Here is a 72,089-nt window from a genome sequence, read left to right as displayed (position 1 = left end):
TCTATATGCCTTACTTCTAGATGACTAACCAGGAAATATTCCTTCATCACTTCTAGGATCAAATTTTCCAATATACTCATCTCTTCTAATGTAACATTTGCTTCCAAATATTCTGAAGTACTTAAGAGTAGGAATATGACCAAACCATAGTTCATAAGGGGTCTTACCGGTTTCACTTTTGATGTGAACTCTGTTGAAAGTATAAATCATTGTATTCACTGATTCTCTCTAGTAAAAATGAGGTAGATTTTCTTCCATTAACATTGTTCTTGCTGCATCTAGAATAGTTCTATTCTTCCTTTCCACAACTCCATTCTACTCGGGTGTTCGGGGTGCTGATAGTTGTCTTTTGATTCCATTCACTTTAGAGAATGCATTAAACTCTCTAGATGTAAATTCTCCTCCTTGATCTGATATTAAACATTTGATTTTCTTTTCGGTTTTATTCTCTACCATTGCCTTGTATATCTTGAATCTTCCAAAAGCTTCTGATTTCTCCCTGAGAAAAGTAACCCAACACATTCTAGAATAATCATCAATTATTAGCATAAAGTATCTATCACCTTGTAGACTTATTGTTCTTGCTGGACCACACAAATTAGTATGAATTAAATCAAGAATATTATTGGATTTCTCAGTAATGCTCTTAAATGTTGTTCTAACTTGCTTTCCCATTTGACATTCCTTACATACCGGATTATGAGGTTTCGCAATCTTAGGAAAATCCCTTACTGCCTTAATTGAACTGATCTTTACAATGCAATCAAAATTCACATGACAGAGTCTTTTATGCCACAACCAACTTTCATCAATGTGTGTAATTAAACATCTCTTATCACTAGTATTCAAGTGAAATATATTACCTTTAGTCTGATTACCGGTTGCATTCTCCAATCTAGTTCTGTTTATGATTTTGCATTTTCCATTCTTGAATTGTAACTGAAATCCTTTTTCCACTAACTAACCAACACTCAAAATATTATCCTTTAAACCTTCTACATAATAAACATTGTCAGTATTGTGCTTACCATCCAAGGATATAGTTCCTTTTCCTTTGATTAAACAAGCTTTATCATCTCCAAACCTTACTAGACCTCCATGAATTTCCTAAAAAGATAAGAATTTGCTTTTATCACCAGCCATATGATGCAAGCATCCACTATCTATAATCCATTCACCCCTTTCTTCAATTTTTGCTACCAGTGCCTATTGTACCGGTTTGACAATGGGTGCAAGTGGATATTCTTTTATTGCAACAAAAGTCCATCCGCTATCTATTGAATCTTCATATGAATCATCTATAACACCTTCATCTGCATAGTAGCATGACTTATCTCTGTTTTTTCTTGAATCTATATCTCTGATATTCATGGTTAGGGTTATATGATCTTTTTTTTCCTCCCTTAGTCTTGCATGTCTATCAAGACATCTAGATGCTATATGACCAACTTTATTATAGTTAAAACATTTGAAAGGTGCTTTACCTTCATACTTACTGCCTGCTAGACCTTTAGGCATTTTCCTTGCAAATAGTGCTTCAAGTTCTTCAAGTTCTTCATTTTCTCTTCTCATATCTTCAAGTTATATTGCATAAAGTGCTTTCCAATCAATTTTGTCAGATGATGATGATGCTGTTGATGCTGCTGATGCTTTGAAAGCTAAATCAATCTTTACAGTAGCAACAAGACCAAATTCCTCAAGCTCAAATGCTAAAAGTTTTCCAACCAAAGTATCTCTAGAAACTGAAGTATTAGGCATTGTTCTCATTTCATTAATAGCAGTCACTTTCATTTTGTAAGTTGATGGCAATGCTCTTAAAACTTTAGACACAATTTCATCTTCACTTAAGGATCCCCCACAACATTGTATTCCTAAAACAATTTCATTCTCTTTCCATAAATGCAGAAATTCTTTCATCTTCTTCCATTTTTAAATTTTCATACCTATGCGGTAACATTCCAGTTTTGCAATTTTGATAGTGGTATCTCCTTCATTTAGTGTTTCCAGTTTATCCCAAATAGATTTAGCAGTAGATCTGTCTGACAATCCTATGATTTTTTGATTTGATAATGCGCTCAGAAGTGATTCTCTTGCTTTGTAATCATTGTCCATGTCCTTGGCCAATGTTGGTGGATGAGGTTGATTTGGAATAGGAGAAACATAGCCATTCTTTCTAGCATCCCACATATCTCTTCCAATGTTGGTCATATGTGTTTCCATTCAGATCTTCCATATGCTATAGTTGGTTCCATCAAGCTTCAGGCTGTCCTTCCTGAAAATATTTGTTGCCATAGGATCTCCTCAAGCTGTTAGGCTTCTGCAAAAATAGGACTTGGCTCTAATACCAATTTTTAGGTCCTAGTAAGGACAATTGAGAGGGGGGGTGAATCAGTTGTTAACCAGTTTTCAATAAATTATAAACCAAATGCAAATTATTCCAACTTAAACTTAATGCTGGTAAACCAAACTTAAGTGCCAGTAAAATAGATTAATAGATATAGTAGTACTGGTATAACTTAATGCATGAAACAAAAAGAGAAACAACATCCACAACACATGGCACAGAGATTTTGATGTGGAAACCTGGTAAGAGAAAAACCACGGTGGGAAACCTTACCCACAATCAGATGATACTACTGCAGATAGTATGGGTATACAAATGGGGTCTGCACATGCAGAAAGGCCAACTGCCTAGAGCTCACTGCTCAATCACAAAGAGGAGTCACACTGACTACATAATTGGATGGTTAAATCCAATGATAATTTACCACTCAAAATAGCATCTCCAATGCTAGATTCGGTACCGGTTAAGCTCTGAACATGAGGGTCAAAAACACCTTCATGACCTTCCTTCAACCTTCAAATAATGTCCACGTGATTTGCACAAGGATCTGCTTATTTTTGCTCTTCAATATCCATGCTCACTCATGATTACTATCTTCAATAAGATCTTACAATCATATATACAAAACCTAAGACCAAATGTATAGGGCGGCTCACTAAAGATATTACAATTAAATCAATTACAAATAAGTCTTGATGCGATTCAATATGTCAGCTCAATACATTTACCACTTTAATCAATCAATAAAATAATCTCCATAACATGCTGTGCTGATCTGGAGTATCGGTCCATAACCTAGACCTATCTTCCGGTAAAGGCAAATCTGTCAACTCGATTAAACCAATAAGAAAAACACCAAAACCAAACTTCCAATCGATGTCTTCGATATAACCAAATCATCTCCAAGTGATAACAAGTCATCATTGCTACCGGTGAACCATAAACTTGCTGGTGAACATATACCGGTGATTGTACATAAGTCACTAACCATACCGGTGAACCATATTGCCGGTATAACAGTAAACCAATATAACCATAGTGCCAAAACAACAATGTAGACCTCCAAGAATATAAGTGTTGACATTAATGACAAAACCAATGCAATACATGACAAAGCCATCCATATTACCAACACTAAGGCAGTTAGAGATATACCTAAGATTGTAAAGCCTTATAATCCGGTATGTAAGGAATGTCAAATGGGAAAGCAAGTCAAAATTTATTTTAAGACTATACAAGACAAATCTAATGATATTCTTGATCTTATTCATATTGATTTGTGTGGTCCTGCTATAATCAAAAGCTTTCAGGGTGATAGATATTTCATACTAATCATTGATGATTATTGTAGAATGATGTGGGTTACTTTTCTAAGGGATAAGTCTAAAGCATTTATAGAGTTTAAAATCTTTAAAGATAAAGTTGAGATAGAGACATGATTGAAGATTAAATATTTAAGGTTAGATCAAGGTGGAGAATTCACATCCGGTGCATTTAACAACTATTGTGAGAATAATGGGATAAGGAGATAGTTGTCTCCACCTCGGACACCTCAATAGAATGGAGTTGTGGAAAGGAAGAATATAACTATCTTGGATGCAACTAGAGCTATGATGATGGAAGCTAATCTAGCTCAAATCTACTGTAGAGAAGCTATAAGTGATGGGCTAAGATATTAGCTCTTTTATTCCTACAACTCATAAGTTTTTGCCATGTTTTAATTCGTATAATGGGATAGTATTTAAGTCATATAATGTATTAAAGTTTGACTATATGCATTCTAGATGTTAACTAAACCCTTTAAATCCTATTTCATTTTGACCTATTATTCTTGTTGCCATGCAAATTATCATAGGTAAAATTATGTGTGAAATGTATAAGTGTTATGATTAATTAAAATAGATATATGTGTGCTTGTATGTTCTATATTTTCAATTGCAGGAATAAGTAAGATGTTGTAGAGGCGGTTATTGTGTCACGTCATAAAGGTAGTTAGAGATATTCAAGGGGCAGTTAAATATTCAAAACAACAATGAGAATAATGGGCATGAGAAGTGAATAAGGAATAGAAGGGTGCACAAGACTCATTTATGTTTGTCTTCAACAAACATCAATCTTGTAATACCGCCATGCTATATTCTTGGCTACAGTTTAGTAGAGATCCATGTTTTCAGTGGATTAACTTCATCTATTTTCTATCATAAATGTTTTCCGCCTCATTTCATTGGCATGAACTAGATTATAGGAAGTTGTTATAGTTTTATTTTAAATAAGATCCTGCGCCTATTCTCAGAGGTTAGAGATAGGAGATTTAAAAATAGAGTTGCAGAGTATTTTTAGAATTAAAAAGCATTTTCTTTCCTTCTGTGTGTTGTATCGACCTTTAAAAACAAAGAATAAAATGATGCTATTCTAAGTATAAAGAGTTATCTTTGAAGTTTGGATACATTCATCCAAGGGGACCCACTTGGTGAGTATTCATGTGCATTTGTTAGATTCAATTTCCCTTTTTTCTATAGTAGACGTTCTAGCAATTGACTGTTCCTGCAGCCACTTGAAGCAGATCCTGTGACTATTCCTACAGTAAAAGAAATTAGAGTAATTCTTGTTTGTCATCTTTGGACTTAGTTAAACAGTTCTTTAAGTAAATTTTTTTGTTAATGCTGAGTTTTCCTATAGCCATTTAGTTGTTATAATTCTTACTTGCTTATTACAAATAGGTTTAGTTGTTGTAGTAATGCAGAATAGCTATTGTAGGAACTTAGTGAATATATAGTGCAGACCCATTTCAAGTACTACGTCCCTGAGTTGACAAATAAATGAACTTCAGTTATGGAGCTAATAACTTCATGGAGTGAATGTCCAAACTTTGGGTTGAGACTTTAGCTATAGTTATCGTTCCTATTGGTGAGGCAAACATTTTTGGCGCCGTTGTCGGGGATGGTGTCAAACTAGGAACCTGTTATGGTTATTAATTTTCAAGCTTTCAGTATAGTTGTTTTTGATAACTCAGTCTGTTTAAATTAATTCTCATGAATCTGCATGCATGGACGAAGAAGAGATCCTCAAGGTAGATTCCTTCCTAACCGTCCTAATTATCCAAGACTCAATCCATATGAACCCCTAGATGTAAATCCTTTTGCTGCACTGTACCAAGCCCCAGATAATTTGAATCCTCTTGAATTTGAAATTTCTGAGAACAACCTTCATTTCCTCTTTGGACCTCCTGAAGAGGAACTTCATTTAGTAAGTCCTCTTCAAAGCCGAATGCATGGAAATCCACCCCGTTGTGGGAATAACCCACGCCCAACTGTAACTCCAACATTTGAGTTCCCTATTTATGATCAACATGATAATACTAATCTCAAGAACATCCCAACTTCTTTCCTTCCTAAATTCTATGGATTAGTAATAGAAGATCCCAACACTTTCTTGTTTGAATTTGATGTCCTCTGTAGGAGTTTTCATTATACTACAGATGCCCATAGACTCAAAATATTCCCTGCCACTTAAAAAGAGTCACCTTTGAGATGGTTTATAAGTCTAGGGAGTAGCACAATCACTACATGGGATGAGATGAAATGCTTTTTTCTTGTGAAATACAAGGATTATTATAGAGGGACTGACCGTCACGGGGATGATATTTTTAGATTGACATAGAAAGAAGATGAGAGTCTAGAAGATTATTTGGAGAGATTTCTATTCAATGTCAAGAAGTTCAAGTAGAGTACTCTAAATGAAGATTCTTGTAAGTTAATATTTTTAAGAGGAATCAATGATGAATGCACAGATGATTTGGATCTTATAGGAGGAGGTGATATAACACAATCAACATGGAATGACATTGGAAAAATTTGTCAGAAGTATTCTAGATCTTCTTCTAAGAAGAGTAGGCATTTCAAGCCAAGAATTTCTTCATCAACATCCAGTAATGGAGTTTCTAGAATAGAGCTTAGCCATTTGTTGAAGGATTTTAAGGAGGATATCATAAACAATATGGATACTCAATTAGACACACTTTCAACTAAGAAGAAATATAAGGAAGCTGATGCAATTATTGCAGAATTTTGCCCACATCGTAGACAAAAGAAAAGAGACTGCAGATGCAAGATGGTTGCAAATCTCGAAGTTACTGATTTCAAGACAATACAAGGAGATGATGAACAAGTTTTCTATGTTGCTCAAAGGAGGCCAAATTTTCCAAGACAAGGTATGTCTCCCAATCCACTTTCTTTTTCTGGTTATAGTTGAAATTCCTACATAGAAAATAATCAATGATAATCTCCATATGCTCAAAATTTTGGAAATTATCAAAATTGGTATAATCCTCAAGGTCAAGGCAGAATTTTTCCAATCAAACTCCATAGTGGTAGCAACCACAAGGAAATTGGTCTCAACCTTAGGGACCATGGAAACAATTCCAAGGGAATTGGCAACTTGCCCCTCAATGGAGAGGAGGTCAACCATGGATAAATCAATCATATGGTTATCAACAACCTATGCAGCTACACAAAGAGCTCCTAAGTGCATCCATTTGGGTAAGGCGAATTGAAATAACTGGCTACCCTTGATATTTTAGCCACCTATCCTTATGTGGCCATTAATGTGATGCAAGGTTACAGATAAACCATATGAGGAGGCCACAGAAGAAGCCAGATTGGTTAGATTGGAAAAGATGAAGGGGTTTTATTGGAATTTGGCTACAGGAGGAACAAGACAGGGAACTATTGGTGACTTACGAGTCAGTGCCTGGATCAGAAATTTTCCTCTTGCTGGAGGATCAACAAGACACTAAGTTGGGGGGCATGATGGGCTAAGTTATTGGCTCTTTTATTACTAAAACTCATAAATTTTTGCCATGTTTTAATTCGTATAATGGGATAGTATTTAATTCATATGATGTATTAGAGTTTGACTATATGCATTCTATATGTTAACTAAACCCATTAAATCTTGTTTTTTTTACCTATTATTCCTGTCGGCATGCGGATTATCATAGGTAATATCATGTGTGAAATGTATAAGTGTTATGATTAATTAAAATAGATATATGTGTGCTTGTATGTTTTATCTTTTTAATTGCAGGAAAAAGTAGGATGTTGTAGAGGTGGTTATTGTGTCACGTCATAAAGGCAAGTAGAGATATTCAGGGGGCGGTTAAATATTCAAAACAACAAAGAGAATAATGAGCGTGAGGAGTGACAAAGGCATAGAAGGGCGCGTAAGACTCATTTATGTTTGTCTTCAACAAACATCAATCTTGTAATACCGCCATGCTATATTCTTGGCTACAGTTTAGTAGAGATCCACATTTTAAGTGAATTAACCCCATCTGTTTTCTGTCATAAATGTTTTCTGCCTCGTTTCATCGGCGTGACCTAGATTGTAGGAAGTTGTTATATTTTTCTTTTAAATAAGAGCATGCACCTCCTCTGAGAGGTTAGAGACAAAATATATAGAAATAGAGTTGCAGAGTATTTTTAGAATTAAAAAAGCATTTTCTTTCATTGTGTGTTGTATTGACCTTTGAAAAACAATGAATACAATGATGCTATTCTGAGTATACAAAGTTATCTTTGAATTCTGGATAAACTCATCCAAGGGGGCCCACTTGGTGAGTATTCCTATGCATTTGTTAGGTTCAGTTTCCCTTTTTTCTGCAGTAGACGCTCTAGTAATTGACTATTCTTGCAACCACTGGAAGCAGATCCTGTGACTATTCCCGCAGCCAAAGAAAATAGAGTAATTACTGTTTGTCAGCTTTAGACTTAGTTAAATAGTTCTTTAATTATAAATTTTTTGTTAATGATGATTTTTCCTATATCAATTCAGTTGTTATAATTCTTACTTGCTTATTTCAAATAGGTTTAGTTGCTGCAGTAATGCAGAATAGCTATCACAGGAACTTAGTGCATATATAGTGCAGACCCATTTCAAGTAATAGTCCTTGGGTTGATAAATAAATGAACTTCAGTTATGGAGATAATAAATTCATGTAGTGAATGTCCAAACTTTGGGTTGAGACTTTAGCTATAGTTATTGTTCCTATTGGTGAGGCAAACATTTTTGGCGTCGTTGTCAGGGATGGTGTCAAACTAGGAACCTGTTATGGTTATTAATTTTCAAGCTTTTAGTATAGTTGTTTTTGATAACTCAGTCCATTTAAAGTAATTCTCATGAATCTGCATGCATAGATTAAGAAGAGATGCTCAAGGTATATTCCTTCCTAACCATCCTAATTATACAAGGCTCAATCCATATGAACCTCCAGATGTAAATCCTTTTGCTGCATTTTACCAAGGCCTAGATAATTTGAATCCTCCTGAATTTGAACTTTCTGAGAACAACCTTCATTTCCTCTTTGGATCTCCTAAAGAGGAACTTCATTTAGTATCTCCTCCTCAAAGCCCAATGCAAGGAAATCCACCCCCTGGTGGGAATAACCCACCCCCAACTGTAACTCCAACGTTTGAGTTCCCTATTTCTGATCAACATGATAATTCTAATCTCAAGAACATCCCAGCTTCTTCCCTTCCTAAATTCTATGGATTAGTGATAGAAGATCTTGACACTTTTTTGTTTGAAGTTGATGTCCTCTATAGGAGTTTTGATTATATTACAGATGCCCATAGACTCAAAATATTCCCTACACTTTAAAAGAGTCACCTTTGAGATGGTTTATAAGTCTAGGGAGTAGCACAATCACTACATGGGATGAGATGAAACGATTGTTTCTTGTGAAATACAAGGATTATTGTAGAGGGACTAGCCATCATGGGGATGATATTTTTAGATTGACACAGAAAGAAGATGAGAGTCTAGAAGATTATCTGGAGAGATTTTTGTTCAGTGTCAAGAAGTCCAAGCATAGTACTCTAAATGAAGATTCTCATAAGTAAATATTTAAGAGGAATCAGTGATGAATGCACAGATGCTTTGGATCTTATGGGAGAAGGTGACATAACACAATCAACATGGAATGACATTGGACAAACTTGTTAGAAGTATTCCCGATCTTCTTCTAAGAAGAGTAAGTGTTTCAAGCCAAGAATTTCTTCATCAACATCCATTAATGGAGTTTCTAGAATAGTGCTTAGCCATCTGTTGAAGGATTTTAAGGAGGATATCATAAACAATATGGCTACTCAATTAGACACACTTTCAGCTAAGAAGAAACATGAGGAAGTTGATGCAATTCTTGCAGAATTTTGCCCACATCGTAGACAGAAGAAAAGAGACTGGAGATGCAAGATGGTTGCAAATCTTGAAGTTCCTGATTTCAAGACAATACAAGGAGATGATGAACAAGTTTTCTATGTTGCTCAAAGGAGGCCAAATTTCCCAAGACAAGGTATGCCTCCCAATCCACTTTCTTTTTCTAGTTATAATGGAAATTTCTACGCACAAAATAATCAATGGCAATCTCCATATGCTCAAAATTTGGAAATGGTCAAAATTGGTATAATCCTCAAGGTTAAGGCAAATTTTTGACAATCAAACTCCACAATGGTAGCAACCACAAGGAAATTGGTCTTAACCTCAAAGACCATGGCAAACATTCCAAGGGAATTGGCAACCTGCCCCTCAATGGAGAGGAGGTCAACCATGGACAATTCAATCATCTGGTTATCAACAACCTATGCAGCTACACAAAGAGCTCCTAAGTACATCCATTTGGGTAAGGCAAAGAGAAATAACTGGCTACCCTTGATATTTCAGCCACCTATCCTTATGTGGCCATTAATGGGATGCAAGGTTACAGATAAACCATATGAGGAGGCCATAGAAGAAGCCAAATGGGCTAGACTGGAAAAGATGAAGGGGTTTTATTAGAACTTCGCTACAGGAGGAACAAGACAGGGAACTATTAGTGACTTATGAGTTAGTGCCCGGATAAAAAATGTTCCTCTTGTTGGAGGATCAACAAGATACTAAGTTGGGGGGCATGATGAGTTGAGATATTGGTTCTTTTATTCCTACAACTCATAAGTTTTTTCCATGTTTTAATTCGTATAATGGGATAGTATTTAAGTCATATGATGTATTAGAGTTTGACTATATGCATTCTAGATGTTAACTAAACCCATTAAATCTTGTTTTGTTTTGACCTATTATTCTTATTGGCATGCAGATTATCATAGGTAATATCATGTGTGAAATGTATAAGTTTCATGATTAATTAATATATATATATATGTGTGCTTGTATGTTCTATATTTTTAATTGCAAGAATAAGTAAGATGTTGCAGAGGCGGTTATTGCGTCATGTGATAAAGGCAGTTAGAGATATTCAAGGGGCGGTTAAATATTCAAAACAACAAAGAGAATAATGGGCGTGAGGAGTGGCAAAGGAATAGAAGGGCACACAAGACTCATTTATGTTTGTCTTCAGAAAACATCAATCTTGTAATACCGCCATGCTATATCCTTGGCTGCAGTTTAGTAGAGATCCACGTTTTCAGTGGATTAACTCCGTCTCTTTTTTTTCATAAATGTTTTCCACCTCATTTCATCGGCATGACCTAGATTGTAGGAAGTTGTTATAGTTTTCTTTTAAATTAGAGCCTACGCCTCTTCTCAAAGGTTAGAGATAGGAGATTTAGAAATAGAGTTGTGGAGTATTTTTAGAATTAAAAAAGCATTTTCTTTCATTCTATGTGTTGTATCGACCTTTGAAAAACAATGAATAAAATGATGCTATTCTGAGTATACAGAGTTATCTTTGAAGTTTGGATACACTCATCCAAGGGGGCCCACTTGGTGAGTATTCTTGTGTATTTGTTAGATTCAGTTTGCCTTTTTGCTACAGTAAACATTCTAGCAATTGACTGTTCCTGCAACCACTAGAAGCAGATCCTGTGACTGTTCCTGCAGCCAAAGAAAACAGAGTAATTCCTATTTTTCAGCTTTGGACTTAGTTAAACAGTTCTTTAATTAGAATTTTCTATTAATGCTGAGTTTTCCTATAGCCATTCAGTTGTTATAATTCTTTCTTGCTTATTTCAAATAGGTTTAGTTATTGCAGTAATGCATAATAGCCATCACAGGAACTTAGTGAATATATAGTGCAGACCCATTTCAAGTAATACATCCCTGGGTTGACAAATAAATGAACTTCAATTATGGAGATAATAACTTCATAGAGTGAATGTCCAAACTTCGGGTTGAGACTTTAGCTATAGTTATTGTTCCTATTGGTGAGGCAAATAGTAAGCAAAACGATTCAATAGAGTTCATATCAAAGGAGATACCGATAATACACCTTATGAGTTATAGCTTGGTTATACATCGTCAGTTAAGTTTTTCAGAATCTTTGGTAGTAAATGCTCTATCAGAAGAGATGATTCCATTGAAAATTTTGATCCTAGATGTGATGAAGGAATATTTATTGGTTATTATAATGAAAGAAAAGCATATAGATGTTATAGCACAAGATTGCAGAGAATTGTGTTGAGCACAAATGTCAAAGTGGACAAGCAAAACAAACGTCAAATCAGAACCTATGAGAAAGAACCGGTAGTAGAAATGATCATAATTGAACTGGTAGCACCTACATCAGAACAAATTATTGAACCAGTTACTCGGATAGTATCAAAAAATTCAACAGTGACTGAAGATCAGGATAGAGGAACAAAAAATCAAAAGACTCCTAGGTATGTAAGGTTGAATCATTCTAAAGATGAGGTCATTGGAGACAAAAGCAAAGGAGTGACGACAAGAAGAAGGTTGGAAGTTGATGAGGTATGTTTTATTTCTCAAGTTGGACGAGCATAAATAATTGAAGCTTGTAAAGATAAAGATTGGATGAAAGCTATGGAAGAAGAATTAGATCAGATAGAAAAGAATAACACATGGACTTTAGTTCCCTGACCTAAAAATAAGATTGTTATTGGAACTAAATGGGGTTTTAGGAATAAATTGAATGAGGATGGACAAGTTATGATGAATAAAGCTAGATTGGTTTGTAAAGGATATTCTCAGAAGGAAGGAATTGATTATGGTGAAACATTTGCACCGGTAGCTAGGATTGAAGCTATGAGATTATTTCTTGCTTATGTTGCTCATAAGAATTACAAGTTTTATTAGATGGATGTTAAGTGTGCATTTCCAAATGGAGATCTTGAATAGGAAGTTCATATTGAGAAACCTGATGGATTTTTACTTTCAGATGACAAAAACATGGTTTGGAGGTTAAAGAAAGCTTTATAAGGATTGAAACAAGCCCTTAGAGCTGGGTATGCAAGACTGGATAAATATCTTTTGAAGCTTGATTTCACTAAAGGTAATACTGACAACAATTTATATTATAAGTTCATTGATGATGACATATTAATTATTGAGGTCTTTGTTGATGATATCATTTTTGGAGGTGAAAATAAGTTGTGTATGGAATTATCTAACAATATGAAGAATGAGTTTGAGATGTCTATGATTGGGGAGATGAGGTTTTTCTTAGATTTGCAGATTACTCAAACTGATAAAGGTATTTTCATCTGTCAAACTAAGTATGCTAGAGAGCAGTTGAAGAAATTTGGTATGGAAAATTGTAAACCAATTAGTACTCTGATGGTTAAAAGTGATAAATTGACAAAAAAAGATGCATCTACACTAGTAAATCCTACTAGGTACAAGTCTATGATTGGTGGTTTGTTATATCTGACTCAGACTAGACCAAATATAATGAACATGGTTTGTATTGTATCAAGATATTAGAGTGATCCTTGAGAAAATCATGAGAGTGCGGTGAAAAGGATTTTCAGGTATTTGCAGGGAACAAATGAGTATGGTTTGTGGTATCCTAAAAATGATGACTTTACATTATGTGCATATACAGATGCAAATTGGGCTAGAGATGTTGATGACCAAAAGAGCACATCCGATGGAGCTTTCTTTCTTGAAATAAACTTGTTTCATGGATCAGTAAGAAGAAGTCATGCACTTATTTATTTATTGTTGAAGATGAGTATGTTGCTGCTACTACTAACTATACACAAGCTCTATGGATGAAGCAAATGTTAAAGGATATAAAGTGGATTGTAATGAACTAGTAGTTATTCATTGTGATAACTCTACTGCTATTGATATATCAAAGAATCCAAAATTTCATTCTAAGACAAAGCACATATCTATCAAGTATAACTTTTTAAAGGAGAAAGTGGAAGCAAATGAAGTCAGACTGATTTATGTGAACACTAAAGAGTAGATTGCAAATATTTTCACTAAACCTTTGCCTAAAGAATAATTTGAGTACTTTAGAGACAGATTGGGGGTTTTTGCCCCTCTAGTAGAGACCTGAGTGATGTTGATTGGCATCAGTCTAGTATGCATTATTAGAGCAATTATACTCATTCTGGATTGATGTGGTGGTGCTACTACTCAGAGGGAGTAGTCAGTTGTAAGAATAAGAGGATTTATGACTTTTATTTGATGTTTATGTCAGATTGGTTGTTTTGGTTGTTTACTAATTTATGTCAGATTGGTTGTTTTGGTTATTTTGGATGTTTATGACTTTTCTTTGTTGTTTTGGTTATTTATCGGTTTCTGGTTGGTTCTGTTGGAGTGGTTGGTTTATGATATTGATTCGGTATGATCCAATATGCTTCGGTACGATCAGTGGTTTTGGGATTTGATGACTCAGGAGCTATCATTTGTTCTAGTAATCCTTTTGGTCACCGATAAGCGTTTTACTGGCAGAGCTTTGTTGAAGATCTTTTGATGCACGTGATAAGTGGTGTTGGCGCAACTTCTAGATGGGTTTCAGGATGCTATTGGTTATCTTGTTCATGTTCTAGTTCATCGATGGTGTTGGATTTGGTTTATGATGACCTATTTTTGGTCTAGTGTTATCTAGGTTATGGACTGGTTTCTATAACATGTTGGAGGATGTTCCTAATGAGTTATCGACGAGATATAAGGATTGGTCTACATTGTTTTTAAACTAAGCCGACTTGGTTGATCATTGAATTTTGGGTTTATGTTTTTAACTTATTGTATTATATTTTTGGTGGCCGACCTAATTGTTTAGGTCCCGGGTTGGTATAAATATGATGTAAGATCTCTTTGTAGATATAGGAAAAGGTTATGGGATGATCTATATGCAAATAATGTTGTAATCATATGCAAAAGGTTTGATCAATTGTAGGTGATCGAATTGGGTTTGTAAGAGAGGTTTAAGGCCTCCTATATTGAGCCTAACTAGAACTATACTTAGGCATAGGAGATGCTATACTTGCAGTTCACTCTTCTTTCCGGATTATAGTCAATGTTTTTGTAGTCAGTGAGGCTCCTTTTTGTGATGAGTTGTGTGATCTAGGTTGTTGGCCTTCTTGCATGTGTAGGCCCCTCATATTATAATCACATACTTACTGTAAAAGTATTATTTGACCGTGGGTAGGCTTCCCACCATGGTTTTTCCCTTTACCGGGTTTTCCACATACAAATCTTGGTGTCATGTGTTATGGATGAATGGTAACTGTTCCGTGATTTATGATTATGTTTAATTGCTATATCTGTTATTCCGATATTTGGTTTATGCATTTTGATATTAAGTTTATGTGTTCTGGTAATAAGGTTTTGAATTCTTAAAGTTCTGTAATCCAGTGACAATTGATTCACCCCCCCTCTTAGTTATCCTTTGGTTATTTGAGTTGTCTAACATGTAGAAGACCTAAAACAACACTTCATGACAATCCAGTTTGAGAAGATTCCACACACAAACAATAGGGTTGCGGATGCAATGGCTACTATTAGTTCTCTCCTTCAGATGCTGACACATAGTCAGAAATGGGAGTTTTTGGTCTAGCAAATCTTCATACCGACATATGATCTACTCGAGTCTTAAATGGTGTGTGTAATCATTGGTCCTGAATCCCCTTGGTATCAAGAGACCTTGACATACCTAAGAGACAACATTATCTCTCCCCACCTCACCAAAACCCAACAACAAACCTTAATCTGTTGCTACACCCATTAAAACATCCTTAGAGACACCCTATTTAGAATATATTTAGATGGTTCCCTCCTAAGGTGTCTAGACATACAAGAAGCTGAATGGGCACTATGCAAAGTGCACAAGAATATCCGTGGGGCACACTCAAGTGATCTCAACTTGGCTAAAAATCTCTTGCGAACAGGATACTACTATTGGCATTATGGATGAATTGATTATGTGTTGCATTGATGTTTTGTCATTGATGTCAACACTAGTTGATATGATTGGTTACCGGTAGAAGATCCAGTGTTACAAGCAAAAGAGTCTATTTGTTGGACACTTTCGACATGTTTGGATTAGTGAAGTATGTTTGATTTCATGTGTTATATGCTGCATGAGCATGTTTTGGTCAGTTGGTATTGACTTGGTAATCAGATGCTATCATACATTTTGGTAAACCCTTACCGGCACTAGTTTAAGGCTTTATCGACAAAACTTTCACTGAGGAATCTTGAAATGATGCATAATTGGTGTTGGTGCAACTTCTTCATGGATTTCAGGATGCTGAAGATGGTCTTTGATCATGCTTCTACTTCCTGAAGACATCACTTTGGCCTGGTGGACCCAGAATAGGTCCAGTGCCTATCTAGGTTATGGACAGGTATCATGTTAACGTGTATTCTACATGTTAAAGGGATGTTTCAGGATGATTTATGGATTTGTTATTGTTGTTTTGGTCTTAAGTTGACATGGCATATCATTGTAATATGGGTTTATGTAATGATCTTATTGTAATATCTTTTAGGTGGCCGACCTAATTGGTTTAGGTCTTAGGGTTTGTATAAAATGATGTAAGATCTCATTTGTAGATCGTGGTATGGGGATAATGTGTCGTGGTCTTGGAATACAATATCATATGCAAAGGAGATTTGGTCGATCATGGGTGATCGAATTGGGATTAAGGAAGAGGTCAAAGGCCTTCAGTATTGAGCTTAACCGGGACTGTAATTAGGCATGATAAATGTTATTTATGGAAGTTCACTCTATTGGATTGTTGTCCATTTATCTTGAGATGGTTGTAGCCTCTCTATAGTCAGTGAGATTCTTTTGTAATGAGCAGTATGCTCTAGGCAATGTGCCTTCTTGCAAGTGCAAGCCCCTCATTGTAACACATACTTTCTGCAAAAGTATCATCTGACTGTGGGTAGGCTTTCCACCGTGGTTTTTCCCTTTCTAGGTTTTCCACATACAAATCATGGTGTTATGTGGTATGGTTGCTTTGCATTGATTATCTATTTAATTGTTAAGTTGCATTGTTTACCGGTATCTATTCCTATCGACATCTGTATTTGCTTTACCGGTACTTGATCTATTTAAAGATTATTAAGTGGATTAAAAGTTATAATCTGTTAACAACTGATTCACCCCCCCTCTTAGTTGTTCACTAGTTATCCTAACAATTTCTATCAGAGATTTGAATCTCTTTTGTAGAAGCTTAACCGCTTGAGGTAGATCCTATGACAGGTAACACTTCTAATCCACCAACAACTATTTTCATAAGAGAAATCCCTAAGCTTGATGGAAAAAATTATGGGATATGGAAAATTTGAATGGAGACTCATCTTAGATGTCTTGGCAAGGATATTTTGGAGATCACTGAGAAAGGATACACACCTTATGATCTAGCCTTTGGCAATCCTGCTCCTTCAGACTTGGATAAAAACACTGAGAATGATTGCAGAGCTAGAGAAGCCCTCTTGTGTGCACTTACTGATCAACAGATCACGAGATTAACTGATAAATCATCAGCTAAGGTTAAGTGGGAAAAATTGCAAACTCTGAATGAAGGTGATCCTACTATCAAAATTGCTAAACTTGATGGTTACCGGGTAAGATATAAAAACTTGAAGATGGAAGATACTGAAAGAATTGTTGTGTTTATGGAAAGAGTAAATGAGATTGTTATGGGAATTGAATGTTGTGGAGGATTTATGAGTGAAGATGAAATAGTTTCCAAAGTCTTGAGAGCCCTTCCACTGGCTTACTAGATGAAGGCAACTGCAATTAATGAGTTGAGAACAATGGCAAACTCTTCAGTTAACAGAGACATTATGATTGGAAAATTATCAAGAAAAGTAAACAATGCTACATAGTAGATGAGGAAGGAGTAACTGATGACTCTAGGGATGAACTGATAGAAGACTCTACGAGTGGATCCGTCAATGGAAAGGAATGGGTGTTCTATGCTTTAAAGGAAGATGAACCAGAACTGGTTGTCAAAAATGAAGAAAAGGCCCTAGCAGCAAAAGTTAAAGATAAGGATGAATGGGTAATTGATAGTGGATGCTCACATCATATGACTAGAGATAAAAGGAAATTTCTATCCCTGCAAGAATACAATGGTGGTCAAGTCAGATTTGGAGATGAAAAAGCATGTATGCTCAGAGGTAGAGGTATTATTTCTCTGGATGGTAAGCATAATACTGATAATGTCTATCATGTAGAAGGTTTAAAGCATAATCTTTTGAGTGTTGATCAATTGGCGGACAAGGGTTTCCAACTTCAGTTTAAAAATAGAAAATGCAAAATCATTAACAAGACTGGTTTGGAGATTGCAACCCATATTCAGACTGGAGGTAATATCTTTCACTTGAAAGCTGGTAATAAGACATGTTTGATTGGTCATATTGATGAGAGTTGGTTATGGCATAAGAGGTTGTGTTATGTTAATTTTGATTGTATTATTAAGATCAGTTCAACTAAGGCAGTTAGAGATATACCTAAGATTATGAAGCCTCATAATCCGTTATGCAAGGAATGTCAATTGGGAAAGCAAGTTAGAAGTTCTTTTAAGAGCATACATGATAAATCTAATGATGTACTTGATTTGATTCACAATGACTTATGTGGTCCAACAAGGACTAGAAGCTTTCAAGGTGATAGGTATTTCATGTTGATTATTGATGACTATTCTAGGATGATATGGGTGGCTTTTCTTAAGGAGAAGTCTGAAGCTTTTGAGAAATTCAAGATCTTTAGAGCAAAAGTTGAAATAGAAACTGGATTAAAAATCAAATGTCTAAGATCAACTCATGGCGGTGAGTTCACTTCTCATGAATTTAACAGTTATTGTGAGACAAATGGAATCAAGAGACAATTATTTGCACCTAAAACTCCTCAACAAAATGGAGTAGTGGAAATAAATAATAGAACCATTTTGGATGCAACACGATCTATGATGATGGAAGCCAAATCTCCTCATATCTACTAGAGATAAGCAGTGAGTACAACAATCTACACATTCAATAAAGTTCACATCAAAGGTGAAACCGGTAAGACCCCTTATGAACTATGGTTTGGACATACACCTACTGTTAAGTATTTCAGAATTTTTGGAAGTAAATGCTATATCAAAAGAGATGATTCAATTGGAAAATTTGATCCTAGATGTGATGAAGGGATATTTCTTGGTTACTAAATTCAGAGCAAAGAATATACATGTTATAACAAAAGTTTGCAGAAAATTGTGGAAAGTGCTAATGTGAAAGTGGATGAGTAGTACATAAATCATTTTATATCATATGACAGGGAACCAAAAGTGGAAATGATCATAACTAAACTAGCAATGCCTCAACCGATACATGAAACTAATACAGTTACACCAACACAATCAAAAAATTCAACTGTGACTAATGATCAGAGCAGTGAACTCGAAGTTCAGAAGACACCAAGGTATGTAAGATTAAATCATTCTGAAGATCAAATTATTGGAGATAGGAACAAGGGAGTTATGACAAGAAGAAAACTGGCAAATGAAGAGGTATGTCTTATTTCTCAAGTTGAACCATCAACTATTATTGAAGCTTGTAAGGATAAACATTGGCTAAAGGCTATGGAAGATGAGTTAGATCAGATAGAGAAGAATGAAACTTGGTCTTTAGTTCCCCAACCTAAACATAAGAATGTTATTGGAACTAAATGGGTTTTTAGGAATAAACTAAATGAGGATGGTCAAGTTGTAAGAAACAAGGCTAGATTGGTTTGTAAAGGATATTCTCAAATGGAAGGAATCGATTATGGTGAGACATTTTCACCTGTAGCTAGAAGTGAAGTTGTTAGACTATTTCTTGTTTATGCAGCTTATAAGAACTATAAGGTTTATCAAATGGATGTTAAATGTGCATTTTTGAATGGTGAACTTGAAGAAAAAGTATGCATTGAGCAACCCGATGGATTTTCACTGACAGATGATAAAGATATGGTTTGTAGATTGAAGAAAGCTTTATATGGATTGAAAAAGGCTCGTAGAGCCTGACATGCAAGATTGGATACATATCTTTTGAAGCTTGGTTTTACTAAAGGCAGTGCTGATAGTAATTTATATTATAAGATCACTGATAATGATATTCTGATTATTAAAGTATTTGTTGATGATATCATTTTTGGAGGAGAAGCTAAATTGTGCATGGAATTTGCTAACAATATGAAGAATGAATTTGAAATGTCCATGATTGGCGAAATGAGATTTTTCTTAGGTTTGTAGATTACTCAAATTGACAAAGGCATTTTTATCTGTCAAGCTAAGCATCTGAGGGAATTGTTGAAGAAGTTTGGTATGGATAATGCCAAACTGGTAAGTACTCCTATGGTGACAAGTGAGAAATTATCTATCAAGGATACTTCTACACTAGTAAATCAGACAAGGTATACGTCTATGGTTGGCGGTCTGTTATATCTAACTCAGACTAGACCAAATATTATGAATGCAATAAGTATTGTTCCAAGATATCAAAGTAATCCTAAAGAAAATCATGAATGTGCAGTAAAGAGGATATTTCAGTATTTGCAAGGAACAACAAAATATGGCTTATGATATTCTAAAAGTGATGTTTTCACTTTATGTGCATATACTGACTCAGATTGGGCTGGAGATACTGATGATAGGAAGAGAACTTCTGGTGGAGCTTTCTTTCTTGGAAAGAAACTAGTTTCATGGATCAACAAAAAATAGTCATGCATTTCTTTATCTAATGTAGAAGCAGCAACTAATTGCACTCAAGTCTTGTGGATGATGCAAATGTTGAAGGATATTAGGGTAAATTGTAGTGAACCGGTAGTTATCTACTATGACAACTCTGTAGCTATTGACATGTCTAGGAATTCGGTATTTCACTCTAAAACTAAGCATATATCAATAAAGCATAACTTTCTGAAGGACAAGTTAGAAGCAAAGGAAATCAAATTGGTTTATGTGAACACTAAAGAAAAGATTGAAGATATATTCACTAAAACACTGTCTAAGCAATCATTTGAGTATTTGAGAGATAGGTTAGGGGTTTCTACCCCTCCAGAAGAGACTTGATTGATGCAGTTTGTCATCAATCCCGCTGATGAGTGTTTTGACACACTCACCAATAGTCAGGTAGTTTATGCAAACACTCACCACCTCTCCTGAAAAGTAACGAGTCTGGAAGAACTCACTACTCCAAGGTCTCGATGGTGATGGGCAACCCAATGGTTGATGTGGTTATCCCTGTAAAGGGGCCTGTTGGTTGAAACTAAATCTCGCTAGTAATGGATAATTGCACTTCCTCTTTTTTGTATTTTTATGGTTTAAGATTCTCTAGGAAATAAAATGCGAAGCGTAAAGGGAAACAAGAAAATAACAATAACAATCAATATAATGACAACTTAATGAACTACTCAATTAGTTCTCTGCAATCCAAGCAATTATTAAATATTTTCTAAGTTAGCATTCAACAACGGACCTCCAGAAAACCTGCAAAATCATCAATTTCACAAATCTATGAAAATAAAATCATCAACAATATGGCCTATCCCAATAATTCATACACCACTAACGTATGCTATATGATTTATAAAGTGATAGACAAAAAGACTAAACCACACTGCTAACTCAAAATAATAGACGTTACCGGATTACATAGAACAATTTGATAGAATATAAACGTAGATCAGACAATCTACAAGCTGCTTTTCATATTAATCTTCATGAATATATAACAAAAATAACTCAAACTTCTTAACAATCTACAAAATACTCTAAAATCTCTAAGTAGGCCACAAATCATCAATTTGGGACCCTTATAAATGAAGTCAACTTCTCAATTTATAGAAGTTCTTCATCCTACTATCTAGGAAATAACTTTATTCTAAATTAAGAACTGATCCTAGGAGTCGCAGTTAACTTGCAAGTTTCTGCCTTGACACTCCACTTAACAACTACAAAATAGGGACTGCATGAGCACTACGAAGACCTTGTTGAGTGAGCCACGTTTTCATAATCATGCAGAATTTCTCTCAAAATTGGAACTCGAGTAGGAGCAACAATTTTTAAAATACAAAAAAAAGCTTTGCTATCTTTAGCAATTGTGTGGTTATCTTTTATTTCTTGGTAAAAGCTTTATGATTTTCAATTATACATGCAACTTCTTGGACTAGAGGATTAGCTACATGCTTAATTCTAAATTTATATTTCTTTAAAACCTCATCTGCATGTGCTCCTTTTTCCTCTAACTCCTTCACCGTATCCACCACCTCTTGACACTAAGTAATCAACTATGTGTATCTATCCATAAGGGTGACATCAAACTGGGCAGCAGGTCCTAGGTGCTGTGACTCATATGCATCCCACTAATTCAAAACTTGTTGCTGGTCCATTATTCCCGTATCAGCTATTCTGAGGCCAAAAGGTCCCAGTATATTCGTCACAAAATTCTCATATGACAAAATTTCCCTGAGGAGAGGGTCTTGAATGTCAGTCATATCCTTGATATACTGCTGATACATCTCTATCTTCAGCTCCAAAATGTATACATAGGACTGTAAGTTTTTATAGCTATCTCCTCCTAAGAGGTCCTCTTTTACTATCACCTCTTCCCCTAACCATAGTATCCTTTTCAAAATTCAGACTCAAGGAGACTAAATGGGGAAATAGATATGCTAGGCATAACAAATGGCGACTATCTGGGAAAAATGACTATAGGCAATTTAGAACTTCGGAATCTCTGGCTAACCTGACACTTAAGGCTATTATCATTCAAAAGGATGTATAAGAGTAAAAGATGAGCGAAGTGATGAAAAAACAACCAAGATGAGAAATAGACATGATTAACTCTTAAGTGTGTGCGTATGATTTGTTACTCCATCATTTCAATAATGTAAATAATCAGAGGCAACTAGGCGCAAGCTACATAGATGAAGTCGTTAACTATGTTTTGTGCAAGGTTATCTTGGGCATAGCTCTGCTGCTAGTCAGACATCTATAGCGCCAACATAGATACCTCTGGTTCCTGTCAAATAGTGCTCCACTGCTAGCCAGACGCCCATAGCCCCGGTGGAGATTATTTGAAACACCCATTTGAGTTGCTTAAAAGGATCATTTCTTCTTCTTCTTCTTCTTTTCTTTTTTTTTTGAAAACATTATAGGATATAGAGAATGACTTATTTCTTCAATAACCTTTTAAGCAACTTTCAAACATTGAAGTTTGATAACTAGGTTGGGAGCCACGATGGATAACATGAAACACCTTGAATTCAGATTTTTCACTTGACAACCAGTTTATCTACTATCTCACAAAAATTTTCTGATGTATCTTAATGCGACGTTAGTGCTAAGTTTATCAGGCTAGCCTTTTCGAAATTGAAAGTCAAGACTCACATCATATTTAAATGATTATAAACCACTTTGAACGAGTATAGACAAAGGTTTCAAAATTAACCAAATGACAATGAAATCATAAATAGCAGAGAGTCGAAGTCTCTCAGAATTTTGGCAAGATGTTATACAAAGGATACCTACTTCCTTTTAGAATCTTTGAGAAAAAAACATGTATACCCCGACTGAACAAACAAAAGAACAAACAAACAAAGAAAACATAAATAAAAAGGAAAACATACAACAAGGCCCAAAAACACGAAGCACAACCGAAAAAAAGAAAATAACTAACTACTATATACAAAAGGTCAAGCTTTATTGAAGATTAAATAAAAGTAGTGCTTGAGGAACTGACCATTGATGGGCAATGGTACTTGTTCTCCAGTCAATGAGCTCAACCTAAAAGTCTTTTCGCCTAGAATTTCAGCTATTTGGTAAGGACCTAACCACAATCTTTCAAACTTGTGATGATCACCTTTCTTTTCCTTGGCCTTGTCCCATAATAGGATTAGGTCAGAAATCTAAGAAGCTTTCACCTTGGCCCTTTTATCAAACTATCACTTAACAACGTGACTTGGTGCTTGGCAAAGTGTTGTAGCATATTAATCTTTTTTTCATCAAGTCTTATTAAATTTAAAAGGAAGACCTCTACCAGATCCTCAATGTCAAGTTCTTTCATTAATTGGAGAACCAGTATTTGCAAGTTGATTGGGAAAACAGGGGTCTGGCCATAGAAAAGGTAATATGGAGAAGTTCCCAAGGCAAATTTTACTCGGGTTCAATCAGCCCATAAGGCGTATCTCAATTGATTATGCCAATCCCTGGGGTTTTTCTCAAGTAACTTCTTGATGACATCTAGGATGTTCTTGTTCATGGATTCAACTACCCCATTACCTTGCGGGTAATAGTTGGATGAGAATTTTAATATCACTTTATATTGGTATGAACATTGCATCAACTGTGTAGAAGTAAAAGCAGGACCATTATCACATACCAGAGCGAATGACATACCAAACCTGGTGACGATATGCTCTTCAATAAATTTCAGGACAACCTCAACAATAGCATTTCAGCATGCAATGGCTTTTGTCCACCGGGTACAATAATTTGTTGCCGTAAGAATAAACTTATGCCCTGCAGATGATTTAGGGTTAATAACACCTATGAAATCCAGTGCCCATTGCGCAAAAGGTCTTACCTCGAACACTGGTTGGAGAGGCATAGCTGGATTTCTTTCTCTGGAGGCTGCAGTTTGGCACGTATGGCAATGTCGAACATGCTCATGAGTATCCTTAAATATTCTAGGCCAATAATATCCAGCCTTCAAGATTTGATGTGTAGTGGCATTTGCTGATCCATGACCTGTCCCATATTTCCTGTAAAATTCATCAATCACATTATGGGCTTCTTGATGATCAAGGCACCGAAGGTAGATACCCTCATAAGTTTTTCTATAGAGTGTCGAATCCTTGATCATGTAATTGGTACTTTTGAGCCTTAATGCTCGTCTTTGCATGGTTGTCAATCCCTCAGGGCACCTATTATTCAATAATACAAATACCAAATCCATGTACCAAGGGTCCTGAGTGAATGACTTCAATGTATACTATTGGTACTGGATTTGAGGGATGTCGGTCGCCATGACCTGAGACAATCCTTGGCCTCAGACTAACTTCATTGGATGCATCTCTAAGTCAAATTCTTGCAATATTGCCATCCATTTCCCTCGTCATTCTCCTAGTTCAAACTGCATGAGTAGTGACTTCATTGCTTGGTCAGGAACAATTGCATAAATTTTACTCCTCATGATGTAATGTCTAAACTTCTTGACTACTCTCACTAATGCAAAGGCCTATTTTTCAAGAGCAAAATATCTAACCTCATTAATTTTGAAAGGAGAGCTCATAAATGCAATAGGCTTCTCGTCTCCTACTTACCTCTGCATCAAAACAACTACTCCTAAGTGTAGTGAAGCAAAATAATATATGTAAAACGACAGTGTGTAATTAGGGCTAAATAGTACAGGAGCTTCGGCAATGGATTTATTGATCTGGGCGAAAGCCTCTTTTGCTTCGGTTGTCCATTTGACCTTAGCATCCTTCTTCATCATTTCATTCAAGGGCTTGACTATTTCTGCAAACCCAGTAATGAACTTTCTAACAAAATTGATCTTCCCAAAGAAAGATCTCATCTCCTTTTTACTGCCGGGCATTTGTAATTTTAATAAAGCTTCTACCCGATTTGGGTTTATAGATATCCCCTTCTCAAAGATTATGTGGCCAAGTAGCTTTTCTTCAGCCACTCCAAACACACATTTCTTGGGGTTAAGGGAAATCCCATATCTCTGACATCTCTCCAATGCCTTTATGAGGTGGTCTGGGTGGTCTTCTCTGACCTTGGAAAATATCGTCAAATCATCCATATAAATAATAATGCATTTTCCAATTAGTTCTTTGAAGGCTATATCCATGGCTCGCTGGAAGGTTGCCCCAACATTAATCAATCCAAATGGCATTCTTTTATACGCATACTTTCCCCACTTCATTGTAAATGCCATCTTCATACGATCTTCATAATTTACCAACACTTGGTTATATCCTGAATAACCGTCTAAAAATGACATCATTTACGAACCATTCACTATTTGTAGTACTTCATCCAAAGAAGGGAGCAAGTAATTACCTTTCTTAGAGGCTTTGTTAAGATTGCGAAAATCCACGCAAAGCCATATTTCTCCATTCTTCTTCCACACTGGTACCAAATTAGCAACCCAAATAGAATGTTGTATCAGAAAAATTATCTTAGCGGAAAGTAACTTTTGTACTTCCTTGAAGATCAAGGGTTCTATTAGTGCATTGACCAGACGTTTCTTTTGCCGGAACGAATTTATGTTAGGTTTTAGGGGAATAACATGGGTGATAATCATTTTATTGAATGTCTTTAAACCTTCATACCCCCATGCTATTACATCAATGAACTCTTTCAAGATCTGTATCAGTTTTTCTCTTTCATTTTGAGTGCAAATCTTCCCAATATAGACAATTCTCTCTTGTCCTTCCGGACCAATATTATGGGGCTCATATTTTTTGGCATCTGAATCTGTTGCAAATCTCTCTTTTACTATAGGGTATGAATCAAAAAGTCTCTCTAGGGTGACCATCCCTTTAGGAATAACGTTATTTGGTAAATCCAAAATATCCACATTACCTTCGTTGTTAAGATCATTCGATTTGTCTTCCTTATCAATAATTTGATCTTCAAAAGCCCCTGAATTGGCGAGAAAGGATAAGATGTGGGCATCATCCCGAAAGATTTGGAAATGTTTGATATTGTCAGGTACAATAGGTGCAGAGATTAATTCCACCGAGAACGTCTTTAAAGGACATTGGCTTACTAGTTCTAATGTACTGGCAGCTACGACCAGCACGTCAGGTATTCCATTTACTTTCCTAGGTACCAGTTGAATATCAAAAGCCTCAAAGTCTTCAATTAGATCCCACACTCTATTCTGATATACTGCTAACCTTTTGTCGTGGCAGGCATATTGGCTTCACACTTGTTTAACCACTAACTCAGAATCTCCTTGCACCTTCAAACACTTTGCCCCATTCTTATGAGTGAAAAGTAATCCTCTAATTAAGGTTTCATACTATGTCATGTTATTAGTACAAGGGAATTGAAGTTGGTAAGAGGATAAAAGGGTTTTCCCTTTTGGGTTGGTTAATTCTACGCCCGCTCCACTGCCTTGCTTGGATCTTGACCCATCAAACTTTAAAAACCATATTTCATCTTTTGGTCTCTTCGTATTCTTAACCTTTGGGTCAATGGTGAGGTTAGTGCTCGGAGAGGATTGCTGCTTCTCAATCTTGAGACCTTGTGATAATTGAGTTTGTTCAATTTCTGGTTGTCACTTCAGTAGTATTTAGAACAACCTGCTTCGATTGAGGTTGAAGTTTAGATTGTGTTTCTTCCTTCTTAGGCTTCAGAGGAACATCTTCCTCTTCGTTTTTAAAAATCTTGACTGCAAGAATCTCCTGGTTGTATGCCTTAGGTAAGGTAGTCTTGTTTGCAAGGTCAACTATCTGGGGGTCCAATTTTTCACAAGTTAAACCTTGAACTTCCTCCATGTTGGTGGTATGATCATCTTCTTCGTATGGAACTAGACTCATCAACTTTGTAATCTTATTTTGACATGGGATACATGAAACTTTTGAGTGCTCCTCATGGTGTATCTGACACCACTTCAGAAGCAACAACTCTTGTATCTTCATAGTGTTTCCCAATAAGCACATTCCTTGTTGCACTGCTGTAGCGAACTCTTTGACCTGCCTTCTATATGAGATATTGTCAGCTTGAAATAGTTGAAGGGGGACTGGTGCAGAGAAAGTAAGAATCTCATTGACCCTGTAAACTCCTGGGCTTACTTCAGCAAACACTACTTCATTGAGAGCACCATAATCTGTGACTAATTTCTTCAATTTAGGCTCACTATCAATTCAGATCTAGTTGCTTACGCCATAAGTACGTAAAACAAGTTGAGAAATATCCTCCCAAGGTCTTGGACCAATCCCTACTGAGGAGAATCCCATATACTTCTGGAATATCTACCACTTGAATGTCAATATAGCAAGATATTCAGGGGTCAACGCCTAACTGGATGTATACATCTTTCAATTGTCTAATGACGAAAAACCTCTATTTTGTCTAGTTGCACTACCTTACTATTTGCATGTACTAGTTGAAGTTTGAGTTGCTGGCATATAGAGTAGGGCATTACATTGCCCGAAGCTCCTGGATCTACCAAATAATTATGTAAATTCTTCCCACATATCTTCAAATTCAGTAAAAATGACGGATTTTCTATTGCATCACTACTGACATTAGTGTTGACTTCATTAAAGTCTGCCATCTTAACCTCATTGCTATGAGATTCTAACTTTTCCAACTTTCTAAGGAGAGCCCTCTTTTGTTTGGGGCAATATCTCAATACTTCCATTAAGGACATAGTGGTGGGAGTCCTTTCCATCTCCTTAGTAACATCAAATGATCCTTTCAGAACATAATCTTGCCCTTGAGCTTGCCTAGGGTGTATTCCTTGGAAGGCTTGAGGAGGACAAGGATTGTTGCATGCATTGGCGTCTGGAGGTACAAACCTTCCCATTGGGGGAGGTGGCTCTGTTAATGGAGCCTTGCCTTAAACTCCTAAGATTGTAATTGTTTCTGGTCTGAAAGGCCTGAGCATCGTATACACATGGTTCAACTTCAGCTTCAGCCTAGAATTCTTTACACAGGAAAGTATCAACCAGCATGGTAGTAATAACTTTATAAGGTTCATCATTGGAACAATCTTTGGGTTGAGAGATAGCTTGATCAATTCTTATGATTTTCTTGAACTGAGCACAATCAACCTTAGAATGGGCAGCTGTATCATGCAACCTGCACCAATTTATTAGTAAATTCATATCAGCAAGGTTAACACTTTATGTGTGGTTTGGGTTATCTCATCCATCCGGGTGATCGTGGTTCACCCCACCATTATTCGGACCCGTATTCCACAGCCTATTATAAGGTTTGTTATTGTACCTTTGATTTTGGTTCTGGTTGTTGTAGTTCCACTGATTATTATATGGTTGGGATTGATTATACCCTCCCGGAGGATTCATCTTTAGCTGGCTCAAGTCTGAAGTACCCTGTGAGATCATTTTCTTTAAGGCTTCCATTTCAGCATATATATGGGATCCTTGATTCTTAGGTGCCATAGTTGGAGGTTGGTTCACTTGATTAATGTTGTCAAATTATTGATTTCCAACCTGTGCTTGACCAGCATATTATGTTTGAGTGGGGGCGATATTGGTACCATTTTGCCAAGTCGACGCTTGAGCAACAAACTGCTGATTCACTTGAGGTTGGGGTGCATAGATTGGCACGGGGTTCATTGTTGGGGCACCTATAGGTAGAGATGAGGGTACACCTGAGAGTTGATTGTAGTTTCCTTGATTCACCCCTGTAGGTAAATTGTATCCAATCCCTCTTGGGGTTTGATTCAACCCATGATTCACGCTAGTTGCTAATGTGCATAATTTTGCCAAGGTGTCTCTTTGATCTTGAGGAACACTCTTTTTAATAAACATAGCAGTCCAAGGGTCAACAACTCTTAGATATGAGTCAATGGCTACATTAGGTGCTACCTGGTAAGGGGCTTAAGCCTCTTGAATGCCCTTTGGAAGCTTGTATTAAAAGTCGTTAAAGGCTCATTTGGCATTTTCTTAAGAGAAGCGAACTGATGGTATAGTGTCCTGGGGTCTACGTACACTCAGAATTGATCAATGAAGGCCTTCTCCAAGAGGTCCCAACCTGTGATGAAGTTTGTAGGTAAGGTTAAGTACCAATTGTATTCATTCTCCCCAAGTGAATATGGGAAGAGTCTACATACTACATCTTGGTGTTCAATATGATTACGAACAACTACATCTTTGAATGCTTCAATATGTTCATCAGCCGTTCGTCCCCCTAAGTAGTAGAATTTGCTGCAAAATTTGTCTGGGTTTCTAGGTAGGTCATGTATACCCCCTGGTATGGTTCCTAGTGGTGTGGTGTCTTGGTTGAAGTAGGCCATCGAAGGTAGTGACGGTGGACGTTGAGTCACAAAAGGTGCAGCGATAGGCTAAGGACTAGGGATTAGTTGATCTCCTACGTTGGGTATGGATGACTACACTGGTGAGGATGTTGAGGGTTGTTTCTTAACTTTGTTCTTCTTCCTCCTAGTGGCATGCCCTAATTCAACTAAGTCAAATGGTGAAGAACCACTCCTAAGGACTCGGTGGAATCTCTCAGGAGAGAAAGATGATATACGATCCAACTTAGTACCTCAATTTTCTGGTTGAGGAGGTGGTTGTGGATTTTATCATGGATTCAGCTGAGGATTGAGTTGTCTTTGAGCCTCTACTTCTATACGTATAGCCTTTTGTCTCTCATTGTCTAAGACTTGTCGTACTTGTAACCAATGGTTTTAATTTCTTGTATTATCCCAAGCAAAGTCGTATAGTTGAGTAAGAATGTCGTCTTGCTTGTTGTTGATGTTAGGTTGGGTAAAGGGCATCAATCCATCTCTCGGAATTACCATATGTGGTTCACCTACGAGGGGATTAGTTCAGGCCCTCCTAGCACCAGTTTATGTTGACTAGTGTTTTGACACACTCACCAATAGTCAGGTAGTTTATGCAAACACTCTCCACCTATCTTGAAAAGTAACGAGTCCGAAAGAACTCACTACTCTAAGGCCTCTATAGTTGGGTCTTGACGGTGATGGGCAGCCCAATGGTTGATGTGGTTATACATGTAAAGTGGCCTGCTGGTTGAAACTAAATCTCGCTGTTACGAATAATTGCACTTCCTCCTTTTTGTATTTTTATGGTTTAAGATTCTCTGGGAAATAAAATGCGAAGCATAAAGGGAAACAAGAAAATAACAATAAAGATCAATATAATGACAACTTAATGAACTACTCAATTAGTTCCCTACAATCCAGGCAATTATCAAATATTTTCCAAGTTAGCATTCAACAACGAACCTCCAGAAAACCTGCAAAATCATCAATTTCACAAATCTATGGAAATAAAATCATCAACAATATGGCCTATCCCAATAATTCTCATACACCACTGACGTGCGCTATATGATTTATAAAGTGATAGACAAAAAGATTAAACCATGCTACTAACTCAAAATAATAGACGTTACCGGATTACACAGAACAATTTGATAGAATATAAACGTAGATCAGGCAATCTACAAGCTGCTTTTCATATTAATCTCCATGAATGTATAGCAAAAATAACTCAAACTTCTTAACAATCTGCAAAATAATCTAAAATCTCTAAGTAGGCCACAAATCATCAATTTGGGACCCTTACAAATGAATTCAACTTCTCAATTTATAGAAGTTCTTCATCCTACTATCTAGGAAATAACTTTATTCTAAATTAAGAACTGATCCTAGGAGTTGCAGTTAACTTGCAAGTTTCTACCTCAACACTCCACTTAACAACTACAAAATAGGGACTGCATGAGCACTACGAAGACCCTGCTGAGTGAGCCACATTTTTGTAATCATGCAGAATTTCTCTCAAAATTGGAACTCAAGTAGGAGCAACAGTTTTTAAAATACAAAAAAAAGCTTTTCTATCTTTAGCAATTATGTGCTTATCTTTTATTTCTTGGTTAAAGCTTTATAATTTTCAATTATACATGCAACTGCTTGGACTGGAGGATTAGCTACATGCTTAATTCTAAATTTATATTTCTTTAAAACCTCATCTGCATGTGCTCCTTGTTCCTCTAACTCCTTTACCGTATCTACCACCTCTTGACACTGAGTAATCAGTTGTGTGTATTACCTAGCTGTGTATCACCTCTTCATTGAATGCCATTTCTTCATCACTTGGCTCTGTCTCTGCTTGCCCGACTGCTATATCCTTAAGAAGGTCCTCTTGATCTTTGGGAGTTAGGATCAACCTTTCATTCAATATGTCTTCTGCCTCACCCCCTTCACCTTCTAGCAGTCGTTGTTTCTCAATATCCTCTTCTTGATCAGAGTCCAACTCGACATTTCTAACTTTCACCCCTTCAATGGTAGATGTGAAGCCTTGCACTCCGGGCTGCCTTTTAGATATATTGACTAATAGTGGTGTAGGAGCAGTGGTGCTTGGAGCACGTGTTGTACCTATTGAAGGTGGCTAAGTGGGTATCTCTTCAGTAGCCTCTACATTCTCTTCCCGTTCTTAGGTACCCTCTCCTTTAGTGTGGCCTATAACTGTCCTTGGTGGGAGAAATTTGGTGAGTAGCACTGCACCCATCCCATCGGTCACTCCTAGGCCCACAACCTTCTTCAATAGTTTAGACTCCCTCATCTTCTCTTGGAGTTTCTTCAATAGGTCCTCGATGCTTTCTTGAGGCTTGTCTTCCTCACCTGGGTTGGTGGATGTATTCTGCCTTGAGGCTGACCTTGTCTTTCGGGTGTACTCCTTATGGCCCCTTGACTGAGGTACCCCTAAGGTGGATTCCTTTTGTTTTGTCTTTGATACGTTGGCCCTTACCCTCTGGCTTAACCATTGTTTAGTTCTGTTGATGATCGCTTGGGAGACCACCTCCATATTTGTATCTTTGCTTGCATAACACTTTACTGGGGAGAGGGGCCTCTTATCTATCCCTGATTCTCTATAAATTGGATCAAGTAACTCTCCATCATCCCTCAGTTCTTTAGGGAGGTTAGTCTCAATACCAAAATCTCTTACCTATGGGATAGATAACCTATTATAGTTCTTTTCCTAGACCTCAAAACTATCTTGTAAGTTGGCTCAAAAGTCTTCCAAGCTGGGCCTGTGCCCCTCATATGCCTTAGGCATAGCTTGTTTGAGTTTCCTGTAGGGATCATAAAATTACCTAGCATGGTCATGTCCTTTCAAGTTTAAATCCCGAAGTTCTTGTTCCACCAACTTTGCCACTTGTATCTTGGAATAGGCAAAGTATCCGATAGACACCGAGAAATCAATTCTTGTTTTATGTTTCTATGATAGCAGTGACTAGAGGCCTACAAGATGCCTTACATATTCTAGCAGAATCACCCTATTGTTGCAATAATGAGGTAGCAACATTGGGTTCCCTGTGAATCCACTAACCCTGATGTAAGTGGAGCGTGGGTTTTGGATGAACCAATATGCCCACTCTTGGATGATAGCCATAGCCTCTGGGCTAATCCAATACCCTGCATCCCCTATCAATTTGATGATTATTGGGAAAACAAAGGCATCATTAACTCTCTTGAAATGCACCTTAGCATTAGCTAGAGTGAGCTGGGAATAATTCTCCCATATCTTCTTCTGTCCTTCTTTCTCTCCCAATTGTCCTTCCACTTGTGGGCCTAAGAATTTTCTAGCTTTGGTAGCTACCCATATGACATATGATGTGAAGAAGAACTTTTGGGTATGTTGCACCTCTTTCATCTGCTTACAGATATTATCAGAGACTATTGTATTCCCATAGTCATTGTTTCTCATGAACTGGAACATCCAGGGATGGAAATGCTTGCAGTCCGGCTTGCCATAGGTCTTGCTAAGCATAATGATCAGGTCCTTTTGAAGTTCTTTGAAATCTGCCCTTAGAATCTCTATTGCCTTAAGCCCTATCTTTCTTTCTTCTTCTAGCCAGTTGGCATTCATGTGCCTCTTACTGGATGATACTTTGTCATTCCATGCCTTTAAGGCCTCTTCTTCTATTAGTATAAATACTTCTTCCCTAGTGGGGATACCAAAGATGAATCCAATCATATCTGGGGACAAGTATATAACTGTTTTTCCCTGTACATCTATGCACTTTCTAGTCTCTTGATTGTAAAATGGAGCAATGGCCATTATTAATTCTGGTGCCTACAATGACTGTGGGAATACAATAGCCTCTACTAGGCCAGATCTCTTGATTCTTCGGTGGAGGGCCTCCAGACTAGGTTTATTCAATTGAGCTTTGATATCTTCAATTTCTATGTGATCGACTTTGGTGTCTGTAACCCATCTGATTTGATCCTCAAGCTTTGAGACATGGACATGTCCCTGATAATGGTATTTCATGGATGCTGGGAGTCTATCAATTTCTTTGCCTCTTTTGTTGGTGGATGAGTCCATCTAACCACTCAAACCTGCAAGCAAAACACAAATCTTTAGTCTCCAAAATTAGGCATAAATTTTAATTTACTTCGGGACTTTGGTCACAAGGTCCCAGGCTAGGCACAAAGGGAGAGGGTTCAGAACTCCTAGGATCTGAGGCTCCGAGGTTAGGTCTACACAACAACCACCTATAATTCTAGGGATCCAGGGTTCTGGGCTTATGGAATGGGGTGATCTGGAACTCTGGGGCTCTGAGGTTCCGGGATGGTGAAAATGAAACCACCCAGAACTCTGGAGTTCTGGGGTTTTGGGATGGTGAAAATGAAACCACCCAGAACTCCGGGGTTTCGAGATGAAACCACCTGGAACTCCAGGGTTCCGGGGTGGTGGGAATGAAACCACTTGGAACTCCAGGGTTTCAGGGTGGTGGGAATGAAACCACCCTGGAACTCTAGGGATCCGGGGTGAAAACTAGGGCACACAACAAAACAACAAAAAAAATGCAAAAACAAAAAAGGAAAAACAAAAAAAAGGAAAGGAAAGGAAATCTAACCTAGAAACCACAACAAAGGCAAGAAAATTCACCAACCTAGTGAATCGAAATACCCTAAAATGCCAAAAGAAGCTCGGAGATCCGGAAGTTCACGACTTGGAGCTCAGGAGGAGGAACTGTGGATGCACAAATGAACTTTCAAAAAGTCCATCATCTCTATTTATAGCTCCCTGAACCCGTCTGTACGAAAGCATTTAACACAACCTTGGGACTCCAGGGTCCCGAGCTTCCGAGCTCGACAAAAGAAAAAGAACACCCCACCCTGGGACTTTGGGGTTCTGGACCAGATAGAAAAGATGACCTCGGGGCTCTGGGAGTCTGGAGTTCTGAGGTTAACAGACAGACGACCTCGGGACTCTGAGAGTCTGGAGTTCCGAGGTCAACAAACAAAAGACCTCAGGACTCTAGTAGTCTGGAGTTCTGAGGTCAACAGAGAAAAGACCTCGGGACTCTGGGAATTGGGAGTTCCAAGGTCAACAAACAAAAGACCTCAGGACTCTGGTAGTTTGGAGTTACCAGAGTTCCGAGGTCAACAAAGAGAAAAACAAGGGGGAGGGGGAGGGGGCCCACATTTTGACTCAAGGAGACTAAATGGGGAAATAGATATGCTAGGCATAACAAGTCCGACATGCATTACCAGAGACATTATTCATTCCAACACTGATGATTGGTGCTATTACTCAGGGGGAGTAGTTAGCTTTGAGATACAGAGGTTTACATTATTGCTTTGATATTTTTGTTAGATTTTTGCCATTGATGTGAAAATAAAGGAAAAGGAGTTGTGTACATTAGGGGGAGAGATTTATTCAGAAATTTATAGAGATATCATTCACACAGATTTTTGGTTGTCTTCCACAGGGGGAGACTTGTTTGGCACTTCTTGTTACTTAGATGTTTTTCACATCTAGTGTGTAAATCAATGCCAAAGGGGGATATTATTGGAATTATGAATGAATTCATTATGTGTTGCATTGATGTTTTGTCATTGATGTTAACACTAGCTAATAGGGTTGGTTACCGACATATAGGTTTTGGTTATTGATAGAAGATCTAGTGTTACCGACAAAAGAGACTATCTGTTGGACACTTCCGACATGTTTGGATCAGTGAAGTATGTTTGATTTCATGTTTTATATGCTCCATGAGCATGTTTTGGTTTTTTTTTGTATTGACTTGGTAATCGGGTGCTATCATACATTTCGGTAAACCCTTACTAGCATTAGTTTATGGCTTTACCGTTAGAGCTTTCATTGAGGAATGTTGACACAATGCATAATTTGTGTTGGTGCAACTTCTTCATGGATTTCAAGATGCTGAAGATGTTCTTTGATCATTCTTCAACTTCCTGAAGAGATCATTTTGGTGTGGTGGACCCAGAATAGGTCTGGTGCCTATCTAGGTTATGGATCGGTATCATGTTAACATGCATTCTACACATTATCGGGATGATCCATGGATTTGTTATTGTTGTTTTGGTCTTAAGCCGACATGACATATCATTGTAATATGGATTTATGTAATGATCATATTATAATATCTTTTAGGTGGCTGACCTAATTGGTTGAGGTCTTAGGGTTTGTATAAAATGATGTAACATCTCATTTGTAGATCGTGGTATGGGGATTATGTGTCATGGTCTTGGAATGCAATACCATATGCGAAGGAGATTTGGTCAATCATAGGTGATCAAATTGGGATTAAGGAAGAGGTCAAAGGCCTCTGATATTGAGCTTAACCGGGATAGTAATTAGGCATGATAGATGCTATTTCTGGTAGTTCACTCTATTGGATTGTTGTCCATTTATCTTGAGATGGTTTTAGCCTCTCTATAGTTAGTGAGACTCTTTTGTAATGAGAAGTATGCTACAGGCAATGTGCCTTCCTGCAAGTGCAGGCCCCTCATTGTAACACATACTTTCTGCAAAAGTATCATATGACTGTGGGTAGGCTTCCCACCATGGTTTTTCCCTTTCTGTGTTTTCCATGTACAACTAATGGTGTTATGTGGTATGGTTTCTTTGCATTGATTATCTGTTTAATTGTTAAGTTGCATTGTTTACTAGTATCTGTTCCTACCAGCATCTGTATGTTCTTTATTGGTACTCGATTTGTTTAAAGGTTATTAAGTGGATTAAAAGTTATAATCTATTAACAACTGATACACCCCCCCTCTCAGTTGTTCACCGGTTATCCTAACAAATACTGGCCTACAATGGAAGAAGATGCATATAATTATGTGGAGAAATGTATCCCTTGTTAGAAGCATGGTTCACGCTCCATCACAAAATCTGCATCCTTTTATCACACCTTGGCCCTTGTCACAGTGGGGGCTCGATCTCATTGGGAAAATGCACCTCGCATCCTCCAACGGTCATAAATTCATCTTCACCACCACTGAATACTTCACCAAGTGGGTGGAGACCATCCCTCTTACCTTCACTACTGGGAAGCAAATCTCTAAATTCATCCCGGATTACTTGATCTGCCACTATGGAATCCCTAAATTTATCATCATGAATAATGGTAGACCCTTCAAAAATCAGGATGTTAAAGAACTCTGCCTGAAGTTTGATATCCAACACTGTTTCTCCACCCGTTATTACTAGCAAGGCAACAATCAAGCTGAGGCTTCTAACAAAACCCTAATCAAAATCATTAAAAAGATAGTCAATAAAGCTGGCTGTGACTAGCATCTCCAACTCCATCCTGCTCTATGGGATTAGCACACCTCCATCTGCACACCCACAGGTGCCACTCCATATTCCCTTGTTTTTGGCTCTAAAGTAGTCCTCCCTCTTGAGATCAAGATCCCCTCCCCAAGGGCATCGTTGCAGAATATCCTCCTTGATGAGGAATATAGAGTTGTCAGGCTGCAAGAGATGGAATTGCTGGATGAAAGGCGCCTCAAGGCCTTGAACCATCTCTAGGTATATCAAAATCGTTTATGCTTAAGCTACAACAAGAAAGTCAAAACCTAAGAATTTGAAGTTAGTGATCTTGTCCTTATGGAAAATCAGAGAAACCTTTAAGAAAGAGAAAAGAAAGGCAATTTAGAGCCTAATTGGCTTGGACCTTATGTGATCACAACAAAGTATGGATCAGGAGCATATCAGTTGGCCACTCCCAAAGGAGATCCCTTGGATGATCCTATGAACATCATGCATCTGGAGATATTTTATGCCTAGTCCTTAGAAGGTCACCAAGTATGAAAAAGTCAAAAAATCCAAAAAGCATAAAAATACAAAAAGATAATAAAAAATAAAAAAAGTAAAGAAACAATCAATACGTCTATTAGTGAAAACCACTTTGTGGTGCTATGGGAAAGTACCTTGGTGAAAACCTGGTTTCAAGCAACAAGGTAAATGTATACACATAAAATTGGATTTGAGCAATTAAATAAAAATTTATTTAATGATTATTCTTCTATTAAATAATTAATTTGAAAAGATTAATTTATTTAATTCATTAGTATTTAATATTCTTCTATTAATTAATTGAGTTGAAACATTTAATTAATTAATTCATTACTCTCTTTCTTCTAAGCTAAATAATTAAATATTTAATATTTAATTAGCATCCCTTATTATATTTGTGCACTATTCACTATCCTATAGTTCCATTATTAAATAATTTTATAATTATTTAATTGCCACTTTCCAACTCACCCTTCATCTCCACCTTTGCCAACTCATCCATCATGTGGCTAATTTAAATTAATAAAATCAAATAAAAATAAATAATTTATGAGTCACTTATCTCCAACTCCCATATTCATGAATAAAATGTGTACGTGCAAACAATCTTTGAAACCTTCATTTATTTGCTCCAACACTCCTATATTATTGGATGAGGTTTTGTCCACCTAACCCTACTCCATCCCCACTTGTCCCCCTATCCCTAAATATTCTCCAACCAATCCTAGATTCTTTTAGTCTTCCCCTCAGTCAAGGTGAGATGAGTGACACTTGTCTTCTCCTTCCCCCTTTCTCTCAACCTTTAGCCTCTTGCTCATAGCCATCCAAAAAGAAAGATTTAATCATTACCGTTGATCTCTGTCACCTAATCTTATGCACTCAAAAATCTATAAATAAAGGAGTTCTACTGCATTTTGAGCCCAATGTCCAATAGTCTAAGTTAACCAAGAGCCTTAATCTTTACATCTGTGAGTTCATTTTTCTAAGCATTTTAGAGTTTTTGAGTAAATTAGCATAAATCATTTTCATAGCATTTTAGCATATTATCACATAGCTTTTGCATATCATCTACTAGTCCATTCCACACTTGCCATCTTGGAAGCTACCCGTGCTTGTTTGAGAGCAACATCAATCTGCAACCAAGAACAATGGGGTTAGGACAGAATGAGACATAATCCATGAAGGTATAATTTGTTTTATTTCCTTTATTTCATTTTGTTTCATTGGCTGAAGCTTGAATTATTGTAGCTTTTATTTTTCATAATGGACTAACAAGTTGCAAGTCAATTTTTGAGGTGAAAACTTAAGTTGACATAGTAAATAATCTAGATCCATCGTCTATCTAGACAAACTCAAATTCCCCTCCCTCGCCCGACTCTGTTTCATAACATATCCCACCCAATGATCATATTTCATAATAAAAATCAAATATTTTAACGTCATCCCCGCCCCTTACCAATGAGAAGGATTGTATAAGCCTAATTAAATGGCCATCTGTGTAGGATGACTCTTGTCATCATTCCCCCCACTTCGTTTGTAGTTCCTTCATTCTACAAACAAGACATTCTTGTCTCATTCTCCTTCTCACTTGCAACTATCCATTTCTTTAATCCACACCACTGCATAAGCCTTCTCACACAACATCCATCGCCTTGGTTGCTGCCAGTTGTCTCCTTCATTCTATTAGAAAGTTGATCCAATGATCTCGCCATCCATCCCCTCCACAATAAAAGGAAAAGGAACAAGGTATCCTGACCGACCACCTCCACAGATATCACAATTCATTTTAGTATCCTCCGCAACAACCCTACCCACTTTCCCTACCAAGCTATCCTCAACAAGATGATTATCCATTCCCTCTCCTGGTATATGATGATGAGTTTTTGCCTGAATCGTGAATAAGGATAATCTCATCAAACTGAACTTTCACCTGTCACATCTAGCTTAATCCTGAGTCCCGAGCTTGAGCCTCTTCTTGACTTCCATGTTATTCAAACATCCATCCACATGTGCTCCATTGAGTCTTTGCAGTCAAGTATCACATATGCATTCAGGTGTCTACACCATTTGCACTATTGCATGTTTAGTTTCATTAGTTACCCTTGCCCATCGGGATGCATCCTTCCCTTATCTGACAATATATCTACAAATCCTAAATCCTACTCTTGGCAAGAGATGTCAGTTGGCCTTGTGGATTTTGCTTGCATGATCTGGTTTGTTTTATTTAATTTGCATCATTTTGTCCTATGACTGCTCCTACCCACGACTACCAATATCAATCTATATTTTGGTATGTTATGGGTTGGGGCATACTAGGGCATGCTTTTGTGGTATGGCGTGTTTGAAGGCCTCTTCCTAGTACGAACCTGGAACCCTTTACCAACATCTATATGGTGTTTACACGGTTACGTACTAGATATTCCTATTTGTTTGAGAGTCATTCCATGCCTCAAATTTTTCAAAACATCCCGCTTCCTATAATCAGTGTTGTAGACTATCCTTGGCAAAATCAAAACTAGGTTTCCTCTCCATATTTTTCACAACAAATCCTTCCATCTCAATCTCATCATTTTCATTTTATCCTATCGCTATGCATTTTGGAGACCTCAATTTATTCACTTTCTTAATTTCTTCTAGTCCTATGTTGTTGTACTATGGTTGACATATTCCAAAAAAAAAAAATCAATTCATTATCATCTAGTCTCATTATTCATTTAGTTGCATAAATAACAAGTATTAATTGCATTATCCATTAAGTTGCATAGTCATTAGTTGCATTATTCAGTTGCTACATTATCACTTTATTCATAATCATTTTGTTCATTTAGTAGCATAATCATTTTGTTCATTTACTGGCATTATTCATTGCACTTAAGACATGCATTTTGGTACATACAATCTTGACTATCTATCGAAATGTATTTGTCATGCATGTTCACAATTACATAACTTAGGATCACAATAAGGTAAGGTTAATCAAAGCCCATTCAAACATTAGTATCTCATGTAGCACTACAACCATTAATAATCACTCTATTCAATATAAAACATTTGAAAGTAATCTCATTGCATTGCATCCTTAGGTAATTTTAGGTTCATTAATTTTTTTATTCAAACATTAATATATCACATGAATGGTAATCCATGAAGTAGTCCATACATCACTAACCAACCTAATTGGTCACATTTTGGTTTGTTATTTTTATTAGTGGCTAAATAAAGGTTTTCATTACATCACCCGACACATTTAGTTATTATCCATTTAAATGTATTTCATTAATCATATTATATTTATCACATCACAAACATGCATATAAGACAATTATTTGCATCACATAAGCATACACATTATTATCATAGATAACATATGCATACATATAAAAGCACCCATCCTGCATCACAAAAAAGTCAGATAATATCCATCACATGCATCACATCAAGTCATAATCATAGCATCATCATCCATCATATCACAAAATAATAATCAAAGTCCATCAAAGTCCGTAATAAAGTCCATACATGCATATACGCCACCAAAAATCACATCTCATATATATAAAAAAACAATGAATGTGTTAATCATGGTACAATGATATAAATCCCCGAAGGGTCAAAATACTATGTCACATACATAAGGGATAGCCCACACTCTCCCTATACCCATCACCATCTCCACCGTCCGCTACACCTCCTGATGGTCCTGCACCCCTTGCCCTAGGTGACCCCATATCTACTGATCCCTCCGTCTGTTAGCTATGTGTCTTGTGCTGACTCTGTGCCCTATGTGATCACATACTCTCAGTATATGATGCTACCCTCTTCTCTGCTGGTACTTCTCCATGGTACAGACCCCTATAATACACAACCTCCCAACTCAGACTCTTTTCTCGTCGCTATTGACTAGTCAAATCTGCATATACTTATGGAAACTTGACAGGGTCCAAAAGCTGCCAGGCCACATCTCTCTCTCCCCACAGTCTAACTATGTCCACCTCTTCTCTGGTCAATTGGGCGCGAAGTGCATCCATCTCCCCATCCATCCTATCCAATTCTGGCCTCAGTTGGCTGATGGCTCCGTCACTCCTGGCCTCCTCCAAAATCTTCTCCGTCTACGAATAAATATATCCTACTTGAAGAATATGGAAATACTAAACAAATATTCATAGGAAAGGAACTTGCTTTACAATCATAACTCAAAAAGATTATACTAACTTCTACTATCAAAATGTAAATTTTTCCAATTTATACAGAAATAATTAGTCAGCTCTACCTTGGCTGCAAGAATAGACACAAAGTAACAATTTGTGGTTGTAGGAGAAAACAATGAGTAATTTAACATAATAAAATTAGATAACTTGAAAGATAAAGTGCATGAAACATAACCAGAAAGAATCCTTACCAAGTGGCCCCCCTTGGGTGAGTCTTCTGGAATGAAAGTTACAAAAGAAACTAACTTATTGAGCTTGCACAACCATATTAAAACACCATAAGTGTAGTGTCCCTCCTCACTTTATCTTTTGATCTATGCGTTGATAACACTTATTTAGATATATTGACGATACTTTGATGATTTCTTATGACTCTATTCATTTCATAGATGCTATTTTATGATGTTTTAGATTATGATCATGACTCTATTTACATTGCAGATACTCATTATAATGATTAGACATTACTTGGACATATGATACTCTGATGACTTATGTGGATATATGCTATTTTGATGGTTTATATGGATGATGGTACTATCTATATTGATCATATGATTTGATGAATTTAGGTGTTGATGGATCTTATATGTATTCATATGCTTGATGGATTTTACATGCCTTACTTTATTGATAGATTATATTGATCATGCACTTGATGATGTTTTAGGTGTACTAGCCATGTTTCATGGTTACCCATGTTGAGTTGATCTTATGGTGTGTTTGATTGGTGTATGAATATCTTTGCGATAGAGACTATGTCACATAACTCATTGTGAGCGGGATGTGTCGTTGCAATTCTCTAACCCTTCTTTGCTATAATATATATATGCATATGTCATATCATTGCTTTGTGGATGCAAGATTTGCAGGTACCAGACACCGAATCCACTTGGCTCCACAGGTCTAAGTGTGTCTTTAAATCTCAATGGCATGTGATTTAGAGTTGACACAAGTTCCCCTCACATACTCTAGGTCTAAGTTGTTCATTGTGAGTCATCAACGTCTTGGTGTAATTGACCATGTCAGTTAGTAAGCTTGGTTGCTTATGTGTTGTGAGTATGATAGTAGTTGTTGGTTTATTTTATTATGTGAGATGGTGTGATTATTAATGTTGAGACTAATTATTTGATTATCGATGCAAGATTAAATAGTTAATAATGCTTATTTTAATTATTTTGATTAATAGCGATTTCATTATTTGAATGTTTAATGTTTGATTTAATTTATTAGATTATTTTAATTATTTTGATTAATAGTGATTTCATTATTTGATTATCTAATGTTTGATTTAATAGCGATTGCATATATTGTTTAGACTTTATTGTGGTTTTATATTTATTTTGATATTTGTGATTTGACCTTTACTGGTATGTATTTATTTATTTATTTAATTGTCTATGGTTTAACATTTATTTGGTTCTTTAATTCATTTATGAGCCTTTGGTTTATTTAATTTAATTTCCCCATTTGATTTATGTATTTGTGGCTCATGTTTTACTTATTAGTTTGACTTTTATGTTTAGTGGATGTATAAATACACTTTAATATAAAATAATAAAATATTCCTTCCTAGTTGTAAAAACATGATTTATATTTATCTTACATACCCTTTTCTCTCATTGGTTGAATTCAAAAGGGGAGGTAAAATTATATTATATGGTGGGGTTGGTAAGATATATTATAGAATCGAATATTCTGATTGGTCTGTGTCTTCTCTGTAAAATTTTCTCAAGATTTTTCCTTTGGCTTTTGGCTTGCACTTGGGTTGTTGCTAGAGCTTGTTGGTTCGACTTTTGGATTTGGGGAGCTCTTCTTCAACTTCATCCCATCGCATGGGTTGCAGGTTGGTGATGTTTTTCCCCCTTTTGCATTTTGATTTCTAACTTTCTGTATGCATTGCATATGCAGATTGTATGTGGGAACCTCAGGAAAATAAATTTATCTTCTATAGTTTTGTATAGTTTGGAAGGAAATATTTAAGTGCATAGATTTATTATAAAGTTTCACTCTATAGCTTGTGGAAACTATATATATATAATTCTGGATTGTCTATAAATGTCGTTCATGGCTCTGGGAATGCTCATGCTCTATGGTCTCTCTTTCTTGGTTCTGTTTGTTTTATTTGAGGGTGTATTTGAATTCCCTTTTTGAGTATGAAGATTCGGTGTGTATATTTTGGGTTGTTGAGAGTCTGTAAATGTTTGTTTGGGTATTTTTTGTGTGTGTTATCATGAAAGAAGTTTTTTTGGTTAAATCTTTGTTTATAAATGTTTATTATTTATTCCATTTGTGCCCATTAAATCTTATGCTTTGGGTGACCCTATTGGTTTTTAGTTTTAATATTTTTAGTTAAGTTTTCGAATTTATATCTTCGTTGTAATTTTAGTGTTTTTCGTATAAAATTATGTAAATGCGTTAATATTGTGAATGCGCTATTTCTAGTGGTATAAGCGCCATCTAATATTGTAAATACGCTTCTCTATGTTATGTTTGTGCTGTCTTTTTTCTTAAATGCACTATTAAATAGTAAAAGCGTTGATTAAACATGTATATGCACTATAGTAAAATTTAAATGAGCTAAAAAGTAATGTGAAAGCATTGTCCCAATGTTCATATGCATTGCATTGCATAGTGTATACAATGTACTATCCAGTTAAGGTATTTTGACCAGTTTTGCTTCTTTTTTTTTTTTCTTTCTTTTCGGATCTGATCTTGTATCAGAGGCTTTTAAGATTGTCTATAGATTTTTTCCAGTATTGGCATTTATCTAATTTGAGAGTTTTATGTGATTATTGCATCTTAATATGTGGATACGCCTTGCCTATGTGTTCTTGAGATTTCTCCTTTCATGTTGATGAGCTATGATTGCAAGGGTTGTTGTATTGATTTTGGATCAGCAAGTTGATGTGCCTTGCTGCCATCTTTTATTTTGTGTTGAGATATATTTGATTGCCATATTATGGCTTGATGTTTATTCTAAGTATAAGGCTCAAGGTTGCTTTACTTGTTAATATGGCTTTTTGGATGTTCAAGCTTATGTGTATGTTTATAGCTGCATAATGATGATTTTGGTTTTAAATTTGTATTTGATTTAGAGCCTCTTGTGATTTATATTGTTGTTTTGGAAACATTTAGGGGGAGTGGGATTCCATGTGATGACTGAGATCATGAGAGATAGGCGGAGAGTTGATAAGCCTCCTATCTAGATCACCAGGGCACATTGGAAGTTTTCCTATTATTAAACAAGTGATAACATTAATAATAAATTAAATGGGCTGGGTAATTAGGACTCACCTAACAAGATAATTAATTAATTCAGCCCCAAGTCTTGATCCTAGGGAGGATGTTTTAGGATAAGATTGGGAAGACAACTGTGGTGGTAAGTCAAATCTCCTTTGATTCTCTCATGGGTAGAAATGGCTCCACATGTCTATCGAGGTAATGTTATGCCTTGAAGGTTTGTGTTGGCAATATTATGGAGAGGATAGCATGTGATGACACTCCACTCCTACATGTGTCCTTGTTTGAGATGTATTGATACTTTGTTGATTTGTGCGCCTTTGGGAGTTTCTATTTGTGTTTTCTTGTGATTGGTTCTTACTTGAGATTCCTTGTATTGTTTATTCTCTTTGGTTTTAAGTGTCAACCTATATGTAGAGTGTGTGTTGGGACCTTGTGTCATCTCCTATCATGGGGGGTGGTTCATTTGGTTCCACATGGTCGGGTGGTTGGTGCTTTCTACCATTGGGATATTCCTATATTTGGATTCTTCTTGCGTGGATGAGGAAGCTTTTTCAATAAAGTTCATGAATGATTATTAAAGCAAGAATGTAAATGATGTCATGATTTATGTAATGAAATTATCATGTAATGTTTGTAAAATAAATCATTCTCATGAGAAATGACTATGTTGTTCTAGTTATAGTGATAGCTTGGGTTATAGTATATGATTGCAATGATGAACTTTGAGTTCTATTGAAACACATTTATAGATTAAATGAAATGGATGCATGAGATGTGAATATGTATTATGGTTTGGAATAAAATGATGCAATTTGTATTCATGATGAGTCATGTTAAAAAGGATAGTTGTGCAAATATTATGATAATGGTAATAGCTTAGGAATGATGTCTTCAGCTAATGCTTTAAGTAGGAGAAATGCTATGCCTTGGTAGGATGTATAAGTAGGAATAATGATAGAATATATATTAGGACATGCTTTTGATTTGTGATTGAAGGATTTGGACTTATTATATCATACCTAGAAGGCGAGATTTTGCCAAGATCTAGAGGCAATGGAAAGCACAAATAGAGAAAACAAAATAGATGATAGAAATAAATTGTATTCTATCAAGATGAAAATACTGATCAACTGGATCATCAAGTGATACATACAATGAATATGAGCCTTCTTATATAGGCAAGGCTATATGGATATGTGAGCACACAAACATGACATGTGGCTCAATAAGAAACAAAGGTAGGTAGGAAATAGGTGTGGGTAGGTAGGAGAAACAATATAATATTCCACATGAGGTGGAATGTAACAACAAGATAAGATCAACACCATAAAAGGTGGAAATTCTCCTACACACACTATCCCAATGTGGCACAAACACCCAAGTGTCTCATACCCAAACTACTATTAAATGCATGTACCTAAGTAAACTTAAGTAAAGTGTAATAATATCCAAGATGAATAATTATTTACACCAACACCCCCCCTTAAGTGCAACTTAGGGGAATGCACTAAAGTCTACAATGCAACTAAGCAATGCAAGATGGGTCCCGGCTACGAGGCCATGTTAGGTACCTATGTACAAATGTAAATGCATGAAAATCAATGCAAGGAAATCTCTCACAAAGCGGGGAAAGAGAGAAAAACCCAATGGGAAAAAAACCTCCCCCAAAAGAGAGATGAAAACCATGTATAAAGAACTCTCATAGAAGTATGTGAAGGACAAAACCCCATGTGAGGAAAAAGTCCCCCCCATATGAGAGAAGAAGAAGAAAAGCTAGGAACCCCCCCCTCAAAGTGAAATTTGCACCAATGATAGAAGCTCGATGTATGAAGAAACTGCTCCACGAACATCGAACAACATTCCTCCCCTTAGGAAGAAACAAAGCCAAAGGTGCATCCATGAAGTCTCGCTAACCATGAAGGGAAGATGAAGCAAAAATACTCATGATGAAAGGAATCTCTAAAAACTTCTCAAGTGTCCCCATGTCGATGCTGAAAGATACCCCCTCCAAAGGTGGTAAACTGTGCCACACTGCTGAAAAGGGCACTCCAAGATCTAGTGGAGATGAATGTAGAACAATATCCAAAGACTCATATGTCTCCTCAAAAGATAAAGAGACCTCCTCGAAGTGTTGTACAAAAGTATCCACAATCATGTCAAACTCTAAAGATTGATCATGTAGAGAATGCACAAGAGGGTCAGAGTGATTCCTCACAACAATCAAAGAAGGATCATCTTCATCAAAGAGAAGATTAATGTCATGAATGGTGTCTCCCAAATCTGCAATGTAGGAGTCCACAAACAAACTTACAATGTCTGTCAAGTAGGCATCCCAATCAACTGAACCTGGAAGACATGAAATATCCTGATGGACTGAATCATAAGAAGGCAAAACTGTCACACTAGCTACATCATCAAGTGCAATAGGTGGTGTGATATCAATAGAAGGAGATGAAATGCAAGGCTCAAGAACGGGGTCACATGTGAGAATCCCCAAGTTCAAATGCCCAAAGTTCTCCTCAAAATCTGAATCATCAACATAGGAAGAAAGAACCTTATCAATAGGCCAAAATCTGAAAAAGAGTACAATCAAGATGCATGATCAACCTCCCCAGTCGCAATGATAGCTCCACTCTCCAAGTCTCTAATGATAACTGAATCAGGTGTGAACTCCACAATTTTCCTAATTACCCCATGTGTGATTTGATAGATGGAAAGAAGATTATTTGTCAAGTGGGGTAAACACAACACATCATTGAAGGAGTTATCACCAATGGCAATAGATCCTTTCCCAATCACATCCATGTATGTATGATTTCCCATCAAAATTTGCGGCATGTGGCAAGGCTCAAAGGTAGAAAACATAGACTGCAAAGATGCCATATGATGAGAAGCCCCTGAATCTAGAAGCCATCTCCCTGAATCATGACTTGTAGTAGCACAAAGAGCTTTTCCCTTTCCTTTATCTATCCCAAAAGAGTGATCCTTTCCTTTATCCTTGGAAGAAGAAGCCGATGTAGACATTCTATAAGGTAGGTTGATTCTATTCTTCTCAAGAAGATTCTTCAACTCATCAATATCCTTCTTATAGCAATGATGTTCATCATGTCCTGAGTTCTTGCAATATCCACAAAAAAGATTGTCCTTATATGATTTCCTCTTAGGTGAGAATGGTGACTCACCTTGTTGTGGAGAGGAAGATTGTGCTCCATCTTGTTGTGGTTTAGACTTAGGTTGCTTTTTATTCTTGCCTTTTCCTTGATTACTTTGATTCCCTTTGTTAACCACCAAAGCTTGTGACTTTGAAGATTTGAGAATCCCCATTGTGGTTGACTTAGATTGCTCAAGTATCAACATCTCCGTGAATGAATCAAATGAGGGAGAAGTGTATGAGGAACCTTGAGCTAACCTATGGGTGTGAAAGCTAGATACAAAGGTTTCATACTCTAAAGGAAGATTGTCCAACAAGTTATAAACCAATTGAGCATCCTTTTTGTCAATTTCACAATCCTTTAGCTTTGCTCTTAGCTCAGTTTCTTTTGTGACATAATCTTGGATTGTATCAAATTCCTTGGGATCCAAAGTTGTGAGTTCACTATCAAGCTTGTAGCCCTTAATTTCATCAACTTGACCATACAATTTCTTAAAAATATCCCAAGCCTCTTTAATTGTTGTACACTTATCAATGTGAAAAATGAGGTCAATTAATACATACTTTCTAAGAGTTCCAAGTGCCATAGCATTCTTAGTAAGCCATTCAATTTGAGCATTAGGATCAGCCTTAGGATCAGGTGGTGCTGTAATAGTTTCATTTACATAATGAATGAGTCCTTTTTCCATTAGTTTACTCCATGCCTTAATTTTCCATGATGCATAATTATGAGGAGTTAAAAGTGGAAATTTAGGAGAACCCATAGCACCAAAATGAAAAAACATAAGATAGAGAGAGGCACAATCACACAAGACACCCCCCCAAAATACTCAATCAAGAAATCCCCCCAAAATGGTGATTTTTGCACTTTATACTTAGTGCATATACAATGGGCCACTTGCAAAACAAGGCAAAGTGGACTTCTGATTTCAATTTACAAATTCTCAAAATGAGATCTAAGAGACTTCAACAAATACTGCTAGTGATCTAAAATGAGATCCAAGCAAAATGCAAGTACCAAATATGCCAAAAATGGCCAAATACTAAAAGTACAATTTCTACTTAAAATCACTGTAAACGGATGGCAAATTATGAAAGTAGATGAAAAAATATGCACTTTAAAAAAAAATGGCACCTGAAAAGGAGTCCATATGAACCCAAATGAAGCCTCCAAAGTTGTAAAAACCGAGATTTCACGATTTCTGAAAAACCTGTATCCGAAAATCTCCAAAATACACAACCCCAAATAGCATCAAATTTCTCTCAATTAGCAAACCAATGACACTCTAATGGCTCTGATACCATGTGAGACATGGACCAGCTCTGATACCATGTGAGATTTTGCCAAGATCTAGAGGCAATGGAAAGCACAAATGGAGAAAACAAAATAGATGATAGAAATAAAATGTATTCTATCAAGATGAAAATACCGATCAACTGGATCATCAAGTGATACATACAATGAATATGAGCCTACTTATATAGGCAAGGCTATATGGATATGTGAGCACACAAACATGACATGTGGCTCAATAAGAAACAAGGGTAGGTAGGAAATATGTGTGGGTAGGTAGGAGAAACAATATAATATTCCACATGAGGTGGAATGTAACAACAAGATAAGATCAACACCATAAAAGGTGGAAATTCTCCTACACACACTATCCCAATGTGGCAAAACACCCAAGTGTCTCATACCCAAACTACTATTAAATGCCTGTACCTAAGTAAACTTAAGTAAAGTGTAATAATATTCAAGATGAATAATTATTTACACTAACAGATCTAATGGTAGGATTGAAATCTTGTATTATTCGGGTTGTAACTGGATGTTTCTTATGAACATATTGTATGAATGTTCTTAATGAAATAATTACTTATCATATTAATGGAAATTATTAGTAAGTGTATGCGTAGATGGTAAAATGAATGGTTGTATTTAAAGAAAGGATTAGATTGTATTATATGCTATGGATTAAGATTATAACTCCAATTGGTGGATGCTATTAGTTGTTATGAATTTAGGTTATTGTATCTTAAGTTGTGTTGAGATGGATTCATGTAGTTACTAGATTTGTAATAAGGTGTTATTGGAATGGAATAGATTATGTTGTTGGTTAATTGATATAGCGTAAGAGATTATATGAGTATTAAATGAGCCATGAATTAAATGTTTAGGAAGACCTTATGATTGTTTCATTATGCACTTTAGGAATCATGATAAAGAGATGGACATGCTAGGACCATAGAATCATAAATAGTTATGTGAAAGTTAATTGTAAATGGAAAATTATGTTAACGCATATGTAAGGGTTAATCTTGGTATGTGAATCATGATCATAATAGTCGAAGGTTGGTTAAGGGTAATAGGAACATTTGGACTTGGTGCATAAAATGAACCTAAGGAAAAAGGGGAAATAGCTATGCATTAAAAGGTAGAATCTCATATTAAATGAATGATTAAGTAGGTTTCATATCATGAGTGATAGGTATTTCTATGTTGCACCTATGCTTGATTAATGATTAAGATTATTAGGTATTGATCTGGAAAATATAAAAATAAATGTTATTTGCTTATGTAGGTAGAATAAGTAATGGTGTTGAGATACCCTGGGGAGTTAGTTGTAATGATTTATTATATTCCTCTTGCATAATTGATTAACAGTTTAAGTGAATTAATCTATGTTCGTATTATTTAAATGTTGATATGTTCTCACTGCATTGCTTAAGTGATGTTATGTGTTGTATTGATAAATAAACAAAAAAAAAAGTGTGTAGTTAGCTATATTTCTCTAGGGTATTTTGGCGGGAATTAAACTAACCTTATTCAGAAATAAGATATACTTTTTATTCAGAAATCAGTTGAACAACATAACATTTCTTGATACAAAAACACTAAATAACTAAGGAACACATGAAGGATTTATAACATCCATTGTTGCAACAATTCCCATAAGAGTCGCTCCACTTCCTAATATCTAGGTGGAGGATTTTATTTAGACAATGAAATCTAGGAAAACTAAGACAATTAGGACTTTGTCCCATCCTTGAACATCTGCATATCTTCCCTAAATATGCTCTAACATCCATCATGACTATTAATAGAACTATTAATGAATCATGATTGTTCTGAATATTCCTTAATGGTTTTGGATAACTTGTGCCCGAGTCGCAACAATCCTTGACTCCTTCACGCCTTGTTGTCTAGTCCCGTCCATGTTTCCATGCTACTATAATTGAAGCCATGTTTATGTTGGCAATTGACACTCAATTGGTTGGTTTTGAATATGTTGTCATTTTTGGCAACATGGCAACATGTTCCATATTCATATTTTGGTTCAGTTGTGTACTGACAGGCATTTCACCGACACTGGCACCGACACCGACACTGGCACCACCAAGTTGGATAGATTTCTTTGGTTATCGACAATGCATGTTGACACGGTTTATATTCAGGTTATTGGTATTGGAGGCTGACATCATTTGGGAGATCCAACATCGGCAATTGTTTTTGATATTCATGTATTTATGTTATTGAGCTGGCATGTATATTGATTTATATTATCTTTGTAAGTTGACATAAGGCATGACAAATTGTAAAGGGCTATATAGGTCAGTTGATTAAATCATTTTGTAATATGGATGGATAGGATAATATAATAATGTTTTGTAATGCAAAGTTTATGTAAGGAGTTATTCCGGTATGGGTTTAGGGTTTCAAACCAGAAGAGAGAGAGCTTAACAGGAACTGTATTCAGACATATAAGATACTATCTTTGTAGTTCAATCATTTCTCCAAATTATAGTCTGGATTTGTATATATTCAGTTAGGCTCCTTTTATGATTGAACAATGTGCTCTAGGCTGTAAGCCTTCCTGCAAGTGCTAGCCCCTATATTTTCTAATATCTCTTTATATGGACAATGGATTGATATTGTGGGTCACAAATCCCACCATGGTTTTTCCTCTTTGAGGTTTTCCATGTATAATTTTGTGTGTTGTGGTATTAATTTGTGTGATTGGCTTATTGGTTGCTTTACTTCTTTCAATTCTATATATACCAGTTGTTGTATGCATGTTTTAATAAAGTTAAAATTGATAGTTCTGGTAGAACACTGATTCACCCCCCCTCTCAGTGTTCTTGGACTCCAACAATTGGTATCAGAGCCTTGTGTCTTAGAGGAAGTTTAACAACTTGAGGAAGTGTTGGCTTGATGATGATTGTAATGAATGACTTCATATGTTGTCATTGATGGAACATGTACACTCACACATATGTTCACATTGTCTATCGATATTACTTCTAAAGTTACTTGTATTGCAATCGGTATTGGAAGTTTAGTTTTTGATGGTTTAGAGAGTGTCAAACTAGTACATGTAGACAATCAGTATATGTAGGAATGAATTGACACAAACTTGAAGATCCAACAAAGATCATCAAAGAAGCAATGGAGGACAATCCATTTACATGTTAAAATGGTTAACTGCAACTAGTATCGGTGTTCCAAACTAGTATTCATGGATTGTGTGATGATTTATCATAGGTCGTGATGAGTTACCCTAATCGACAAATTTTGGCGGTAATTTGTGATGAGTTATTTTTGATTGTCCAAATACACCGCACCTAGGAAATTGTGATATAATTTCTAAAGCTGACATGAGATCTAAATGTCTATATAATGACATTATGATGAACTATTTTGGAGATATGATATGAGATGATTTGATGTGAAGATAGAAGTATTTAGTTGCACAATATGTTGGTTATGCAGTTTTAAGTGCATAAAAGAGGATCTATTCAAGCAAGTTGTGCTACTTCTAGATCACACCACCTGTTGTTTTCTAATCACTAGAATAGTCAAATCCCCTAACTGGGTAAGCTCTAACAAGCTTCATTGTACAAATACTTTAACCAGGTGGTCCATTAGTTTGGATTCATAAATCCTCTATTGAGGTTACTCCTAACAGGGTACTACCTTTAACAAGGTATAGCTCCTAATAGAGCTTTAGGAACTTTAACATGATTCGCTCCTAGCAGATCACCTTTGTAAACCTTAACCGGTCAGTTACCTATTACTAAAAATAGCTAACTTAAGAGTCTCATCTCATTGTGGATTTTCCCATTTGGGTTTTCCACGTATAAACACTTGTGTTATGGTGGATGTTTTTGATAACTCAATGATGAACGAATAGTACCAAACCGGTATTGAGAGAGGGGGGGGGGGGTGAATCAGTACAGACAAAAATATAGTCCAAAACTGGTTTGACAACAAATACTCCAAATGATTGCAAACAGTGATACTGGCTGAAATGGAGCACAACCGGTAAGACCCAGAACAACTAAAACAATCATAAACCGGTTACACTCTTAGCTTTCCTCTTAGCTCAATACTATAGTACCATTATATCCTCATGCATGAATAGGTAAACTGTCATCAGATCTTCACAATAGTTAGTTCAATATGTTTTATAGACATGCATAAAACATCAAACCATCATAAGCTTAACAGGCAATAATAAAGCATCACAATATAAAAGCATCACAAGATAAAAGCATCACACATGACACACATATTTTCACATGGAAACCCAACTGGGAAAAACCACGGTGGGGATGAATACCCACAAGCTGCTTTTTGAACTCTTTAGAAGTCCGCTCTATTAGGAGCCTTGTCCTGTTAAAGACATTACAATAGGTTCTGCTAGGAACCAATCTTGTTAGGGATCACCCGGTTAAGGGATGGCTACAATACCTGGTTAAGGGTTAAACCTGGTCAGGGTTACCTTGTTAGAGGATTTCAAGAACTCAATAGCTAAAGGATCTCCAGAGCTCTATAGCTTCCCAAAACTCAATAACTTCGAGTTACCCTGTTAAGTGATTTCACAACTGTTGAAGTGGTTAAAGATCAATAGGAATTACAATGATCTGGTAATAGCACTCAATGCTAATGCAGATTTGTTTTGGCTCCTCTTCACCTTTTGCACATTCACTTTGCAGGTATCTCTTCTCTCCTTTGGTCTGGCAAGAATCACATATCACTTCCCTTGGATACACACACAAAATTTTTTCCAACAACCTTTAGAAAGAAACACAACATCGACCTTATAGGAAATAGATAGGTCGATAGCAAAAACCCTAAACCCTAAACCTGTTAGGTTAAGAAATTCAAGCGGTTCAATCCTGACCGTTGAATCATACTACATTAAATGCAACAATCTTGAATCGATCTCAAGACATTCTCCATTGTCCATTATCCACCGATTTCATGGCGGCTAATAACCCATCATGCATTATCACCATTTGACAAACTTCGCACATTCCCAAGGTAGATAGGAATAGTCTTCTTCATGCAAGATCCTTCACGAGCACAAGGCTTACGTGGCAACACAATCTGTTCTCCGTTATACTACTAACTCATCACACAAAGATCACCGATTGAGTCACATAGGCTTAAGGTACTCCAACCAGAAATCCTGAAGTGGAAACTACCTACCAACCGATAGTCATACAATGCTTCCATGTGCTGGTTCCCATAACTACATGCCGGTTCACCTTGAGCAAATACACCGCTTCACTTTGGCATATATACCGGTTCACACATATTCCGGTTCTCTTTTCTCACATATCACATATGCCGGTTCACTTCATATCACATATTGACATCAATGACAACATACAATATCATTATGTCCTTATATCGGTTCACATAATGCCAACAATCTCCCCCTTTGGCATTGATGGCAATATACAAAGATATCTCTCTGCTTCACATCTTCTCCCCCATTTTTTGTAGATATCTTTTCCGCTTCACTCCTTCTCCCCCTTTGACAACAATGCCAAAGTGGAGGCACAAGCATCCCTATTCCATTATGCTGCTCCCCCTGTGGAGTAGCATCCTTCAACACATCAATCGAAAAAAAATTGACTATGCAATACCTGACTGATGTGGAACAAATACTTTTAGTTCACCTCCTGAAAGGGTAGTACCCCCAATTCACCTCTTAAATGCACAAATGTAGTCTCTGGGAGAGGCTTGGTGAATATGTCTGCTAATTGCTCCTTACTAGAAACATGTTCCAGTGCAATCTCTTTATTCTGAACGTTTTCCCTCAAGAAATGATACTTAAGCTCAAAATGCTTGGTTCTAAAATGTAAAACCGGATTCTTTGAAATATTGATAGCACTTGTGTTATCATAGAATATACTTACTGGTTCAGATACAGGGATTTTGAAGCCATTTAAAACATGCTTCATCCAGATTGTCTGAGTGCAGTTCATGAAAGCTGCAACGTACTCCGCTTCCGTTGTAGACTAAGAGATACAACTCTGCTTTTTACTCATCCATGAGACCAGTCTACCACCGAGAAAGAATGCACCATCGATTGTGCTTTTCCAGTCATCCACATTACCTGCCCAATCAACGTCTATGAATACTTTCAGAATGAAATCATTGCTGTATGGGTACCACAATCCATAGTCAACTGTTCCCTTCAGATACCTAGGAATCCGCTTGACTCCAACCAAGTGGGATTCTCTTGGACTTTTCTGGAACCTTGCAGTAATTCCAACTACATGTGCAATGTCCAGTTTGCTATGCACTACATAATGCAACTTACCAATCATTGATCAGTATTCCTTCTCATCAACCAGTGCGGAATCATCCTCTTTTGTCAATTTGCAACCGATCACCATCGGTGTACCAACTGGTTTGCTATCTTCTATGCCAAAGGTCTTCAACACCTCTTTGACATATTTGGATTGAGTGATAAGGATTCCACCTTTCATCTGCTGGATCTGTAGTCCAATGAAGAACTTAATCTCCCCTATGAGTGACATCTCAAACTCTTTGGTCATCTCATCAGCAAACTCATGACTCATCTTGTCATCTCCACCAAAGATAATGTCATCAACAAAAACCTCACAGATCAGGATCTGATCTCCTTCAGACTTCAAGTAGATATTGCTATCTTCATTTGTTCTCTCAAACCCAATCTTCACAAGATGGGAATGTAGGCACTCATACCATGCCCTAGGTGCTTGCTTTAGACCATATAAGGCTTTATGTAGCCTACATACCATGTCACTATCTTCAGATAGGGCAAACCCATCTGGTTGCTCAATATACACCTCCTCTTCAAGTACACCATTTAGGAATGTAGATTTTACATCAATTTGATATACCTTGAATCCTTTAAAAGCTGCATATGCAAGAAGCATATGAACTCCTTCCAATCTGGCTATAGGAGCAAAGGTTTCTCCATAGTCTTCTCCTTCTTCTTGAGCATATCCTTTGCACACCAATCTGGCTTTATTCCTAATCACTGTGCCATCCTCATTCAGCTTGTTTTTGAACACCCATTTGGTGCCAATGACATTTTTATGCTCCGGTCTAGGTACCAAGGACCATGTACCATTTTTCTCTATCTGGTCAAGTTCCTCTTCCATTGCCTTGATCCAGTCTTTATTTTTATGAGCCTCTTTGAATGATTTAGGCTCAAGTTCAGAGATCATACATGAGTTTTCTCTGATTTTTCTTCTTGTAAGGATTCCTGCATCCTTATCTCCTATGATCTGCTTAGGATCATGATTCAGCTTGACATACTGAGGAATGGTCTTGACAGGTTCTTCTTTCTTTTCCTCTTCATCCTCATCTTCATCAGTATCAACATTCACCGGTTCAGGAACACTATTACTAGTACTTGGTTGACTAACAACCGGTTCCCAAAAGGTTGTAACCGGTTCATTTACAGCTTGCTCACTGCTGGTTTCGTCAGTTTTCTCAGAGGATTCATCAACTCTTACATTGATACTTTCCGTAATTCTCTGAGTCCTATTGTTGTAACACTTGAGAGCTTTACTCTTGGTGGAATATCCTAGGAATATTCCCTCATCACATTTAGCTTCAAATTTGCCTTGATGTTCACTCCTCTTGATGTAATATTTGCTACCAAATACCCTAAAGTAGCTAACCACAGGTGTCTTACCGGTCCAATACTCATAAGGAGTTTTGTCCTTACCTTTCTTGATGAGTACCCGGTTCATTGTGTAGACTGCAGTGCTCACCGCTTCTCTCCAAAAGGTGTGAGTTACCTTTCCTTGAATCAACATGGTTCTAGCTACTTTAACCACAGTCTGGTTATTCCTCTTTGCTAGGCCATTCTGTTGTGGAGTCTGGGGGGCAGACAGTTGCCTCTTGATGCCAAATTCTTCATAATACTTGTTGAATTCACCAGAAGTGAATTCCCCTCCTTGATCAGTTCTGAGACACTTGATCCTTTTACCTCTTTCCTTCTCCACTAATTCTCTGAAAGCTTTGAATTTCACAAAGGCTTCAGACTTGTCTTTCAAGAATGTGACCCACGTCATTCTTGAGCAGTCATCAGTGAGAATCATGAAGTACCTATCACCCTGCATAGTTCTGGTTTTCATAGGACCACACAAATCAGTATGCACAAGATCAAGCAAGTTGTCAGTAGTGAAAGATTTACCTTTAAAGGTTTAGGAAGACATTTTCCCCAATTGACACTCTCTGCACAAGGTATTATCCGGTTTGCTTAGCACCGACAACCCTCTAACTGCCTTGATCTTACTAGCCTTCATAATGTTATCAAAGTTTACATGGCAGAGTCTCCTATGCCATATCCAGCTATCATCAAACTTAGCCATAAGACATGTACTTATATTTGCATTCAGATGAAATAGGTTACCTTTGGTTTGCATGCCGATGGCCACCAATTCACCCTCTTTTCCTTTGATTCTGCAGACTCCATTCTTGAATTCTAGAGTGAGGCCATTGCCATTCAGCTGGGCAACACTTAGAAGGTTGTGTCTGAGACCATCAACCCAGTACACATTGTCAGCACTACTCTTTCCATTTAAAGCGATGGACCCTCTACCTTTGACCATGCATGGTGCATCATTGCTAAAGTGAACCACACCACCATCATACTCCTCCAAGGATAGAAACTTGCTTCGGTCACCTGTCATATGGTGAGAGTAGCCACTGTCAATGATCCACTCATTGGAATTATCAAACCAGGAGACAAGAGCCTTCTTGTCTAACACATCTTCTTTCACAACAACATACACATTATCTTCATTTTCTTCATCCTCTGATTCTTCATCTATGACACCTTCATCAACTGCCACAAAACAGTTTCTCCAGTTTCCTCCTTTGAATTTTCTGAACCTTTCTGGTTTGTCCTTGTTATCACCATTAGGATAGTTTATAGCAATATGTCCTATCCGGTTACAAGAAAAGCATTTCAAAGGTAGCTTACCTTTGTATTTACTGGTTCCTTTAGGAAGCTTCCTGGTAAGGAGAGATTCAAATGCCATCAGAATCTCCTCATCATTCATTTCTCTGCTCTATCTAGGTTCACCACTAGTGCTAGCTTCTTTTCCTTTCCCAAATGGTAAAGCAGAGGCTTTAAATGCTGATTCAGTCTTTTGAACACTGCCATCAAAACTATTTAGCTCATAGGCTATTAGCTTGGCTATGATGGAGTCCAAGGATACCTTAGTCTTGTCTATTGATCTCAGCTCCTGAATAGCAACAACCCTTATTGCATAGACCGACAACAGGGATCTCAGGACTTTGCTTACCACAGTGGAATCTTCTATTTTACCACCTGCACTCTTGATTTCTCCAACCACTATTTTGATTCTTATTCCATACTGTTGAATGGTCTCACCTTCAACCATCTGCATATCTTCAAACTTCCCTCTCAGGCTTTCTTCCTTAGCCTATTTTACATGTTCATCACCACCATAGATATTTTCAAGAGCATCCCATACCTTTTTGGGATTTACCTTGTCCTGAACATCAATAAACTCAATGTCAGATAGACTACTAGTAAGGGCTTCCATGACTTGCCCATTTTCTTGTATCTCTCTCTTTTGGTCATCGGTGAGAGTACTGGTAGGGACAACATAGACATTCTCAACATAACTCCAGTGTTGAGAACCCATGCTTCTGATGAATATCTTCATCCTATCTTTCCATATACCAAAATTTTCCCTGTTAAACTTTGGACCTTCCCTCTTCATCATTTGACTGGGATCTTTACCTCAAGCGGTTAAGCTTACAACACAAAGGACCTAGAGTGCTCTGATACCAATTGATAACTCAATGATGAATGAATAGTACCAAACCGGTACTGAGAGGGGGGGGTGAATCAGTACAGACAAAAATACAGTCCAAAACCGGTTTGACAGCAAATACTCCAAATGACTGGCAAACAGTGATACTGGTTGAAATGGAGCGCAACCGGTCAGACCCAGAACAACTAAAACAATCATAAACTGGTTACACTCTTAGCTTTCCTCTTAGCTCAATACTATAGTACCATTATACCCTCATGCATCAACAGGTAAACTATCATCAGACCTTCACAATAGTTAGTTCAATATGTTTTATAGACAGGCATAAAACACTGAACCATTATAAGCTTAACAGGCAATAACAAAACATCACATTTGACACACATATTTTCACGTGGAAACCCAATTGGGAAAAACCACGGTTGGGATGAATACCCAAAAGCTTCTTTTTGAACTCTTTAGAAGTCCGCTATGTTAGGAGCCTTGTCCTGTTAAAGACATTACAATAGGTTCTACTAGGAACCGATCCTGTTAGGGATCACCCGATTAAGGGATGGCTACAATACCTGGTTAAGGGTTAAACCCAGTTAGGGTTACCTTGTTAGAGGATTTCAAGAACTCAATAGCTAAAGGATCTCCAGAGCTCTATAGATTCCCAAAACTCAATAACTTCGAGTTACCCTGTTAAGGGATTTCACAACTGTTGAAGTGGTTAAAGATCAATAGGAATTACAATGATCTGGTAATAGCACTCAATGCTAATGCAGATTCGTTTTGGCTCCTCTTCACCTTCTACACATTCACTTTGTAGGTATCTCTTCTCTCCTTTGGTCTGGCAAGAATCACGTATCACTTCTCTTGGATACACACACACAACTTTTGCCAACAACCTTTAGAAAGAAACACAACATCGACCTTATAGGAAACAGACAGGTCGATAGCAAAAACCCTAAACGCTAAACCTGTTAGGTTAAGCAATTCAAGTGGTTCAATCCTGACCATTGAATCATACTACATTAAATGTAAAAATCTTGAATCGATCTCAAGACATTCTCCATCATCCATTATCCACCAATTTCATGGCGGCTGATAACCCATCATGCGTTATCACCGTTTGACAAACTTCGCACAATCCCAAGGTAGATAGGAATAGTCTTCTTCATGCAAGATCCTTCACGCGCACAGGGCTTACGTGGCAACATGATCTGTTCTCCATTATACTACTAACTCATCACACAAAGATCACCAATTGAGTCACATAGGCTTAAGGTACTCCAGCCAGAAATCTTGAAGTGGAAACTACCTACCAACCAGTAGTCATACAATGCTTCCATGTGTCAGTTCCCATAACTACATGCCAGTTCACCTTGAGCAAATACACCACTTCACTTTGGCATATATATCGGTTCACACATATGTTGGTTCTCTCTTCTCACATATCACATATGCCGGTTCACTTCAAATCACATATTGACATCAATGACAACATACAATATCATTATGCCCTTATACCGATTCACAGAATGCCAATAGTTTTACTTATTGTGGAGGCTTTAATATCATTTTGGATTGCATGGATATTGCTGAGTAAACTTGTTAAGTATATCTACTGGTCACTGTTTAAAGTAGTATTGTTTTTGGTGTCACTGATTCACCCCCCCTCTCAGTGCTTTATAAGTCTATCAATTGGTATTGGAGCCTAACTTATTTAAGGCTTAATCACTTGGAAGGAAACCCTAAAGCCACCATGGGGGATATGAGCTACTTTGAGATGGCTAGAGTGCTTGAAGCTACTAAGGATGAGCTTGAAACCCTAAGGGTCAGATTTAAAGTTTCACAGGTCAAAAGGAGAGAGTTGACTGAACAACTATTGGAAATATCTGATAATAGTTTTTCAGATGAAGCTAACATTGATGCATTAGTTGAAGAAGTTGGAAAACTGAATAGTGAAAATCTAAATCTGAGAAGAGAGTTAGAAGCCCTATCTATCTGCATGAGTCAAGAGCATTTAGCTAGGAGGGCAGTTGAAGACCTTGTCAAAGAAAGAGCTCATGAGATTGCTAATATAAAACAAGAGAATGCAACTTTGCATGAGCATTGGCATACAGAGAAAGAACAAAAAAAGGCTTTGCATCTAGATCTTGAAATGGCATCATCCCTAAGAGAGGCTCTTACAAAACACAATGAATATCTTACCAAAGAACTCACTGAGGCTAATGGAAAGCTGGAAAAGTTCAATAAAAGTTCTATCATGCTGGATGAGCAGATTCAATCACAAAGGATGAAAGGTGATACATTTGGACTAGGTTTTAACACATCTGAGAAAGGAGAGTCTTCCGGTACAAAGAGCAACATTCACAAGGACAAAACTGCTCCTAAGGCTAACAAGTCTACTGGTAAGAAAGTCTTTAAAACTGTTTGATTTGTTTGTCATAAACCTAGACATACTGCAAATGTGTGTAGAAACAAAACCAAAGAGAATACAGGCTAGAATGCAAATACTAGGTATGTATCTAGGAGATTTGAAGGTCATTGTTTCACATGCAAAATGTATGGACATAGATCAGTTGAATGTAGATATGGAGCAAATAATCTAGTACCTCACATGAATCCAAGACCTAATGGCAACTAGATGAGAACCTATGACAACCGGGGTAACATGAACTGGTAGTGACCCTATGTCAACTGGTTTAGGCCATTTGAGATGGAAAAGGTAACTAATGTCATTTGTACCATTTGTAACAATTATGGTCATGTGACTATGAATTGCAGAAGGAGAACTGGAAGAGGCAATGCAGGACCTTGGAGGTCATCTGGAATGGCATACTATCATTTTCATAAACTGGGACACATGGCAAAGTTTTGTAGATCTAGAAAGAACAAACTTGTTAATCATGCTAAAGATCAGAAAGGTAAGCAGAAGGTAAATGTTGAGGAAACCAAAGAAGAGATTAACCGAATCTGGAAAAAGAAGAGTGATGATATACTTGCAGAAGAAGCTAATTCTTCACCTAGTGTGGAAAATCTTGTACCGGTGAATTGAGCCTTTTAACAGGGCTAAGGGGAGCATAGCGATAAATCTACTTCTTGACCCCTTGAAAGATGAGTAGTAAGAGAGTTTGCATTTTGAGTTGTTATGTGTGAAATCTTGATATCTTTTGTCAATCAATTTTTCAAAATTTTATCAACCGGTTTTACACTTATTAATATTGTATGCATCATTAAGTAGTGTATTAGGGTTTATAACCCTAGCGGTCGAGCATTTAATGCAGTAGGTAAAAAGGATAAAAGAACGTTTTACTATGTTATTTTTACCCTAAATGCATTCGAAAGATAATTTTTGAGCACTTGCAAAGCAAAGAGAGATTTGCTAGCTGGTTTTAGTTGAATTTATGATGTGATTTGCATGATTGAAGCTGATTCGAAGATTAGTGAAGGTTGAACTGGTGTGCATTTGAATAATCAACCGATAACTGAAGAAACGCATGTGAATTAAGGTATTTCTTTGTAAATCCATTTTTGAATCTAGTTTATCTGAATGGCTTCATCATCTAACCAAGTAGAGAGGCTAATGATCACATTAGAACCTATGGAGGTTGTGGAATAAGAACGAATTGTGTCTTACAATGCTTTATCTCAAGTTCCTGACGGTATAATTGTAAAAGGTGATTTTTCTAGCTACATTGATTGTAAAATCAAAGATTTAGGATCATTGTCAATTTACTCTCAGTTGAAATCCCTTTGCGATAAGAGCAGAAAGATTCAACGCGAGTATATTAGGGTTTATGAGAAGGACTTTCATAATGCAAATTATTTTCTTGAGGATTTTGAAGAGGAACACATCAGAATTATTCTTAGTCGTGTTCATGGTGAAAATATATATTTGGAAAGGACACACACTATAACCAAGGAATCTATTCAAGCTGTAACCGGTGTTTGGTCAACCGATGAAGTTCCCAAGCTAAGGAGAATTTCTAAATAGATTGTAACCACTTTAACCTCATCTACCTCTGATGGGCATGCATTTTACATCAATAACATTAAGGACACAACTGTTAAACTGGCTACTATGGTTATAGGCTACAGGATATTCTATTCTAGTAGAATGAATAGTGTGCCATCTGCAGTAGTGCATACAACCTACAAAATGATTGTTGAGAATAAAGATTATGACCTATGTTAGGCTATAAGGAGTCAATTGATGTTTAATCTTCAGTCAATCAAGAAGGACAACAATCAGAAGTCCAAATTTGGTCAGTTATTGATTGGTTTATTCTTTTCCTTTCAGAATTCCCTATTGGGTATTGGTAATATTGAGTGGTCTAAAGACCTACCGGTAACTGCTCAGATCAAGAACATCATTAAGGTTGTTAAAAACACTTTCTCAGCTGCAATGAACAAGTAATTCAATGAATTTTAGAAGAAAATGAGTATGAGGGTAAGGCTACTTGAGGATGTGGTGAAATTTTTTTCTAAGAACATCATTTTCACAGTCACCACTGATTTCTGTCTGATGGAAGCTATTGAACCAAGAGAAGATGAAATTAAAGACATGATATATGAAGTCAATTATGGCTCATTGATTGGTTATGCCAATAACCTATTGGCATCTCCAGTGTATAAGAAGAAGAAAAGACTGGATACTGTTGAAGAGCAAACTACAAAAGCTGAAACCAATAGTGCTCCAACCAGTAGTGGTAAAGGAAAGAAGAAGAATGTTGAGCAAGTGCCTCCGGTGTCAACAAGTATTAGAGTGACACTAACTGTCCAAATTAAAAAGGAACTAACACCTAAGGTATACATAAAGAAGAAGATTGCAATAAAGAAAAGAGGTCGGCAACTGATTCTTCAAGCAGAATCTGATGATTCTAATATTGAGGAAGAACTAAAGAAGGTAAAGGCAACTGACAAGAAGTCCAAACCAGTTGAAACCACCTCTTAGTAGACTATTCCCATTAAAGCTTTGTCTTACAAGCCTATGACTAATTTTGAGAGAATGGTAAAGACATTGGGAAGGAATATATTTGATGATGTTAAAGAATGTTTTGATTCATTTGATGAAGATCAGAAGGAACAAATTGTTCAACAAGTAATCAGCTATTTATGTCATTATAATTGATTACCTCACGATCTTAAGAAGGTTATTTAGGATTCTTTATATTCTAGTCTTTTGAATAAATGGGAAGAAGCTGTGAAGAAAGAAAAAGAAATTATTGATAATGTGTTTATGCAATATTTTCCTGATTTGTCAAAAGATGATTTAATTACATTGCTTGATAAACACAAAACACAATTTCCTTTTAAATGAAGGAGATTAAAGTTATTTATTGGAAATATACAATTTGTTGAAGTTGAAACCCATCACATAACAAGGGACATTCAGAATATGCGTAAACTAATAGAATCCCAACGGTCTAATGAGTAAGATAATGTGGAAGGACCAGAAATAGATGAGGAAGACATAGTGCAAGCTGATATTGTCTATCCTATCAAGAAGAAGGATGACATTATTTCCCAACTGGTGATTTTTGTTGATGATATACAAAATACAATAGATCTATCTGGGAACATTATTTCACCAGATATGCAGCCACAGGAAATTACTGATTCACAGGTTAATATAGTGAAGATACCGACAACTCAACCAAGTATGGATATTCCACCCCCACCAGTAAAAGGTCAACCAGTGAAACCTCAACTCCCACCAATTTCACATTCTACCCAAGAGAAACCTGCTGAAAATTTGTTGAGAAATCGTTTGAATAGGAAAAGGAGAAAGAACAAGAGGAAGAGAAAACTAAGAAGGAGAAATCTGTTGAATCTGAAAAAGTATTAGTCAAGCAACATAATGATGGTGATGATGACTCATTTGGTATCAAAGGGCCTACATATGTTGACAACATGAGTGCATTGGAATTGTTGGAGATTGAAAATGTGATGCAATCTAGAGCACAAACGAAGAGGCTTAAGGAACATAGGAAGGAAGCATAAACCATAAAAACTGTAGTGGAGATTTTGTCAAGTCTTCTACCAGAGACTGCTATAGGGAATTTGTCAACTCCTATTGACAAGCTTGGACAGTTGGTCGCAAATGCTTCTGATGAACTCAAGTCCCTTGAGGAAGCAACTCAGACTATAGCTGAAAAAAACTACAGGAAGAAAAGAGGAGAAGAAATAATGAAAGATATTGATACAGGTAAGACTGCTTTATCCCTGAACAAATATCTTTTGAGAAAAGCTATTGAGTCAGGAGGTAGAATTCTAGCATATACACATAATGTTTCATTTTTCTATGCTGATTTTGTTAAAAAGTGAACAAAGACATAACTGGAATTGACAAATATATGTAACGCCTACATACCTTTACAAGACTCAGTCTTATCTTTTGGCAAATCTGTGGATGATTTGCAAAACCAGTTAGATGTCTATAATTTTGAATAGGCAAACAGACTCCGATCACTAAAGGAGCTAAAGAATCAGTTGAGACCTAAAGTGGACATCTTACAAAGAGTTTACAAGGATGCATACACAGTTTTGGCAACTCCAGAGATGAGTACAATTGATGCAATAGAAGAATTTTCTGGACAGATTATGACAATCATTGAGATCACTGAAACTTTACTAGAAACATGAGAAAATGATTTTTCTCAAATGAAGATTACTTTCAGTGACATTTTCTTGCAAATTGAAGTGAACACTCCTTAATACAAATTTTTTTAATTTTTTTGTATACGTAAACTTTTGATGCAAATTTTTCTATATATATGTGTATTTTACTTTTCAATTGTCAAAGGGGGGGTAGAAATATGTATGTGTTGTGAAAATTTTGTATGTATTGTTAAGGGGGAGTAGAAATATATATGTGTACAATTTTTGTAAGCACACTTTGTTGTACAGTTGTAAAATTTTCTAAGTGTTGCCATCTATACCCAAGGGGAATATTGTTGGGTTGATGATGATTGTAATGAATGACTTCATATGTTGTCATTGATGGAACATGTACACTCACACATATGTTCACATTGTCTATCGATATTACTTCTAAAGTTACTTGTATTGCAACCGGTATTGGAAGTTTAGTTTTTGATGGTTTAGAGAGTGTTAAACCAGTACATGTAGATAACTGGTATATGCAAGAATGAATTGACACCAACTTGAAGATATGAACTTGAAGATACAATAGATATCATCAAAGAAGCAATGGAGGAAAATCTGTTTACATGTTAAAATGGTTAACTCCAACTGGTATCGGTGTTCCAAACTGATATTCACTAATTGTGTGATGAGTTATCAACGATCATGATGAGTTACCCTAACTGACAAATTTTGGTGGTAATTTGGGATGAGTTATGTTTGATTGTCCAAATACATTGCACCTAGGAAATTGTGATATAATTTCTAAAGCCGACATGAGATCTAAATGTCTATATAATGATATTATGATGAACTATTTTGGAGATATGATATGAGATGATTTGATGTGAAGATAGAAGCGTTTAGTTGCAGAGTATGTTGGTTATGCAGTTTTGAGTGCACACAAGAGGATCTATTCAAGCAAGTTGTGCTACTTCTAGATCACACCACTTGTTATTTTCTAATCACTACAACAGTCAAATCCCCTAACTAGGTAAGCTCTAACAAGCTTCATTGTACAAATCCTTTAACAAGGTGATCCATTAGTTTGGATTCAGAAATCCTCTATCGAGGTTACTGCTAACAGGGTACTACCTTTAATAGGGGATATCTCCTATTAGAGCTTTGGGATCTTTAACAAGATTCACTCCTAGTAGACCGCCTTTGTAAACCTTAACCGATTAGTTATCGATTACTGCAGATAGTTAACTTGTGAGTCTCATCTCAGTATAGTTTTTCCCATTTGGGTTTTCCACATATAAACACTTGTGTTAAGGTGGATGTTTTACTTATTGTGGATGCTTTAATATCATTCTAGATTGCATGCATAGTGTTGAGTAAACTTGTTAGTTATATCTACCAATCAGTATTTAAAGTAGTATTATTATTGGTGTCACTAATTCACCCCCCTCTCAGTGTTTTATAAGTCTACCAGGAAGATCCTAAATCCGAAATCCATGGATGTGAGTTTGGAGAAGTAACATGAGGTGGCACTTGAAAATTATGATGTTGAAAGGATGAAGAACTTGAAGCTACAAGATGAATTTAATTCTTCTCAGGAATTCATTCTTGTCCTATAGGAGAGGCTGTCATCTATTTAGGCTAGGAGGAAGGAACTTTTGCAGAATAAGGATAATGATGAGAAAGATTCACTTAATGAGAGATGTCTGAAGCCAAGTCAGGAAAACATGGTCATGGGGAACGAGATGCAAGCTATAACTATGAGGATGTCTAAGGAGATTGAAGGCCAGAAGAAAAAGGAAGAAAATCTTGCTATATCTCTAAAAAACAAGTTTGAAGAATGTGGTAGGTTGGTTCATGAGAATGATATGTTGAGAACCGATCTAGTACAATCCCAAAGTAATGAACAGAGTTTGAGAGACAAACAATAATTCTAAGAGATAATCTGACTATTGCAAGTGAGTATAAAGAAAAATTCAAGATTAGTTCAGCACACCTTGATGAGTTATTGAAGAGACAAAGACATAATGAAGATTCCAGTGGACTTGGATTTGAACAAGGACATAGTTCCAGCACTACAAATGAAGAACAAAATCACCAAGCACTGGTAATGCAGTTTAATGCTTATAAATTTAATGGTAGATGCTTTGTTTGTAATAAATTTGGTCACATGGCTAGTAAATGTAGAAATAGAGCAAATCAGAACCCTAATTCTACTCCCGGTCAATGTTCTAAATGTAATAAGTATGGTCATAAGACAAAAGATTGTAGAATGAATGTTAAATGTTATGCATGTAGAAAATTTGGACATATGGCTAATAAGTACAGGTCAAGAAATTACATCGGTTTTAGCAATTCAATTCAGAAGAACAATGTTATATCATATGCATGTAATGAGGTTGGACATATTGCTTAGTTTTGTAGAAGCAAAAATCCACCAGTTGGTAATGAAGGATCAAATGAGAAAGGAAAAGAGAAGGTTAAAGAAATATGACAAGATCATACCCAGAGATGGGTCAGGAAGTCAAAAGAAAAATCAGCAGATGGAAATGCACCGGTTACTCAACCGACAGAGGAGGTTACTCCTGCACCGACATGAAGATCATCCAGTAAATAAGGTAGATGCCTTAGGGGTAGGCAAAATTCATGAAGATGTTGTATATTCCCTAGGAAGAGGTTCTAGAAGATGTTCTAGACATTGGAGATTCTTATTCGGGATGGAGATGTTTGATCGAGATCCAGTATCTTCCATCAGAAGTCATTAATATCAATGATGGATTAGGGTTTCTTGGAGGTTAAAAGGTCAAATTCACATCATTTCTCTTCACTTTGCATTCTAAATGATTCATTGTGATTTAGAGGAAGTTTAAGGCAATTCAGTGCGATTGATATCATCCTAACCGATATCAGCAACGATTGGAAGAGTTCTTTAGGGTTTTTCATTGATAACTATTCACAGGTATTTATCTTCAATAATGGAAGTGGGATCATCATCTGTACCTATGTTTATTGCAAATACTATTATAGTTGAGGTCAAGGACCATCCCAGACTGATTTTCAAGCAATATCTGCATGTTTCTATCCTGGATGGCTCGATTGGCACTTTTTCCTGTGTTCTAGAAGGATTCATGTATGTTGAAGTTGTAAGAGCTTACATTCCCTATCATATTGAAGATTTGGGAGAAATTTATATTAAGAACATGTACATGAGTGAGCTAATGGGAGATTATGGAAAGATTAAGTTTGGATAAAAACATATTGAGGATCTAGGGTTTACTGGTATTTTGGATATTCCAGAATTTGAAGATGAGATTGTTATGTATGTTTTGAGCAGGGTGCATGGAGGGTTTATCTAGGTAGATAGATCGTGTAAGATTTCGAAGGAGGCTATCAGGGAAATCACCGGTTTACCAAAGGTTAGACAATGTCCCGAGAAGAAGGTTTCAAATGATCAGGTCAACAATATCACCGACGCAACATCAGACAAGCGATCAATGAGGATTAGTACTATCATCAACACATATATCCGATTCAGAAGCATGGTCATCGATTACAAGGTGTAGTGTCATAAAATTATTTGTTGTTTGCTCAAGGATTCTCTCTTATACAATAGGTGTCAGTCCTTGACTACATCCTCTTTTCACACTGGGTAATGCACATCTATGATAAATTCATCCATCCCTCTTGGGGCTAAATGTGAGTCATCCTTCATCAAGAATCCCTTTTCACCTAGAAATAGGAGGAAGGATAGCATTCTTGTTCTCTTCTGTGCTTCATTCGAGAAGATGTTACATTTGTCTAAGACAACTCCTCTTGGGGGTAGATGTCTTTTGAACAAATATAGCTTCTCCTCCAAGGATCACCTTTACACTTACAACCAGATATCTTTTTTCAGCTATCTTATCCTTGTTTGAAGAGTATTCCCTCTCTTACTTTGATTTATGACATTGTCGCACAACATATATCTTTTTTGTGTTGAAGATAGGTATCCCTATTCTACTTTCCTTAAGATATCAACATCAACCTATGTTGACATCTTAAGGGGGGGGCACCCACACTGCTCCTTTGTACTATACTTCTCTCATGCGTTGCATAGTAGGACATTCTTGGAACCAGGGGGAAGCCTCTTAGAGCAAGGGGTCATAAATTTTCTTGTACAGTGAGACATTCTTGGAACCAGAGGGAAGCCTCTTAGAGAAAGATGTCATCACTTTTTACAGTGGGTCATTCTCGGAACTAGAGCATGGTCTCTTAGACAGAGATGATGCCACTTTTCTTTTATGTGGGGCAATTATTCAAGAAACCATATCACAGTCTCTTAGAGCGAGATGTCACACCTTTCTTGACACTTTTATATAGGTCATAGCATACTCGGGCATAGTGAGGCGCTTCGAACCTCACTTGCACACACATGCGCTTGAGCTTGAGTGGAACTAATGGAGTTCCCACTCTCTCTCTCTTTACATGGATCTTCTAGGCAAGCTCTAGGGGTGAGATTTTCCATGTCCTTCTCTCCATGGATCACCTAGTTTTAGGGGCGAGACATCCATGGTTTCTTTCTTCATTTCCTTTCTTCTCATGGATCACCAAAGTGTGTATTCATGTTCTCTCTCTTCTTCCTCTCATCAACTCATAGTTTTACTACTTATAGTTCATGGATGATGTCAGATTTTCTGTTTTATGTTATCACTTGTGTCTATGTGATTGCATTTGTATTTGTGTCCTGATTAGTTGTCGAGACATCTAGGTATCAAGGTTTCTTCAACTAAGTTGGTTTGTTATTTTGTGTCTTGTCTCATCGTGTGTCTTTTTCGCTTTGTTTTATTTTTATGGGTCTTGTTCCTTTTTGTTTTGTGTGCTCTTGCATATGTTTGAGTGAGTTAAGATCCTAAGATTGGGGGCTTGGTTCCTTGAGATTAGTGACATCTTATACTCCTTGTGATCTTTCTCTGCATCTCTCATCTTCATCTCTCCTTCTTCTAATTTACAGATAGTATTGGCGTGAGCCATACTCCCGCTAAAGTGGGGGCTAAATTTAGTGTCATAAAATTGCATTCCTTATACTTTTGACAATGTTTTATGTCCTTTACCTTCACAAAATCATCTCCTATGCTTGATCAGGACCCACCTATGCCTCCACCATGGAATTGAGCCTCATTTCCACACTTTTAAACTTGTTTTGACCCTATTTTGGGCCCCAATAATTGGAAGGACCATGGTGTGGTTCCCTGGTCCTCCTTGGGACCATGGTGCACCACCATGGTCCTCCTTAGGACCATGGTGTGGCACCCTAGTGCTCCCTCCTAGGGTGGCCCCAAGATGGGTCCCCCTGACCCTATTTGTACTTTAGAATCCTAAATCTCCCCAATGTCAGCCTTTGGTGAGATGAATTAATATTCCGAGGCATGTATATAAGGGGATCTAGTTTTCTCATTTGCATAGGTGAAGATAAGGAGGAAGTAGATAATAAGAAAGCATAGGCAAAGATATACATCATCAAGTATTCAAGCATTCAAGTCTTCTTCATTCATCTATTGGAGTAATATTTCATCATTCATTTGCAAGCATGTATGTGTGTTAGGTTTTTTTCATGTTACATGCCATTCAATGCAACACTTGTGATTGCATTCAAGAAGCAAATCAATCATCATCAATAAGTTGCAGATCTACAAGGTATACATTTCCATTGTTTACATTCAAGCATTTGCAATCACTTTCTTTCAAGGTTGATTCCTCAACCGGGGTTTGACTGAGGCAAACCCCTATCCACAACCCCTTTTCCTCTATTTTTTGTGTGTATGTTGTAGGCGCACAACTGTAATTGTAGGTTTGGGCTTCATTTGCAGAGATAGAAGAACCCTTTTCATTTCATAGATTTTGTGGTGGAGCATGTACATTCCCACCACGGTCTCGACGACTTTTCTCCAAATTTACAGGGTAAATCCATATTAGTCTAATTAGCTCAGATCCAAAGTTACAACACAATCCCGAATTGGTAGCTCTTCATTTCACTCATTTTCTCTCTCTTTTCTACATAGTCAACAAGTCAACTGTCTCATTTACAAAAGAGGGAAAATCATACTTCAACCACTTGCAATCCACTTAGTATTTAGATCCTTTTTTCCCTTGGATTTGGATCTAGTGGATTCAACCCCTCTTTTGAATGTAAAGTTCTCCCAAGTGAAAATCATTCTAGTGGCTTCCTTTCTCTCTCCTAGGTGGGGAGTCATTAGGATCCAATTTTCCACTTTACACAAGGTAACTCAGTCAAACCGTCTGAGTTTTGTTTCTAGCTCCTACATTTATGCAACTCATAAAATAATGAGGGAGAATGAGAAGTTATATCTATGTGGTTGGATGTTGGACAAATTATTGATTAATCTAGGAAAGATAAAAGGAGAAAAGAAGGGAACATTTTGGTATGGAAAC

The sequence above is a fragment of the Cryptomeria japonica genome, chromosome 9, assembly GCF_030272615.1.
Source record: "Cryptomeria japonica chromosome 9, Sugi_1.0, whole genome shotgun sequence".
Lineage (NCBI taxonomy): Eukaryota > Viridiplantae > Streptophyta > Pinopsida > Cupressales > Cupressaceae > Cryptomeria > Cryptomeria japonica.
This window is presented reverse-complemented; position numbering follows the sequence as displayed.